Source organism: Myripristis murdjan, chromosome 14, assembly GCF_902150065.1.
Source record: "Myripristis murdjan chromosome 14, fMyrMur1.1, whole genome shotgun sequence".
Lineage (NCBI taxonomy): Eukaryota > Metazoa > Chordata > Actinopteri > Holocentriformes > Holocentridae > Myripristis > Myripristis murdjan.
In genome coordinates this window covers 21,475,044-21,532,008 of record NC_043993.1, presented here as the reverse complement: position 1 = coordinate 21,532,008, position 56,965 = coordinate 21,475,044, and the positions used below count along the sequence as shown (strand labels likewise).

The following is a 56,965-nucleotide window of genomic DNA, read 5'->3' as shown; positions in this document are numbered from 1 at the left end:
GATGCTGAAACAGTGCCAGCTCCTGCTTATAACCAGTGATGGGACTTTTATCAGTAACGAGTAATCAAAGAAATTACTGTTTCTCCTGTTGTAACGCCGTTACCGTTACTGACAATAAAATGCGCCGTTACTTGCCGTTACTTACTACTAATACTAATATTATTATTATTTTACTATCCTGTTCGAAAAATGTGCGTCTTGTGGAGAAAAAGCGGTGTGTCAATTTTCAAACCGGTCGGACTTTGCAGTTTTTTGTAACTTATCAACATGCATGGAGAATGACTGAGCACAAATTAGAAGAATCGTCTGTGTTCTTCGACAGCAGAGCGGATAGTTTCGCCGCCTGTCGTACAGAAGACCACGGATTCAATTCCCCATCCTGACTAACTGACATCACTACTTTAAACTATAATGAATTACTTTTTCAAAGTAACGTGCCCAACACTGACAATGATAGATGAAATTTGACAGCAATGTCCACACTGCAACAGCAATGCAAAAATATGTGCATTAATAACAGGATTTAAGAAAAGAAAAAAGTAATCATAAAAATTACTTTCCCCAGTAATTGAATTACTCTTCTGCAGCAGTAATTGAGTAGTAATCAAAATTACTTTTTTCAGACGTAATTAGTAATTGTAACTTATTAGTTTTGTGAGTAATTGGTCCCAACATTGCTTATAACACAGTCCAAAATATCTCATCTCATCAAAGAGAAAAATGTGAACACTAACTCACACCATAGTTACAGTTGAAATGTAACTTTGGTAAAAATGTTGACAAAATGGTGACACTTTGGGCACAGTTTAGGCATGTTCACTGTGAGGTGTACTCTTTTGTGTTGCCAGCTATTTAGACATTAATAGCTGTGTGTTGAGTTATTTTCAGAGGACAGTAAATCTATACTGCTATACAAGCTGTACACTCACTACCTTAAGTCATATCAGTAGAACATAGAAGTTCCATTTCTATAATGTTGTCCCATGAAAAGATAATAAAAAATTTTGCAAAATTGTGAAGGGTGTACTCACTTTTGTGAGATACTATATATTCAGTGTCCAGAGATCATTATTAATATTTTTCAATGCATACTAACACAGATGCAGTGCACACAGCTTCCTGGACGGAGTGTGCACATTTACTGTTTTCCTCACCTGAGCAGAGGGGGACTCCATATTTTTGAGAAAAGGCTGCTAGTTGGTGTGTGGACATTTTTTAAAATAACACTCATTCAGCTAGTAAGGATGGACAGGTTTTGTTTTGTTAGACTATGCAATCAAAATTCAGCTAACTCGTTGTAACACGGTTTTTGACCATGTACAATGGATTTTGATAACAGTATATTTGATTTCTGGTTATATTAAAGCTTGTCGGAAGCGGCGGACACTAAATATAGAAGTTGGGAAGAAATAAACACGTCATTATTGACTTAATATCGTATTTTTTGAGTACACGAGTAAGTACAGGATTGTGACTAACTTGACCAGACCCCTATCTTTCTGAATGGGGAGTTGCTCTGGCATAGGTGGCCTGTTGTTATTTACTTTTCATTCTTAGGGACACTGTAAACAACAGAGTCATAACATTTATTCTGAAGGACATTAATCCCAAAGACAAATGGTATTTTTCCACTCACCAGGCTTGCAGTCAAATACCATTCACAGTCCCAAGAAACAGGGGTGGAGACATTACATTTTGGCCTCCCTGCACCATAATACTTATTTCTGCTCAACTTAGACCTTTTGTACACATTCGGGGACATTTCCTCTGCCATCTAGAGGTAACAGAAGCACAACACACAAAAAAGGTGAAACTTGGTTGAAACTTGTGTATTTATGGTTATTAGTATCTGTTGTTTGAAATGTCATAAAATTCTGACAAATTTTAGCAATTGTAACTAGCTACGATGCTGCTAAACTTGAAGTACTCGTATGAGGACCCTCGGACTTTGTAAATAACTTTAGCTACAACACAGCTAATCAAGAAACACCTGTATGAGGACATTGGGACTTTGTTCATACAAAGTGAACCTATGTAAAAGTACCAAAAAAAAAAAAAAAAAAACACTTTGGGAAGATTTTTATTCTCATGTGATTCATTTCCATGGCACATTACTCTGTCAAGAGCAGAAAGACTGCTGAATGCAATAGTAGGAGACAACTCTGACGTGGAAGATTTGTCTGATCTTGATGATCCTGCAATCGATGGAGGTGCTGGACAGCAGAGCAGTGATGATAAATTTGATCAGCAGAGCAGTGATGATAGCAACAGAGAACCTGTGCAGAGATCCAGAGGTCATGGCCATAAACATCAGAGTGGTAAAAGTGTTGATGTTGATTATGAGCCAGGACCTAGTAGACGTCACTCTGTGGGATCCAGAAGATGTGGGTGCAAATGTCAGCATCATAAAAGTGTTGACAGTCATGGTAAGGACCTAGTATTGGATGCAGACCTACTATTGACAATCATGGATGTGGAGAGCCTAGGACAGGACCTAGCAGTGATGGACGGGCCAGGACCTAGCGATGACCACGAGGAGCCCAGGCCAGGGCCTGATCCTGATATGGAACAACTAAGTGCTGAAGATCAAAGTGATGAAGATTATTGTTCATCTGATACACCAGAATCTGATCAACAGAGTTGGGATGCCACTGACAGTGACAAGGAAAGCATGGATGATACTGACAATGAGCCACAACACCATCTGCATGCATCTGAACCCAGGCCAAAACCTAGCAAAACTGGACGTAAAGATCGCTGTGCATTTACTGCAGACTTGGTCCAGTGTGAGGCTCAAGATGACAGGAGAGAAGAGCGAGAAGATTGGTAACTGCTGGACTATGTGGAGCTGCACATTGACACAGTTGATGAAACTCATTGCTCACTGTACAAATGCTATGTCACTAGCTACCATCTATCAACACTTCAGTTGATGAGCTTTATCAGTTTTTAAATTTTGATGTCTTGTGTGCCTTACCACAAGAATCCACACAGAAGAGACTCCATATTAGTGTGAGGAATGAGAGAACATGTTTTGATGTTCATAAAAGTGACTTAGAAGAATACACGCAGGAGAGAATCCACGTCAGTGTTATGAATGTGAAATATGAAGAGATGGTTTGTCCTGTTTGCAATTTGTTTGCAGAATGTTTTTGCCCAGTTTAGGCATTAAAATAAACAGCTGTCTACTTTGTCACACAATGGTGACTTTATTGTGTTTTATAATGAATTAAGTCCTGATATATTCATATAAGGACATAATTTTATGGGAAAGCTACTCACTGTTCAAAGACAATGCTTAGTTTTTTTAATATTTATTAGGTCCTACTAATTCCAAATAACTAGGAGAAAAAATTAAAAATGCACACCAATCAAAGGCTCGGGTCTCAGGAGGCTAGGCTTGAGTGGACTTACAGAGTTGCACTGAGCTGTTGACTCATCCTTGTGTGGTCTGTCTTAAATACATTCGTTGTGCAATGTATTTATTGGCTGATAGTGTTTCTTAATGTTAATGTATATAAACTGATGTCTTCAAGCTGTCTCTAGTTAAACCCAATTTAGTAACAGCTCTAATGGGTGCTACTGACACACAACACTGCCCTCAACAGATGTGGAGAACCAGCCACACTCAGCCAAGACAGAAACTGTCATCATCAGTAGTTATGCTCAAAAAATACTGGAATCTATAATGCTTCATCAACTGTAAACCAACTGTTCAATCAACTGTTATTGTCATTGTCAGCACTAACATCTTCTATCAATGCCATTCACACCAACATGGTGGTGAACATGGCCAGGGACCTGCACTATGTAGATGTGATAGTTCATTCTAAACTTAGGTTCCACTCTTGTGGAACTAAATGATGTAAAGCATCTTTAAGGAAATGTATAGGGGGGTATGTATAATCACAATTATTATATGAGTTATTGATGGTCTAAACTTCGCTTAATGGTCCCTGAGTCATTCTAATGTGCTGTACACACTGACTGGAGGTATTATGGCTCACAAAACTCATTGGTGTATTTTAGTGCTGAGGTTATGGTTCAGTAGGATATATTTTAAATACAGCTGTGGCTACTGTCTGCATTCATTTCTTCATTATAGAGAAAACCCCAGTTCATTTTTCTGACAAAAAATGTTTGCATGAATGATAATCCTCATGACTTTCATCAGAAGCATATATTTTGAAAAAGCTATTAGCCATGAACATACAGAAACTTATGTTGAGTAAACTGTGGTGGAAATGTGGAGCGTAATGATTTTTCCCCTCTCCTGGCAGGATGGAAGTCCTGCACAGGAAAAGGGCAGGTGCACATGGACATGAAAAAATCATCAGGACAAACTGTGCTGACTGAATTCTGGAGCACAAGCAAGCGCATGTCTGCTGGTTGATTGCCACCCTGTCTTTTGGATGGCATGTATGTGTTCTGAGTAATTCTCTGCTTTTATCATGTTGCTCCCTGAGTTGAAAATCATCACCAAGGCGACTAACAAGCATCACCAAATCCTACAGCCATGTAGCATCTGCCTGCACTATGAATGAACTGTGTGTCGCATACAGAGCTGGGTTTGTGTAATTAGTCAAAGGTCCAGGTAAAATCCTCTTAGGATTCGTTTCAATAGTTGAGATCAAGGTTTATTTGGGTTTATTTTTGCAAATGCATTGTGCAGGTTCCATGAACCGGTGAATATGTGCACAAAAATGGTAGACACAGACGATACTTGCTATATGCTACTTGCTACATTATTAATCAGACTTCTAATCTATAGAAGCTTCATTTGCTAATTTGTCCAGGGCTTCTCCATCAAAACGAAGGAAGTGCCACCCTTCACTCGCAGTAAGGTCCTGAGCTCCCTTTGCAACATAGAAATCGAGAGAGGGAGTATTCCAGTCCCGCATTAACAGCTGCAGCCTCACACACTGCTTCTCTTTCCCCACCTAAACAAACCAAACAGAACACTGATTAGTAAATAATATGCTGTTGCCCTTTAGAGCAACACTTGGTGGCTTGTCAAATGAACCTCCTTATCATATAGAAAAGCCAATCATACACAACGATCCACTTTGCTAACAAACAATGAAAGACTTCCAAATCATTAACTCCATAACATACAGTTATTTGCATTCATACAGTTATAATGCATTTAGTGGTTAGTTCATTTAGTGGTTAGTTCATAACATCCCAGTAGGCACACTTGATAATGTAGACTGGTATACTGTAGCACTGCAACTTTTTGAATAAGTTATGAGGGGAGCTTATTCAAAAATTTGCAATGCCATCATTTAAAAAACAAACAAACAAACAAAAAACACGACTTTATACACCATGTTCTACATGGTGTATTTTGGGGTTTTCACACTAGGGTGTGCAACAATTAATTGAAAATTTATCAAAAATGCAATATGGCCAAGTGCAATATGCAAATCACAGGAGCTGCAATTTTTCGATGAAGGTAAAATATGTGATAAAACGTTGTTAATGATATATAATGATGCTACAGAGATATCCTGGCCTATAACTGTATTTTTCTTTGTTTGGTACAGACCCCAACAAAAACCACATCATCATCATTTGAATAGCGTTTTTAGTGAAGATGTAAATAAAAATAATCACAATAATAATCTAAACTTTATTTATATAGCACCTTAAAAACAGAGTTTACAAAGTGTTTTGACAAACACAACAAAAGCAGAATACTCAGAAAGCAATATAAGAGAGACCAACATTAAGACACACAAAGTAAAACATTCACATAGAAAACATTCTTACCTGAGCCACTTTGCTCATTATGTGCATAGTTAGAGCCTGGTGGTTGCAAGTTATTCATTCTGCATGCACTGAATCATGGACACCAGTGAAAAGCCATTTCTTTGCGACATTAACCCTCCTATTATGTTTGGGGTAAATTTGACCCCAGACAATGTTTAACATCTCTAAATAAATTATTAACTTCATTTTTATTTATTTATTTATTTTTCTGCTTCATATTGAATGAATTTTCCTAATGTAATGGGTACTACCGGGTAAACATGAAATTCACATGATGATATGTTTTCAATGTCCTGTACACACTTTGTAATGCATCGGTTATAAATAACAAAAATCTGTACTTAGAAATAATATAAAGCCATTAAAACACCAAAAATTAATATTTCTTTCCAATTTTAGGTCAATCAGTGAGATTTTATGATGATTTGTATATTTTTCCATAGTCACGTAATAGGAACACTGGATGTATAAGTGGGGGTCGGGGGTGGGGGTTATGTTTTATTTAAAGGGCAATTAGGTAGTCAGCAAAGAAACATAAAGTACCTGACACATAAACTTTGGTAACAATTTTAGCTATAATAATTTTGTGGAGATTTGAACTGCTGGGGTCAAACTGACCCCAAATATAAAAGATGTTCTTAAATTTGAACATAACAGGAGGGTTAAGATGCACAAAGTAAAACATTCACACAGAAAAAACATTCCTACCTGAGCCACTTTGCTCATTAAACTCTTGCCAATGCCTTGTCCTGTACAGAAAAGGGCAAACAAAAATATGTCCCATGTAAATATGGAAAAATGACGTAGGCTATTATGGTGTATGAACACGCCACCAAATCAGACTTTACCTCTGAAGTCGGGCATCACGTACAGATCTTCCAAAAAAACTGATGGCCCCTTCCATGTACTGTAAGTGTAAAAGTAAAGGGCGTACCCAACAATTGTATGTCCTGTATGGGCACAAAGACCATCACAAAGGCAAACATTAAAAATACCTAAGAAACTTCACAAATAAATGCATAGTGTCATAAGAGCTGGGCTCTTGCTGCATGATGAGCAGCAGAATTTCAGGTGTAAAGTGATCAGACGGAGCCAGTCGGCTGCCAACATGCTCATGATAAAATTAAAATATCGCACACTGACACACTGCAGACATGTCCAAACATCACTACTGTGACAGATCATTGTTTTTCAGATGGCAAACAATGTAGTTTTGAATTCTAAATTGAGACTTTACCCTCTTTTGATTTATTTTCCTCAGGCACTTCTGCAACCAGGCACTGAAAGAAGGGATTTGAGGAGAAGCCATCACGCTCCAGTTCTACAGCAAAGCAGGAAAGGTCATCAGCTTCATTAACTCACACATGAAAACATCTCATTGGGTTTGCATTGGAAGTGAAAACCCTTGAAAACTCAGAATCCTATGTGACACCAACAGGTAACCATGGGACTGGTGGAAAATCTTTTACTTTTTATTTCATGCAATATGTGGTGATATGTAACATCATTTACACCAGGTAGGTGCGAGGTTTTAAGGTTCTAAATTTGTTTGAATATTATAACCAGAGGACATATTTGTCAAAAGGCATTAGCAAAATTTCAAGTTTTGACAGTTTTAGTAATTTGGCTAAGTTTACATGAACAGGCCATCTTTTTGAAAATTTTTGTAATAGTCCATGCAAACTCACCAAATTAGAGTGCCAGAAATAGAGAGATATTCTTTAATATCATTAGTATCACCACCACTATATCAGTCAGGTGCAATTCAGAACACGTTGACTTTGCATGAGCTATTTGAATTAACTTATCCTTTTTGCCATTTTCCAAAGAACCACTTCCAGACAGCTCCAGTTGTTTTGAAACAGATTAACATGGAGGTTTGCTAACTAAGTTGCTCTGGGTTATTTGGATCTACAAACTTCAGCAGTGTTTTAACTAACAGGACTCTGAGAAGGTAAAGACAAAATTAACATCTCTGGCTAAAATGTGCTTTTAATAGCATGTTGATCCACCCATAGCAACAGAGTGCCATGTCATTTGCCCATTCTTCCTTTGTGTGTACAGCTCAGGTATTACAGAAATGCTGGACTGAAATGAACTCCACTGGCCCGGCTGTGTGGCAGGTAACAAACTTGACTGCCAATATGGATCACCACTGAAGTAAGCACTTTCATTGTTAATGGGGAACCAGGCTAGAGCTGCGAGTGGGGAAAAAAACGTTCAGCTGGATGGCCTGAGCTGTGTCTCAAAGGCATGCCACGTACTATTACTTAATAGTACCTACTAATACTAGCTAACAAACATACAAAAACCATGTATCTGAAAAAATATTATGATCATTATTGTTGTTGTTGTTGTTGTTGTTGATGATGATGTTGTTGTTAGTAGTAGTGGTATTAGTATTATTATTATTATTTTGGTTTTCACAAATTTCTCATTTTCTGTTGCCTCTTAAGGAGCTTCTCCCTCTCCTCACCACACTGCATCACTTTGACATAAGAATTCAGACCCTTTGTTATGACACTTGAACTATAGCACACAGGGCTGTCCATTTCTCTAATTTTTGAGACATTTCTATACTTTGATTCCACCTGTGGTAAATTAATTTGATTGGACTTGATTTGGAACGGCACACCGCTGCCTATAAGGCCTCACTGCTGAGAATGCATATCAGAGCAAAAACCAAACCATGAGGACAAAGGAACTGCCTGCAGAGGTCATACACAGGACTCTGTTGAGGCACAGATCTGGGGACAGATATCCTGGATGAAAGCTGGTCCAGAGCACTCAGGGCCCCAGACTGGGCTGAAGGTTTATCTTCCAACACAATGCAAGAGTGGCTTAGGGATAATCTGTGAATGTCCTAGAGTGGCCCAAACAGAGCCCAGCTTTGAACCAAATCAAACATTTCTAAAGTGACCTGACAATGGCTGATCACTGATGGTCCCCATCCAGCCTGGCCGAGCTTGAGGGGATCTGCAGAGGATGGCAGAAAATCCCCAAATCCAGGTATACAAAGCTTGTCACGTCATGCTGACATAGACTTGAGGCTGTAATTGCTGCCAGAGATGCTTCAAATAAGTTTCAAGTAAAGGGTCTGAATACTTACATCCTTGTAATACTTCGGTTTTCCTTTTTAATAAATTAGCAAAAATTTCCAGGGGAAACTGCAGCTGACCCTGTCTGCCTCGACAGTTATCTTTTCAAATTATTTTCTCTAGGAGAAGACGTGTCCAATGAAACCAAAACCAAACATCATTGCAACAGCTTCTATGTAAGAGCTGGGCTTCTACTCAAGGATTCTGTCCTTTAAACATTAAACACTACTGTTACTGATTAATCCACTCATATTATCCAGCTCTGTTTGCACAGTCTTGAATCTAATGTCTGGAAAACTCCGATCTTAAGAACCATGTGCATGCTCTGTTTTTGCTGCCTAAATGCACAAAGTAACTCAGTGGAGCGATGTGTCATCTCCATCCACTTCAACTGAATGTGATGTTGTCCCTTGTGCCAAATAAGCCAGTATGTATTTGTTGTATTATCTTGTTTATGTCAACAGCCTAACCACTATGCCTAACCAATACAAACTCCTGTACATTTATTTGTAGGCCTACCTGGAAAATCAAGTGACTCTTAAAAACTGTGTATCATTAGATATCCTTACACCATAAAAATTAATATCAAAAGATGATATTTAGTGATATTGTTCAATCCAATGAAGAAGCAAAGGAACTGATTTTGGCACTGAGTATTGACTGCCACTATGAAAAAACAAACAGATAGGACTAAGGCAGCTCCTCTGGTATCAACATTAAAAAGCCTTTACTAATTGGCTAGTTCATCATAGAACGATAAAATGGCTACATGTTTCGGCGTGTTGCCTTCATCAGGGCAAAATGGCAAATGCATTTGCCATTTTGCCTACATTTTTATGTAGGCATTTTATCGTTCTATGATGAAATACCAGAAGAGCTGCCTTAGTCCTATCTGTTTGTTTTTTCATATGCCAACTCCATACTAAAGAGCACCTTCGTGATTTTTCTCCAGATTTTTACCCACTTGAGCGCTCAGCTGTTTGGGTTTTTCTATTGACTGCACTACTTTCAGAGTCCAATAATTTTTCTCCCAATACTGGTAAGCAAAAGTCGAGAACTGAAACACCTATTAAACATTGGGCCAGCCTCCTTTATTTGCATTGGTATTGAAGTTTGAACCAGATTCTGCTGCATCTCTCGTTTATGCCTGCAAGGGTGCAAAACAAATATTGGTCATTAACATGCAAACGTTCAAAGTTACCTTTGTAAGATATCATCACCCGATCAGGCATTTTTTCATATACAGCCAACTCCTGCAACACAATTAAATATATATGGGAAAAAATCACATCTGTCTGAGTGTAACAAACTACATGACATTCTGCATAACAGCAGTGCTTAAGATCATATTTGTTTTTCAAACTCATTGGACTGTTACAAGGGAACACTGACTGACAGTTTAATGTGAAAAGTACAACAGTGTTGCTGTCTGTGGTAACAACTAAACACTTTAATGTGAAAAGTACACTAATGTTGGAGCTGAGTTTTCTACAAGTGCAGGCTTTAAGGAGATAATCATACTGTAGTTACCATAGTTACAGTTGAAGATGCCTTGGGACTTACCATTATCAATCTTGAAATATCCTTGGAGTCATCTTTTTTAGCAGCACGTATTTTGAAGTTCATATCTGCTGCCTGAGACACGCGTCAATCGTTTCCCCAGCCAGTTTGCTTCAGATTGGTGTTTCTTAACCGGGCGGTACCACAACCAGGGGACGTTGAAAAGGAAAGTTGGGCGGCGCTGGACGCAATATGACACGTGTGGCATGAAAACAAAAAAACCACCAGTAGCCTAAATCATTCAAATCTTAATTTTTTTTTTTTTTATCCGATCTGATCTGGACAGCCCTGACTAGATACGTTAGTTCACATCTGGCATTAGTTGTCTATGCATCTCCACAACGGAGCGGAAAAAGTGGCCCTAAGCCAAAATTTAAGGCATAGGCTACTTGCCGACCCTTGGTTTAGACTTTGAACTGGGTTATTTAATTTGACACACTCTGCCGCTACAGGTCCCAGAATTTCATCAACTGGATGAGAGAGCTTCTGCTTTAGAAATAGGCCTGTGTCTAATAGAAAACTGATGATGTGACAGAATCCAAGCTGATGCTTCAATACGTTTAGAAAAACAGGCTGACAAACGTAGACCACAATAAATGATTTCAACCATTCTCCTTTCAGCTTTTTTCCTCTGACAAATGTTGGCAGAGTGTAGTTCCCGTCTGGCCGGTGCGGCTCTTTGAGCTGCAGCGCCTCATCGACACCCAGAGCGACGGAGCTCTGGCGCGGCCCGCTTTACGCACAGGCTAGGGCAGCATGTGGGTCAAACATGTCGAGCGCCACCCGGTTCTCTGGGAGAAGACGAGGCTGCTTCTTCTCGCCCTCCAGACAACATACCCAGAGAGTCAGCCCGGTCCTACACGTGCAGGCCAAGTAGCGCCACCGTCTGGACTTGCCCGCTTACTGCGGTTGAAATGACCCAGCAGAGAAACACCAAGCGCAGGGCTCACACCAGCTTTACAAAAGTGACAGGCCTGCAACACCAGATAGCCCACACATCTTTCTTTCTTTTTTCTCCCCCCGTCTAGCCTCAGATATTTTTTCCTCGGCTGTTCTCGTTTTCCTTTGGAAAAATTAAGATGAATTTATATTTTGACAGCGGCACCTTCAGATTGGTTGCTGATTTTATTAATAATTAAAGTTTGAATTGGAAACTTAGCACGCTGCCTTCTGATCGGCTGCTGGTTGTGATCAGCAAGTCCTAATTAAAGTCTGAATGTCAAATTTCTAGCCGTTGCATAACTCCCAAACTTAATTTCTTTCAAATTTTTGCTCCCAGAGGAGAAATAATGACAATGATACTCTAGCTGATCAAAACTGTTATTTGGTATTGAAAGGCATGTTTTTTTAAATGATATATAGCAGACTAATATCATTCATATTCAGGGAAGAGAATTAGCCCATAGTATTTTAATATATGGGGGACCTGTGCAGTCCATACGGGGGCGCTATTTATTTATTTTACCTCTTGCACTTGTCCCTAAGGCTGCTTATGTTTTCAAACTGAGTGTATATGCATGAGTTTAGTCGTTCTTAAATGTTGTTTACTGTTGCTGATTTGTTGCTGTTGTTTTGAAATTTCCTACCTTGTTAAGCACTTTGTATTTATTGCTTGAAGAGTTCTATAAATAAAATTACTATATACACATTTTGCTACATGCAAATTAACTCATAATGCATGATGAAAATGCGTGTCTGAATAAAATATGTTGTGCATTTTCTCTTATAACAGATTGCTGCTATCTGCATAAATAGAAAACTTATTTGTCACTTATTTAATCCAAGTAATCTCTTAGTAATTGTTTTTTTTTTTACACATTTCTTTAAATGTCCTCTGAAAACATGCCAATCAAGACTTCCTAGTTAAGGGCTTCTGAGTTCTTACGCTTCCCTTAAAAAAGGAAAAAATAATAAAAAAAAAAAAAAAAAAAAAAATTACACCCTCACAAACAAATCCTTACAAAATCTGATTTATTTTAGAGTAAAAAAGGAACATGAAATCAATTAGAATATCAGTTGAACCATTACAAACGTCAGAGTGATACCCTCAGGTTTCTTTGAGCATGAACATATTTACATATTTTTAGTCACAGCCCCTCTTCATCAGTCGTGTGTTCATATTTTCCCCTTGACAGAGTTCAGCCCTCTAGGTTCAACCCCACCCAGCCTCCTCAGCACGGTAAAACTCCAGTCTCAGTGTGGCGACTGGGTGCTTGCTCCAGGAGACTCGGAACGGTCCATCTTCATCCCTGCTTCTAAAGAGGTTGAGGTGATGGGGGTCGGAAGCACAGAGCTCTTACTCTCCAGGGAGGAGGAGGCAGATGAGGGCAGAGACACCACTATGTACTTCTGCAGGGGTCGTGAGCCTGTCAAGCCAGGGCCCGCACTAGACTCCAGTTTTACGAGAGGCTGCAAGGTGGAAGTGGCACTGGGAACAGTGCTCGTGACTGGGGAGGCTGACTGGGAAGAGCTAAGGGTGATAACCTGAGGGAGGACAACAACAGACATAAACCCATGCACTGGACTGTGGACTTCACAGAGAAGGGTGGCCGCAAAGTCCATTAAACACAGGACTTTGTAAGAACTTTTTTTTAATCAGAGATTGAAATTTAAGACCGATGATGCAACTGGAATAAATGAGAAAATGAACTGACTTCCAGGCCTATACAGTAGGTATGCTTCACTGGGCAGACACTGTGCAAAAGGACCGCAACATGTTTAAGAACTCTAAAACTTAAATCAGAAGTTCAACTTGATGTTTTAGAGGCCTCTGTCCATGTAACATGTAAGTCTATTAGTATCATGTAAACCATGTTTTCTTTGAAAATGGTAATAACTTTTAATGATATTAATTTGATGCTTAACTGATCCCTGCAGACAAAATTATCTTTCCCCTTGTTCTACTCCAGTGAGGTCAGAGGTCAGATCAGCTACAGAGCAGCATCACTGCAGCCCGTACGGAATTGGTGCCTTGCTGAAATTTAACCCCAAGCTGTCACACCCTGTTGTCTCATCTCAGTTCATTCATAATTATAACTTAATGAACAAGTGATCTTGATAAGTCCATTTTCAAGTCTTTAGTCTTCTATTTTAGACCGTTAATCACAGCACTCCATCGGGTCAGTAGCAGTGAAGGAAATGCACACAACCATTAACCATTATTGCCGAGTGTCTGCCAGGACTTACAGGTAGTTCAGCAACAGCAGGGGGACCTTTATAATCCAAAGTAGTTTAGACTAGAGGGTCACTAGTTGTTGATTTTTGTCTGATAATACCATTTTAGGGGAGGACAAAACCTTGACTATAATGCATCTGATTAGTAACAGACTCATTTTGAATTCATTAGATCTATCAACAGACTTCACTTCCAGCTCCACTTTAGTGGAATAAAACATTAAATAAGCTTACATTATTTTTATAAGACAATGTACAAATCTGTTAAATAAATTTGGCCAACACAACATTGACCATTGGCTTTATGGAGTTAATGATCAAAATTGTGTAGTAACATTTTTCCAACGTGTCACCTGGAGAAACATCAGTACATGGCCAGTCTAACAGCGCTGCTCTCTCCTGACAGTTGTAACAGTTTGGGGCTTGGTGAGATCAAAGACAACAAAAGATTTAAAAACTGCTCAAATTTGCAGAGAGGTGTTTTGCACAAAAGGTCTGAGGATTTCATACATATCTCATTTTATAACAAATGTTGAATAAAACAACCATATAATCTGTTTGTGCAGGGACAAAAGGCTGTGCATATCAAACAGTGAGGAGGTAGTAGTTGAGGAGTGGGGACTCTAACACAGGAATATATAACTGCATAGCTAAAATTAGCTAGATAGTTACCAAGTTTATGGTGGAGAAATGATTTTTTTCCCCCACTATGAATTAGAAAAATGTCATAACACCAAAATGTACATAGAATAAATTTAAACTCCCATGCAGAGCTGACATTGAAAATGCCGATGTTTCCTACAAATCACATTAGGGAATTATCTGCTTTTCCAGAACCATAGAGTGTTATCAGTACTAACAGCCAAAGATCTTTTTTTAAAAAAATGAAACAATAACAATCAAAAACAAAACAAAACACACAAAAACAATTTGGTCCGAAACTGGTTCCAAATTAAATGGCTGAATGAATTCACCTCTAGTCCTAACCCCTAATTAGACTGTAATAGTTTCACAATAGTTGCAGATGTGACATATTTACACTACATGACGCTTCACACATTATTCAAACAGAACCAATTATTTCAGTCTCTTGAGAAACGGCCAATTGCAAATACCTTCGACCTCTAAGTTGCTCTGCTATTGCACCTAGGTGCGCCAATTTAATTTTATGTAAATCTGCAACTCAAAGTACCTGCTGAGTCGAGGCTGCTCCCGCACTGGTTGCCATGACAATATATTTTGTCGCAGGGGGGGAAGGCTGTGATGGGGTCCCTGGTCGAGGGGACATCAGGGTGAGAGAGCTGGGAACCTTAATGATGCTCGGAGTTCGAGGCCCTCCTGATCCACTTAGCCCGCTTTGTGAGACGGAGAGGGTGGGGCGAGGCTGGAAGGGAAAAGTAAATAAATACATTTTTAAAATCACTCGCCCATTTTTGATTGTACAGATGAGTTCTGATTCAAGTCCACGTTAGAATTAACACTTTACAACAAGCCAATGGTAGCAGCTGTGTAGAAAAACGAAAAACAAGTGGCAAGGTACATAAAACGAAAGGGTGCTGCATATAACAGGCACTATACTGAAGCTGAAATGTTCACAGGAAATGTCAGGAAGCTAATTTTTTCAGTCTATAAATTTGTGCTGGAGGCTTGTCAATGACAGATTAGGAAAAGACTTATACTGTTATAGAGACTTATATTTATACACTATTCTTATACTATTTAAACAATGCAGAACCAAAAGCACTGGGACACACATTTTTAGCTCGAGTTAACAGATAACATAGGTTAGTTTGGAAATCAAATTTTATTTGAATTAACAAATTTATGAAGACAATGATTTGCATATTGCTTTGCAGTTTAACAAAATATCTTTTCATGAAGTGTATCACCTACCTGTGTTATTGTTAATGTGGTTCTGTTGACTTGCTGGGCCTGCAGAGCTGCTTGGGTCCTGGCCTTCACTACATGGGAACAAAGCATGGGCCCAAGGTAGCCATAGTCTGTCCGATACTGCTCCACATTGTCAGGAAGAGGTCGAGTCTTGGCAATAACACTGGCACAGTGTTTCTTAGAACAGGGAACACACAGCAAAACAGCCTATAAATATCCTGTTCTACTAGAAACAAGTGAGCCTGCTCTAACTCATGATATTAGTGTGGTATGTTTGCATTGTTTTACTTTGCAAATGTACCGATCCATGGGATTACATCATCCTTTAAATACATGATGTTGAAAGAACTTGATTTATTACCAGTAAGAGGCTTTGAACATGGTCAGCTCCTATCTTATCAATATTGGAGACCACCGGTCCTTCCATCACTGCTTTGATGCGAGCGCCCTCTACAGCAAGCCGAGGAAGGATCAACGTCTTAATCACCTACAGGAGACAAAAGCAGCAGGTTGGTGCCAACGCAGAAGAAAGGCCTGGGAGGAGCCGTAGAAAACAGGTTTTACACTCACATCAGGTCCAAGTTCAGAGAGTCCAGCGATGCAGCCATAACGCGTCGTCCACTGGGTTTTGTCATCCAGCCAACTCTGACAGAAAACGTTGGTGGTGTTCAGTTAGTGAAGCATTTTAAGCACGGCTGTCAACTCAAATACAAGACTAGAAGTTTGCTAAAATAGGTCATTAGTGCTTTTTCCCAATTTCTGTGCCATAGTAGGGCCAGGCAACATTCTGATATTCTGATGTGAGGCTAGGTATCATCTGGCATTTTGGATATTGTAATATCGTAATATGGCATTAGTTTGTCTTTTCCTGGTTTTGATGGCTGCATTACAGTGAAGTTATACATTTTCTGACCTTACCAGACTAATCTTGCTGTTCTAATATTTGCCTTTACCATTTAAATTACTATGTAGGGAGTACTGATGATTTATGATTTATCATAAAGCTTATTGTGTAAATATTTTGTGAAAGCACCAATAGTCATTCCCGCAATACTGTCACAATATCAATATATTTGGTCAAAAATATTATATTTGATTTCGTCCATATCGCCTAGCCCTACTAGAATCATAATGCTGATGTGACTGTAAGCATCAAAGGTTTAAATCGAGCATTTATGAAGTGCTTTACAGAAGATTACAAAATACTGAGATATCTATGTTGTTTATTGTGATATAGCTTAAAAAATAGCCCAAATAGCCTAAAAATACTGTGATATTATTTACAGGCTATATTGCCAAGGCCCATAGTAGGCTAAACTTGACTATTTAGAATGAAGACAGAACAATAGTAACATCAACAACAACATATGTTTACAGTATGGGCAAGATAACAGGAACTACTGTAATGACTTTGTATAAAATAAAAATCACCAGCTGTGCATTATGTCAAACAGGATGAAACATTTACCTTAGTAAAGGTCTTGGTTATGCGGGACTGGATGTTGTTGGTTGTGGTGCTGAAGGTTTTACAACTCTGAGCCATGAGACGAGCAGCGAAGTCCCGGAGGGCCCAGTGGTTGTCAACATCTGGCCGTAAACACAGCTGCTTACTCACGATACACGTCACCACAGCCGGGATGAGCTCATGCAGCTACACACGGGTCACAGCGTCACAGAGAGCAAAACACAGAGAAGAAACACTGGTTGAAATCACACTCTCAGAGTAAAGTCATTTGATATTTTCTTTTAGTCTTTTCACTTACATATTTCTCCAGGTAGAGTGTGGGGTTGTCCATTAGAGCTTTGACCATCCGCATCAGGTAAATCAGCAGAGCCAGGTTGTTTTGAACCACATTTACACGCACCTTTGAGAAGAAATACAGTCAGTACCTTCATCGTTGAGCTTTTAGGATATTTTGGGATATTTTTTCTTTTAGGAAAGTCAGGCTGTTTGACAAAACTGAAACGCACTTACCCCTTCAGAAATGAAAGTGCTGAATCTTGGAAGCATCTGATATAGTCCAGGGTCTGTCGCAATACTCTGCAGAGCCTCCTGAATGCAAGATAAAAAAAACAACAAACAACGCTCTCTGATACTCATGTAACACTGTAACAGAACTTTTTCGCGGCAGCCCTTTTTAACATAAAACAGGTGTTATTGAACGAGGTTTGGTTCCATTTGCCTTATGCAGAACATCAGGGCCCCAGGTCTGTCAAACAGAGCAGAACCTTACTTAATATCATAAGTAACACCTTAGACATGAGACTGGCAGATGAAGAATCCAGACTTTTTCAAGTTCTACTGAACTCTCTGATTTTGTAACTTTACTAATTATTAATGCCCACAATGTCATCACTTGGCAAAAAGGTGGGCAAATCAGTAAATATGGTATTTCTAAGCCATTGTTAAGTAAACTATACACCATGCTGTATTTACAGACAGGACTTACAGCCCTCTTGGCTTCACAGGAGCCGACACAAGCCTCTGTGATTTCCTTGTAGTAGAGCTGCTGCTCCACAGAGAGTTCATGAGTGCTGCGCGGCTTCAACCTCATCAGACCTTTCTCCTTTCCTAAACAGACAGATACACAGACACAGGATAATTCAGACAAATGTAACTGTAAAGGAGGGACAGTAAATTAATTCACTGATATCAAGTGACTTTTACAGGGATAAAGATATAATCAAAAATTCTGCTCCTGAATAAAACATACACACACAGATCAAAATTTCAGACAGAAGTGAAATAATTTTTACTCTTGTTTTTCTTGTCCACATCTTTAAATACAAAAACAAAGAAAGGAAAGACTTTTTTTTTTGCTTCTTCCAATAGGCAAAGCTGAAAACTGACAGTTAGAAAAGAAAACAAGAACATATCAAAGGACTAATAGAACTGAACTGTCCCAATCATTTTTCAGTCACAGCTATGTAAAGACATGTGTAACAGCGGTGTGAGTGTTACTTGATTTAATCACTCTGTGTTCAACAGTTGGAGAGTGTGTTTGTTCTGTCTGTGCTGAACCGTAACACGGTCAAGCTCCACAGTGAAGTGATAAAATTTTGAGCACAATAATCATGATGGAAAAATCAAAGAGAATATGGCCAGACTAATGCAAACTATCGTTTATGGGTGAAAGGAACTATTGCTGAGCTTCTTTTATGTCAAAATTATGGAAAATTTAGATAACTAAAATAACCTTTAAGTTACAATACTAAGGCAGGGTGAGATCCCTATTGAAATAACAGAAAACAAGATACTGACCTTTACCATCAGCAGCCGTTGCTCCCTGATTCTTGCCCTGAATTGTACTTTCCTCCTCCTGACCAGGCTTGACCAGTTTGAGCGGCTCTGTAGATTCAGTTTTCTGCTGCTCTTTTGGTGCTGAAATGGAACAAAGGAGGGCGTTCAGTGACTAGCAATTCAATACATCACATTTTTCCTCCGTAATTTACTTGTCTTTTAAGAGAAAGATTGAGACAGGTCTCACCTGGTGGGGGATTTTCTGGTATAGCAGGCTGCACCCCCTCAATACTTAACCAATGGGCTGTAGATTAAAAACAAGTGAGATGTAAGAGCTTAGAAGACTTACATTCAAAACAAGTGAATAACATTTTCTGAGTTACCATGCGTCGCAAAACCGATTATCTGAGTACCTTTGAGAGAAACGTCTAGGGGAACTCTGGGAAGTGGCGTGTTGATGATGTCACTGAGGTCCACTTCCTTTTCCTCGTAGAAATGAAGCTCCCTCCCACCACCACTGGCAAAGCGGAACGGGATAAACTCCTGTGACTGGAAGCCATACAGGGGCTGGAAGGAGAGGAAATTGTTTTGGATGCAATTTAGATAGAACCGGGGCAGGAAGACCCATTTCATTCCTTTCTACAAGTGACATCCATCAACTGAGAGCAGTAACGCCACCAAGATCAACTTTGTGTTCTCCTGCTCATAGTACAAAGGCTCTCCTCACCTCCACATTCTTGAGCTTGAGAGCATTATCTATGTCACTGGTGGTTAATTTACGTCTCTTCCCATGGTGCATGAACTTTAGAGCATCCTGTAGAAAAAGAGGGAAAGAAAATAAACTGAAGTAAAAGCATACTGTCTATTAATAAGAAATACCACAAACATGAAATGTATGCAAGTGAAAAAGATTTTGCTGGTTGCACAGTAATTTCTACAAATATACACATATCTTCATATATCCTCTAGGCCTTACCTGAGCAATTTCCTTTATTCTATAGCTGACCTCCTCACTCAGGGCGACACAGCTCTCCTCCTGTAGCTGCCCCACTCCCACAGACTCTGCCATGGCCTTCATGGACTCTGTGGGCAGGACCACTGAGCACTGCTTCTGCCGTCTCTCCTCTGCCATGCTGACTAAAGGACACAGCTCAATGAATGACAAGACGTGGATCCTAGCCCCACACATGCAACCAAGCACAAATACACCCATCAATCCTCCTTCTGCAGGTGAGCTTTTTTCACTCAAAGCAATATTTCAATGTAGCAGAACTTCTTTAAGATTCAAGAGGTTTATTTGTCACATGCATGATTGTACATGTACAGCAGCAGTGAAATGGGATTGCATTTGCAACTACTCCAGCAACTGTGCAAGTAAAATAATAATAATAAAAAAAGTAATAATATAACTTCTATGATTAATTGTGTGGAAAGACAAAGAGTCCTGTAATGACCAGAAGTCACCATCACAAACTTCTGCTTTGCAAAATAACACTTAAGAGACTTATTAGCCTATCTGACAAATAGAAGTGTAATGATTCAATAAACCCACGGTTCAGTTGGTATTGCATTTTTAGGGTCACGATTTTGTTTTGGTTTGCTTTGTACATCGAGAAGGAAAAAAAATTCTATTTCCAATGTTCTATGTATTTTGTCTTATTTGCAAAAATAACTTTTCATTTAAAGACTTGGGATAACAATATGAAATCAACAAATACTCTTTCAAAGGCAAAAGTCTACTCAAACTATTATAAACAAACCCCCAGATACTTTCAGTATATTTATCAATTCATCAGCTAAGTGTGTGATTAGCTGGCTCTCATACAGTGCAAGTGTTTGCAACACTGTACTACGTAGGGTGTAATTTTTTTTTTTTTTTTTTTAGCGGATGATTTTTACAAATGTGCACGTCTTGCTTTAGCCGGACATTTCCTCATGTAACGTCATTTAAGAAACAGCCATGACAAAAATGGGTCATCATATACTTTAATTTGCGAAGCAGTTAAAATGTCACATTTGGTATTAATACTACTTAAATGTGCGATTTGAGTTTTCTGCATCTCTCGCGTTATGTTTTACCATGCACTATAAACATAGCCTGACACACACACACACACACACACACACACACACACACACACACACACACACACACACACACACACACACACACAGGAGGCGGGTTCACCACACTACAACCGGTGCTGAACAGTAAACATAACCCACAACCGGATATTCATTCACTTACAATAACTTAACAGACAAATTAAGCCAAAGTTTGATCAGCATGAAGTTTTTATCTGCTGCACAGCTCCGTTATGTCACTTAGCTCGGAGGTTAGTTAGCTCTCATGCTAATGATCCAGCTAGCCTTGACGCTCTTACCTGGGTAAAGTTGCTCTGTCGTGGTTCACTTTCTGAATTTAAGCGGGAATTTACACAAAAAAACAGTCACAGTTACAATTTGGAAAAATTCTTATTTCGCCAAGCTACTTCTTCACAGTTTACATCCATCGCTTGATATAACTAATTCGAGGGTTGCAGCTCTGCCCTCCGTCTCCGATGTGTCGCCATTTTGATTCGCGCAACGGTTGTGTATCGCGAGACTGCGGTTAAGCTTCTTAAAGACACACACATTACCTCTGTCCAGTTAAGCTTTTATTTTTGGAAATTTTTCAATTTTAGCTTAGTTTTATTAGTTTCAGTGTTAGATTTTTAATAGTTTTAAAAAGAACTCAACAGAATATCACACAATTAAAAAAATATTCACTTAGGACAGATGAACAAAATAAACGGTCAAAGACGAAAACTAGACATGTCTCAATAATTTTGGTTTATTTTAGTTTGTTTTGTAAACACACTACACAGTTTCAGTTATTTGTCCTTTTTTGTAAAGCCTCGTTTCACATCTAGTTTCGTTATCTCGCATCTGCATTTTAACTTTAATTTTAATGTTCAAAACGACAATAAAACAACGATTGCAAAAATATCACATGGTAATTAAAAGATTGCTGATATGTTCACGTTACTGCAAAGGAAGGTTTTTCAAAGAAAAGGAAATATTTATCGGATATTCCACCCCGGAACCAATGTTGTCCTCTGGTTTACGGCGGTGATCTTTTCCGGCGGTAACGGAAGTAAACGAGCGGAGCGTGGAAGGACGAGGTTATTTGGGGTTTGTGTAAAAGCAGTCATGTATCGGTGTGTGTTTCGCGCAGTGTGTCCGGTCCGCCAGCCTGCAGCTCATGTCTTTGAGACGTGTGTGTTGCCGGCCAGGTGTGTTCAGGTGTTCAGGTGAGAGGCACCATCGCCAGCCCGGGGGTTGAAGGGGACACATGCGACATACGACGTGAATAATGTCTTATTTTGTAGTTTAACTTCTGTTTCGTCTCCCACAATTTGTCACAGTGATGATAACCGTACTAAATATGCCTCAAAAACAGCCACCAGGTTACTTTTGTTCACTTTTTGTCTGAGGGAAGGGACAGTTAGCTTACTCAACCTCCACTGACGGGGGGCGGGACGTTTTGATTGACAGCTGTTCGAGCGAATCAGGTGCTGCGCCGCTGTCGTTTCCAAGGTAACGTCTATAAAACGTATAACGTATACTTCAGAAACAGCGTAATGACGGAACAGATTAATCACTGTCTTAGGCTGCATTAAATTAAATATAAAAAAAATAAAATCAAACATGTTGCTGCAATCTCTGCTTCGACACAATGCATCAACACCATTTTAAGTGTAACAACAGTGAAAATTGAGCGTTATTCAAAATACAGTCTGATAATACCAACTGGATGTAGAAAACGCAGTTACTTCATAAAATATTTTTTGATCAGAACAGAATAATCAGTGTCTCAGGCAAAGCCTACTACTATATTTTATATCGTCCATATCGTTGTCTTTTGGGATGTAGATATTGTGCAAGTTCATGTCTAGATAAAAATATGATATGGATGTATCAATCAGCTCTAATTATCTTTCTGGAAACATGATGATTCCATTATACAGAAAGTGAATGTGGTGATCTGTTGACTACAGTTATTTCTTCCCAGTTGTTTTTTGGTTTGGTTTGACATAATCAGTGACATTGGTCCCAGTGGGATGCCCCCCGATACAGTATTGTATTCAGCTCTCGCCCACGTTTCCTTTTCATTAAAGCAGCAGTCATGGTTGAGCTCAGATGAGCAGCTCATGTGCTCTTTTAAACTCACTTAGGTTTATCATGTTTTTTTGTGTGTTTTTCTGCTTGCCTGCCTACTGTCCTTACAACCAGATAGAACAGAGCCTTGAAGTGACATTGTTTTGCCAACAGAGAAAAGGGAATCCATGAAGAAGACAGGAGTTCATAAGGCACTGAGGCTGCAGACATATAAGAGCAAGGACGCACATAGTGGACACACAATAATGTTCACAGACACTGTGAACACTATTGTAATGATGTAATATTTTGTGAGCTGCTTTAGTCACCTATTTTGACAATTGTATGTATTTTTTTTTTTGGCTTCATAATCATATGACAACATCACTGTGGAGTTAATCCACAGATTGCCCAGATTATCCACTTCAATATGAAGAGCAAGATTTGATTCATTCTGAAGCCAAGTGGAGTCAAAGCTGAATTATCATCAATATAGAATGAAATGTTTTTTAAAAAAAAAAGCCATAGCACATACAAAATAAATTGTTCTGGTGATATTTTATATGATTCATTCACTTAGCAGTCACTGCACTAAGAAAAAAGACTAGTCCTCCCTATTGTTTTAAAGACTTGTTTGTTCATTAACTCTGTTTTGTACTTTACAAAGAGTTGCAGATGGAGGTGGAGCCAAAGCCCTAAGCACAACCTCAACCAGCTTCTGTGAAAAAAGTGATGGTGTCACACCCCCTGAGCGAGATGGAAAAAGAAGTGAAGATAAAGATAGTCACTTGTCAGAAACTGCAAATTCAGTTGAAGGGAAAACTGATGATGGCAGCAAAGTCATCAGGATGGCTGAACAAAGGGAGGACTCAGCAGTGTTAAAGACCAGTGAAGGAGGCGCCGCACCGCAGGGGGGTGTTACAGTCGAGCAGGAGGTGGGAAAACCAACACAAGTAAAAGGTGATGTGGCTAAGAGCGGGAAGGAGAGCCTCTTGGGCCTGCTGGGAGCCATGAAGGTGGAGGTTACCAACAAGAAGAAGCTGAAGAACTTGAAGGCCAAGCAAAGATATGAGCCTGCCGTCAAGCCCAACCCAGCGGCACTGGAGAGCACCATCAGTATGTTTCAGAAAGCCACAGCGGAGTCTTCAGCCCACAGGTGAGAGGGGCTTTCTTCTCGAGTTGGGCCAAGTATTATCCATTTAAGACACTGATTTCATGTGAATATGGGCTGTCATCAAATCATTTTAGGATGTCATTTATATTCAAAGAACTATGGCTGATAAAGTTCATTATGGTTTTGTTACAGTGCATATTTATTTCTCTCTTTTCCCAGCAATAACAATGTCATGGTGAACTTTGCTGCAACATTTTCATATTCATCTCTATTAGAATCCTCATTATCTGACTCCTTGGAGACAGCTCATCTTCCTGGGGTCCTTTTAATTAAACAGTTAAACAACAGCTTACAAAGTCACACATCCAGATGAACCACATACAATACAGTAGCCTTGATAGAAAACAAATAAAAGCACAAAAAAACAATCGACAGGACCAAGGCAGTATGTCAGTTTATGACATAAGCTTTTACTAGTTTCCTAAAATTGATTTGTGTTTTGTAGCGTGTATATGATATGGTTGTAGCGGCCTAAAGATGATTGTTTTTTTTTTTTTCTCATCAGATTTGTTCTAGGATGAGGAAGCAAAATACAGCCAGTGGTGAGGGTCCCTGTAAGAGGACTGTGTCTCTTTGCTTTATAAATGATCAGCAGAGACACTCCACATATCTAATCAGTTATTCAAGAGTGCCCTTACAGCCAGTGGTGTAGTCTAGTTTATTCTAGTGGGTATACGCGCACGCACATGCACGCACATGCATGCACACACACACACAGACACACACACACACACACACACACACAGGCTCCCTTTCTGAAACGTTAACGTTAGCTCCAGCTGTAGTGTTAGCTCCCGATTCTTTTGTTGAAAGCCCAAGTACAGACCAGAGTCAGTCTTCGATTTTCTGATGCAATATTTATTATGGTCACATATAAAGCAAAGCAGCGCTGGTCTCAGTGTGACAGAGCTCCCGCAGGATCTCAGTCAGAAAGCGCCCCGATATCAGGAAATGATACACATTTATGTTCTTGGGCTTGGGCCTGCCCCGTACATAGGTTGGACTTAAACGCAACCGAGAATAATTGGCCAGTTACCCGGACATGGACAGGCCAACCACTGTCCATGCCTTGTTCCCGGAATGTGTGATGCTATGTGTGTGAATGTTGACTGGGCATGTATCTAATGCAACAGACCTAAATAACAAGATAGAGAAAGTATATCTGGCTCCTGCTGTGTCTGTCCTCTGCTTAGCAGCCAAGCTGCCCTGAACTATGCAATACATTGGATAATGCAAGAAACAATGAACTATACGGCCAATTGTAACAATAGTGTCCCCCGAAACGTCACGCCTGACGGAAGACCCTATGGTCAAAGAGAGCCCGCTTCGTAACACAGAGAAGGCGACTTTATGAACAGGAAAGTGAACGTTATGTCAAAAAAACATACTGATACATATCTTTGCGCATTTTTAAGTGCACGGTATCCGCGGGGTATTGAAAAGTATTAAAAGGTGATAAATCAATTTTGGGAAAATTAAGACCCTTAAAAAGTATTAAAAAGTCTTATCACGACTTTATAAAGTCTTAAATTTTGAAAGTATTTTCTCTGAATTAGCTGTCCAAGAGTTTGAGTCCCAAAAACATCGTAAAAGTGTGTGAATTTATTCATTTTTATTAAAAAACAAAGATGAACAGGTACATAAAAAACTAGGCTATTGTGGATCTGTTCATAAATTGTCTCTGAGAGCGCCACAGCGAGCGGGCGGGTGGAAATTCAGAAGCACAAAGTACGCTCTGTTGTATCATAATGGTCTATAGTCTGTGTCACAAACTAAAACGGTTAAGTTAAAAATATCACTGATGTAAATGGTTACAGCTTGAAGTGGTGGTGAGGTATTAAAAAATATTGAGAAGGTCTTGAAAAAGTCTTAAAAAGGTATTAAAATTAACTTCAAGATTCCTGCATATACCCTGAAGTGGTTATACGGAAATTCGGGACCTTTTCTAGTGGGTATACGGCGTATACCTGCGTATCACGTAGACTACACCACTGCTTACAGCCACTAAAGGATTCTTAAATTACAGATTTAAAAATTACGATGGCTATTTGCGTTATACTTGTCATTTTAAGTCAGAGTGAAATAAAATTAGGATTATTATTGTTATTTATGAATTTATTTTTTAAAGTTTTGTTTTTTGTTCCTTTGTACAAGCTCATTCTCTGCCCTGGACAGCTAATTACCAATAAAGCCACAGTTTCTTTTGTCAAAAAATGCCATAACATTTACTTCTTCGAAGGCAACATATTTTTAGCGGTTACTTCATTGTGTAAAAATGGGCGTACATAAAAATTCCAACCCATAATAGTATCACATATTTGTGCAGGAAACATGCAGCTTCGCAACTTTGAAAGTGACCCAAGTTGCCACATAGTATTTATGTATTCACCGCTGAAAAACCCTGTTTTCTTTTCCCAAGAGACAGTGGTTGCATCCTGGTGAGATGCAGCCATGAGTACTTTTCTACTTTTAAACACATGATGTCATTACATCAACCCTCAGCATTTTACCAACATGTAGCCTACATTTAATCACAGAATCAAAACCCCATCGAAATCCTACTGACTTTGTTAAAAGTAAAGCTGGTATGTGTGCAACATTTTGTATTCATTTAACTTCATTCAGTAACTTCATTTGTGTACTATTTTTTATAATGTACTGTATATACAGTTTTTGGGGCAGTATGTTTTTTCGAAAGTTTGAAGCATTCTCAGATTTTGACTCAAGACTCAAGTTCAGTCTTGAGTGTGAGCGGCCCAGCTGCACTTTATTTTTTCATCAGCAGGCCTCTGTTCTCAGCACACACACGCAGTAAACCTGTGAAGCCTCATGCTCACTCTGTGTCCTGAGCCAAACTTCCCTTACTGTGTTGTGCAGTGAGACTCTGGACCCTGACCTGGTGGCGGCTGCCTCAGCTGCTGCCTCCACGCTGCCCAACCAGAGCCAGGCCGAGTCGGAGCTGCTCAGACAGCTGAGGCGGCACGAGGCCGTGACTGAGGCCCAGAGGAAAGGGGACATGAGCAACTTAGGGTATGTGTCCTGAACACCTTCCCCCTCTCTTTAGGAAACAAGGTAGAATTGGGCTTTTATCTCTTTATGCAACATTGTACTTACAATGGCTCAAATCATTTTATTTGTGGTTTAAATGTCAAAACATGTATGTTTTATTGATTTATATATATATTAATTTGAGTTAGTAGGAAAAACATTGACTTCCACACACTCAAATGTAGCCTGTGTCAGAGATACTCTACTTGCGTATAACCTGCATTGGGAATTACTTTTTACCCTGGAAACTCTTTACTGTTCCTATTTTGTTAATGCCTGGAATTTTCTTTAAACCCTGAATATGTTTTTTTTTTTTTCATTTTCTGCATAATTCAAAGTTAAATACCTTATTTACATCTAATAAATAATAAATAATAAAACAATATCTTCTCAGAGTAATTATTGCTGACATGAAAGTGGGAAGGAGGCCCAACCGGCAGAATGCTCGTCCAGCAAACCAGATCCGCTTTGATGACGACGGACAAGGATACACACATGACAGGAGCATCACCGCTGAGCTGGATGGTGTCAGGAGAAGGTACTTTTTTTTTTTTTTTTTCATTTACAATATGCAGGGCACCTTTTTAAAGCTATTCCCTCAGGTGGACAGTAGGTTCGGTGATGCAGTGAAACTGACTTTTGGTGCTTTATTTTTAGGAGGAACTTGTTCTCAGGGAAAAGACTAGGCATCTTTTCTCCCACTACTGATGAAGACAAAACGCCCCCACCACCTGGTAATAAATTACTTTTTTTTAATTTTTTTTTTTTTTTTTATTGTGGATAAGGCCTGTTAGGTTTTCATTGGTACAGCAGCATCGTCCAATCAACCAATCATAGCATCGGCGATTGATGATTCCTTTACTGGGATTATGGTTTTAACATAAAGGACCATACCAGTGATTTTGAATGTTTGGCCCAATTCCTACTATTTACCCACATTTGACACTGCAACAAACTATTTTGCAAATCATCCCAGGGAACTAAAGATTTCCCAACATACAATCAGAATTGCTTGATTTTAAAATTTGAATTTTATGTTGCAACACCCTCCTTATAATGTTCTGCTTCTGCGGCAAACAAAGTCATCAGCATTCATAAACCACAGAGCTGATAATTGGCTGTGAAAAGCAAATATTTCCACGGGACTATCTGGCAGAGGGACCATTTCACTTCACTCAATTTAAAGTCATCAAAACAAAGCAGCAGCACAAAAGTGTGAGGAAAGTTTGAAGTCTCTGGAAGTTCGTTTTCATATTTTGGTGGAATGAATGGGAACCAATACCAGGAATAACGGGTAGTAAAAAATGATATCAGATCTCTAAAATATGACTACTTGCTTCGGGAAAAGATTAGCAGAAACATGAATACATTTTGTAGATATTACACTAAACATGCAGAGACACTGTTGTGGTCCTTCTAAGTATGACCTCTTCATCTGCAATAATATTGTTGGCGCATTTGCAGCTAAGCCAACCATATGGGACGTGGACTTTGCTAATCACTTGGTCCTGTCCACCAACCAAATGCCCCGTAATGGGTTTGAGGAAATGATCCAGTGGACCAGAGAGGGAAAACTGTGGCAGTATCCAGTCAACAACGAAGCTGGTGAGCGCTGCACGCTGAATATTCAGAGAAGGAAAATCAAGTTTGTCTTTGTTGAGTCTTGTGCTCACAGTGTTTTCTTGCTGTCCGTCAGGCCTGGAGGAGGAAGCCAGTGTGCCTTTCCATGAGCACGTGTTCCTGGAGAAACACTTGGAGGAGGGCTTCCCGAGTCAGGGACCTGTGCGGCACTTCATGGAGCTGGTGGTATCCGGTCTGTCCAAAAACCCGTACGTGACTGTCCAGCAGAAGAAGGAGCACATTGCCTGGTTCAGGGACTACTTCCAGCAAAAGACAGACATCCTCCAGGAGGCTGACGTTTACCTCAACTAACCTGGGACACTTAAATATATTGTATTGTGTGGGCTGTGGATGCACTAGAGCAAGGCTCAAGTTTCCTGAAGGCATGTTGGTGCTAAGATTGCCTTTAGCCACCGAATTAAAGTTAAAATGAGGAGGGTGACTGTTAGAAGACGTTTGTCAGAAAGGGTCGTTACAAAGTCTGGATATCAGTGTCGAAAATCGAACAATATTTACTGTGTCTGAAATTGTGATCAGACTATAGAACCAACGTCTATCACTTCACTGTTGGCAGGATGTTTGATGGAGAAACAATGTGAAGAAAGTGACATGCTGCTAATGAAAGCTCCTGTGCAGAGTAAACCTGAAAGAACAGCAACAACACCATCAAATCTTTGTCCATTCCAGTGTAAACAAGTAACTTCATCTTAGTGTAGTTCTGTCCATTTCCTCATACACCCCACTGCCTCTAAAATGTATCTGAAACTTACTCCACACGCTCATTTGTACGGTAACATTTTGACATGGTCAAAAAATAATGACACGAGGCCCACTTTGCTATTTATGTCAAAGCAGTGCAAGAAACCAATCCTGTGTCAGCCTAAAGATGTTAACTCTTACAGTATTGAACATAATTCACCCAAATAAAGTTTTGCAATTGATGTTTTGATGGAGTAATGATGGAATTACATTGAATTCTCAATTTGGTTACCCTTAATGGTATTTTAAATGACGTTTGATGTACTGTTGAACTGTATTGCAGTCAGTGGGATCAAATATAATGAATACAACCAACAGTAATGATCAGGTGTTTATGAAAGGCAACAGACTAAAAAAATGCGGAGAACATGCACTAGTATGACCCGAATACAGATAAAGGCATACAGCATGGCAATGACTGACGGAAAAAAATAATAAAATAAAATAACTATGTTCTATTATTCTGGTTGTATTGCTTGCATAAGTCTATGGAAGTGTTGTGGTGAAGCTGTTTTTTTATTTTCGTACTATACGGAAGTATCTTTCATGTTTTAGTGCAACTTCATTGTTTGAAAACAGGATAGAGAAACGTGCTGTTGAATCGGTTGGCAGGGGCCTTCACCCTCGGTGAGGTTAAGTGAATGAAAACACCCATTGTGTCCTTTTTCTATCACAGGCCATATAAACACTTGGAGAGCAGCCCTGCGATCATGATGGATGGTGTTTTTCCATTCGCCTGCTGTGAAATCAGAGTGACTTGTATTCAACGTCCACGTCTCCTAATGGTGAATTACAATAGAGGTATAATTAGACTCCTATCACATTATTTGTTCAGGCTGAACCTCACACCTCTTCCAAGGAGAATTGCTATAAAGGTTAGAAAAAAAGGTACCGAATCATTCTGATTACGTCCTTCTGGTCTAAAAACACGCGTAGAAATCTATTGTCTTATGAAATGTGAGAGCCTGACACTTGTATGGAAAGTGCCTCATTTCCTGAGGGCTGAATGGACATGCTTGTTGCTCACTTTTCCTTAAACGTGTTTGTGATTGGCTTGATAAGATGTTGGCAGATTGAAGCAGTCTTGTATAATAGCACATCTAGTATAAGTGTGTGCGTGTGCGTTTGTTTGAGAGAGAATTGAGGTATGAATTTGTGCTCCTAAATTCAGTGCCTTCACGTTGCCTCCCACTAGATGGCAGTGTTGACAACTGCCTTCCCGCGCACTGCAACTTCAATCTTGAAAAAGTTTGTAGTAATTTTACAGCAAGGCGTGGGCCTCAATACCACACATATTTCGTGTCTATTATGTAAAAGTGATCCTTTGCCTAACTCGACCCTTGGGGTATAAAGACTGTCCAAGTAATTTATGCGGCGTCATAACATTTTATTAACCAGGCTAATTACTTGATTACTTGCTATAGATGGTACAACAAAATAATATGATGCAAGTTTTATTTGCTCAAAAAAAAAAAAAAAAAAAAAAAAATCCAAAACAATGCCCATTGATGATTTTGAGATTTTGTAGGAAAGACAAAAAATATATACATTGCATGCATTGTCCACTGGATATTCTTAAAGGGGAAAAAAAAAGAAAAAGAAACATAATTAGAGGTTGCTGAAAGTGGGACCCCACTATTTGAAGTCCAGCGGTTTCCTAAGCTCTTATGCTGCTTTCAAGTGCAGTCGGACCTGTTAGATTAACCTGGGTAGCGCAGGGCAGCAGCTGCCCAACAGAGTGATAAACACATTCACCAAAGTGGGAAGAGGGTAGTGTTTTCCAGAACAGTATATAAATTAATAAAGTTGCCCAGAACACGAAACACATACTTGATGCAATTGAGTCACTCTGATTGTCCATCTACATCTTGATGTAGATGAAGTAGTTCAAAATGAAGTAGTTCTGTGCTTTTTGACTAATAAAAGGGGGAGGGGGGAGTATCAGAACAACTACTTTTGTCACAGGCTACATTTTCTTATAGAAAAGTCTCGAGTGCGAGAAGGATTGACTTAAGACTTCAGTTGCCGGAAATCTGAGTTTACGACGTGCACTCGAAGGCACCGCAGCGCACCGTACAGCTGTTATTAGTGACAGAGCGCCAGACTTGAGCGTGAAACTGGTCGGGAGCAGAGCAGCGCAAACACTGCGGATGTCTTTCCTCTCTAACTGGGGAGTTTGCGGAGTGAACGCACCGTTTTTTAATTTTCCTCTCCGTTTTTATCTTACTTTCTTTGTTTGGGGTATATTTTGTGTGTCTATGTAAGAGTTTGCTCCAATTGTTTTCTGATATGGCTGAGATGCCGCCGCCGCAGAGACAGCTTGTCGAAATAGACCCGGACTTCCAGCCTCTCTCACGCCCGCGCTCCTGCACGTGGCCCCTGCCCCGGCCGGAGGTCCTGGAGCCCGCCAGCTCCAACACCTCCTCCCCGGCACCGGCGGTCCAGCAGGAAGCGGGAGTGAACCCCGAGTTCATCAGTAACCTGGGCTTGCTGGAGGAGACCGGAGACTACGCAGAGTACGCGGAGCAGAAACCGCCGGTGCTGTGCGGTGACTTCCAGTGCCGGGAGGAGAGCTGCGTCCACCTGCAGGTGCGGCCGCACCCCCCTCAGCAGCTGCAGCAGCAGCAGCAGCCCCCGGGACCCCAGCTCCCGCATCAGCACCAGCAACAGGTGCCTCCTCCCGGTGTGGCTCCGCTGGGCGCCGCCGGCCAGAGGAAAAGCAGCTCGTCCCGTCGTAACGCCTGGGGGAATATGTCGTACGCCGACCTGATCACCAAGGCGATAGACAGCTCACCTGAGAAGAGGCTCACCTTGTCTCAGATTTACGAATGGATGGTCAAGAGCGTGCCTTACTTCAAAGATAAAGGAGACAGCAACAGCTCCGCGGGCTGGAAGGTGAGTGTCTCTCTCCCTCTCTCTCAGCGCGCACTTCTGTTGTGCAAGCATCCATTCATCTTTATAGCATGATCCTGAGGAGACTAAACTGTAGAGCAGCTGCGACGAAAGGATGACACTGAAACATCCCAAAGCGTGAAAACTAAAAACAAAAACAAAAAAACAAAATAAACAAAACACGATAGCCTTTTTAAAGATTTTTTCAGTCTCGTGGTCTCTGTAAAGGTATGCATAATTTCTGTGATAAGATTTGAATGAAAATGCAGCCAGTTTTGTTGTTGCTCTGCTACAACACAGGAAAAGGTCTTTTGTGATAAAAACTGGTTTCAACCTAGTCTACTGCTTCTTGTATTTTAGGAGTGAACAGTTTCGTTATTATTATGTTTTTAATCTTATTCCCATGTCCATTAGATATATGTGGTTTGGGAAGTGATGGAGGGAGATACTCCCCTGCCTTTGTAATTACTGCCCAAGTGCCAATGAGCAAGGCACTTAAACCTCAGCGGCCTTAGTGGAGCTGCTCAGTGCTCCCAGCTGTGACCTGTGTGTGAATGTGAAGCACGGCCAGCCTCGAAAAAAAGAGCATGTGTGCTCAGTCCGCTTTCCTTGTAGAAATAAAAGTTAGAAATCCATGGGTACAACAGTAAATCTCTACTAAACTGCCTGCTAATGACTGCTATTGGTTGTTGGGGTTATTAATTAACTTTGAACACTTTTGAAATCATTGTAATCTTAGTGCCCCACAGATTATCAATAGAACTGAGAGTCAATGGTAACAGCACTTGCTCTGTAGTTGTGGCAGCAAAAGGAAGAAGTGAAAGTTCTTGGTCAGGACAAGAGAATCTACATTATGTTTGCATTGATTGTAATGTACTGCTGTGTATTGCTGCTATGCTATGTATGACTTGTAAATATATACACAAGAATTAAGTGTTAACTGAAATCATAGTTTTGGCAATAAATAATGAAGGCATAAATGTAAAAATGAATTTAAATTAATATATTACAGATGTTATATCTACCAGCTCTCTAGTTATTCTGAGGTATCTTCTGTTGCCACTGATCTACAATAACACCAGCCTGGTGTCATAGTAAAGGTGTAGTGGGAGTCAGTCAGTGGGGCAGGTCCACAGAATATTTCCAAATCTATGTGGTGAATTGCCATGAAATTTTGTGACAACTTTCATATTGGCTGAGAGTGAAATCTGTCCATTATTCATGACCCTATGAGCTTCCTCAAGCACCACCAACAATAGTGCACTCTAATATCTCAAAATGTTTTCGCATAGCCATGAAATATGGTTACAGCATTCATGTTCACTAAATGATGATACTTGTCATGTTTGGTGACTCCATGACCTTTTCCTCTAGCGCCACCAGCTGGCCACAATGTTGTGACAGTGGTGGTGATGGTTGTACGAACTGAAATTGTGTAACAACATTGATGTCACCCAGAGGATGAAACCTGGCAACCCCGTGGCCTCTACTGCCACCAGCAGGCCCCGTGGGGCATCTGTGTTAGAAATGATGCACTTGTTGCAACAGTGTGTAGAAGGGGGTCTCAAACTTCTGATGACTGAGGGCCAATTTAGGGACCCGGTATTGGATTTAGGGCCACCTGAGAAAAAAAAAACTAAACCGTCCCACAAAACCGACCGAGATATTGTCCATTTTTCTCCATGAAGGAGCAAGAAAACTAAATGAAAACAAGGTGCTGTGAGGTATGAGGAGTTGGCAGCACCAATGTTACTTCTAGATGGACAGCTGAACTCTGAGACCCCAGTTACCTTTGCAGTCTTGGCATGATTTCCTCTGACCATAGTAGCATGTGGTTCTCAGATGCGTCAATGAGGAAACAAACAGCTGCAGAGCAGCAGAGTACTGCACCGGCGTTTATCTGACTGTTACCATCCCACAGATGTGATGGAGATGTTGCTGTCTCCTGTCCAGAGACAGATAAAACAGAAATGAGTGGATCAGGTTGATGGAGGTTACTAGAGGCTAAATATCCTGTCTGATTTTATCATTTCTAAGAACAAGGTTGGTTGAGGCACCAGAAGTCTTTCCCAGGCCGTATTCATGCTGGTCAACAAGTAGGGAGAGCAGTGCTGACAATAAAATCATGCCGCACATGTGGGAACACTTTTAGCACTGACAGAGACTTTAAATTAAAAAATGAGCCTACCTTATGTAAAAACTATGTCTTCAACTACAAATTCCTAATGTGGGATAAGAACAAATATTCCTATTTGCAAATATTACTCTTGGAAACAGCCTATCCAATATTAAACAAAACATACTTTTGAGTCTGGATATTTGTCACTTATGTGCTCAGTTTCACTGCATAAAGTTTTAAACTTGCTCCATAATTTATTATTCTTAAACAATCTTGACAAATTTGTATCTACTGTTAATTAGAATAGAATTTTCCATGAAGAAAAAATAGAAAAATATCACAGCCCTCACAAAAATGTAGTTAATCCTGGTCTCATTATATTCTCTATATTGAGATTATACAGTATATACTACACTAGGTGCCTTCAAGGTAAGGTATGCCGGCATTGCAATTACATTGCTACGGCAGATAGAAATTAAAGACAAAAGCAGGAAGAGTCGAAGTGGACCAAAGCCGTGGCAGATTTAAAACATGGGTGCTCTTAGGTGATTCTAAACCCTTTAAAACTTTTGTATTTCAGAATCCTACAGCTTGGCAGCCCTCCAAATAACCCTTCTGTTCCTGTGGGATTTAATTTTTAAGCTATGCCAGGAAATGCCTTTGTGAACCCTCAATCAAATTTCCATTGTTGAACACCCATATGTAAAAAGCTTGATCAGAGCCTGTGTTACGAATTACGCCTCTACCAAACCTCCCTTTCCTCCTTTTCTTAGTCGGTCTGCAATTCCTCAACTTAGGTTTCCTATTTTTTTCCCTTCTTACATATAGGTGCCGTGGATGGTGGGAATGCATACATATTTTTTTGCTGGGGTAGCAGCACTGAGTAAAATGTTCTGAGATCCCTTGACAATAACAGGAGGCAACGCAAACAGCTCAATCAGTGTTGGGGAGTGTGGGTAGGAGGGGAAGGGGGATGCTGGAAACAACGTCAAACATCCTCCATTCCTGAGCTGTGTGCTCATATCTTTGTGTCCCTGTCTTCTAGAGTTTCCTTAGCGGATGCCACAGCTTGGAGAAAGGGATTGTTGCTCTTTATCCTATCAGTTCCTTTTCTGCTCTCTCTCAGGACTTTTGCTGAAGGTGTTTGTGTTTGGCCAGGAGGAATTTGGGGGGTTTTGAGTATTGAAGTCTTTTTTACATTGTAAGCCAGTTTTACCCAGCAGTGAGATTATCGAGATTGTGCCGAAGACCATAGCTCATGCAATTCTTGCAGTAATATTATTACATTATTACATCACATGCAAATTCAAATTTTCAAGTTGTTTTTGGTTGCTCAAACGTTTTTCACATGAGGCAAACTGAGATCATTTTCATATTTGAAACACATTTTTAACAGCTTTAGTTTTCACATGCAGTCAGTCTTCTTTTGCAGAGTGCAATCAGTCAATTTTAAATAGGAAACAATCAGTCAAATAAATATAAAGGACTCCAGTAGTGAGGTGATGTTAGTGCTACATAAGAAGCTGGACTCTGATGATAAGTTAAAGTCTTTGCAGGGCTTTTCTTCTGTGGGGACAGAAGCCCAGAACTGACCCAAACCATCTGCAGCACAATCTGACATGCATAACTGGACATGAAAACCATCCCATCCTGTGACTCCTGTGTAGCTCGGGGACATGGAGTGTTGAGGGGGTCATGTGATCCTGCATGTAGCCTTCATGACCTTCTGCCAAACCGGGAATGAAAAACTTATTTAAACCCCTGATGACCCTAAAATTTCAAGCCCTATCCAGCATTCAACCACAACCTGATCCACTCTTTGAGATATTCAGATGGCTTAATTTTGTTAACTGAGCTCATACATGTTAAGGAAACATTCCAAACTGTTAGTCACCAAAGATCAGTCACCATTTACTGCTAAGATAACCAAAAAACATCATCACATGCCATGAAAGACAATGACAGTTTCTTTACGTGTGCCCCCACTCCACCCTTCTGACTGAAGAGCAGTCTCCTTACTGAGTACGTCACCTTGCTGCCTTTAATGATGAGTTCAAGTATACAATTTCTGACGTAAAGTCCCTTTTGCTGTCATTTTGGATCATTGTTTAACACATAAATCTAGCTCAGATGTTAGTGAGAAATTTGGCAGTTGCTCAACTCTTCACTATGCTGTAGTTTTCCCAGACAACAGCAGGATATTGTAGCTTTGGGATACTTTGGTGGGTTGGTGGGCTGCACCACATGCCATGAAACTGCACTATGATTGGTTTGAATCCATCTGATAATCTGTGTTGTCTGTTTTTTTCTGTCTATCCTACCAATAAAGCAGTAAAACCCTATGAAAATATTCTTCTGAAAATGATAACTTAACCTGTATATTTTTCAACAAATTGATACGCTGATACTTCAAACTCAACATTATTGAGCAGGCCCGGGGCCTATGATGTGGATTCCCAAATATCGTTTTCAACATTCTTGCCGGGCCTTGGAAGCGCCAGCTAATAGTTATTTTTACACTTTCCTGTTAAAAAAAACACAGCAGTCCCCCACAATGAACTATGATGCATTTCCTGCCGACTGGATGGAAAACAGTGCCATGTGTTAACATCCCCGCCCTGAAAAACACAAGGGTCAGGGTTGGAAAAAGAGGAGGGACAAACAGGGCAGACGCACAGCCCAGTGCAGGATGGCCTCTAGTCTGTACGTCTGTTTATATTTGCAGTTGTTTTATTCCATTTTCAGTATTGCCAGCACGTCGGAAAAGAAATCACTACAGTGTGTTATGTATCATATCTAGATGTTCGTGTTGATTTTAGACTCCACCTGCCTGAATGTACCTCACTGCAGTGACTGATAGTGATAAGGCGGGGACCCCATGGTGGGTTGAGGGCGTTTTGTTTGAACCTCTGTGATAATACGACTCCACCTAGAGTCCTGTAGGCGGGTGGACGGGAGGGCGAGGGCTGCTGCTGCTCGTGCTTCCTGTCTTCCTCTTGTCGTGGTTTCTTTATTTCCTTCTAGTGAACGTACTGCAGTTTGGTGTTCAAGATGCTTTCCCCTCCAGAGAAAGCCCTCAGCAACTGGGGGGACTGGTTCCCCTGGGATGCTGGTATGTTGGAGCATACAGTATGCAGGGTACTTTACCACCTTACTGGAACACAGTGTTTTTCTCAATGAACTGTGACCTTAAATTACACACAGGAAAAAGAAGCACCCCTGAGTTTAACTGGCACCCTGGTACAAGGCACTGGGAAATTTTACATATATGTGCACAGGTGTGCTTGTTATACAAGGTTAAAAGAGAGAAATTTTATCTGGAGGATTTACTTGAGCTGGAGACCTAAATTGCAAAAAAGGATTGAGTGCATCATCATTTGTAGTTTATTTGAACTTTATTTTAGTTGTGAAGTGCATAAGAGCCAGTGGTAAGCTAGATCAGTCATCATGACTTGCATGAGAGATGCAAGCTGGTGTGGTAACTTCTGCAGCAGTGCTTTACATAGCAACAGACATCGCTGCTGGTTGCCTATAGTGTGAGATCAAAGGCAGTTTGAAGTGATGCGTGCACTTGCAATCAGTGGTGCAGTAGTTTATCTTGGCTCTTACTCTATCAGCTATCAAAGTGTTAATGAGGGCCCTGTTAAAAGATTTAGGATCTCACCCACCTGACAGTACAAGTCAGTAGCCTGCAGCAGAGAGTGATCACCCTCCTGCTGCTGGCCCACTGCCTGACACCTGATGTCTGCACATGACCAGAGCACGAAGCAAAGCAGGAGTCAGTTAAGTTCAGCCAGGAATAAATAAACTACACATTTTGTAACATGAATGATTAGCCTGATGCAATGTGTAATGTTTTATCTATCATTAGACTGGTGGCTTGTGTAGGCTAGTTGGCTGCTCAACTCAACACCAAAGTTGCAGAATGAGTCTCTTCTTCATTATGTTGCAGATAGCTAGACAGTTATCACACAGGAAGAGTCACAGTGAATGACAACGGTGTGCCATTTCTGTGACGCTCACCTTGACTACACTTTGATTTGGAAGTAACAAGCTTGGATGGACATGCAGAGCTAAATGTATATATCTTATTTAATATAACATCAATATTACTACTACTGCTGCTACTGTTACTACTACTACTGATGATGATAATGATAATAATAATAATAATAATAATAATTCAAGCAAGCACTTCTAAGCTGACCTTTAAAAGTTCATGGAAAGAGACAGCAGACCCATAGCAAGACACTGAACAACAGGTGAGAGGCTGAAAGTGAATTCATGATGAGCTGAACTGCTCACTACCTGCAGCTGAACAAAGCCCACTAGATTGAGTTACAGTTGAGGAGAGTGCACGCCTGTGAAACTGCACAATTTGCAAAATGCAAATTGTGCTCTAGCCCAGGTGGAATGCAGCTTATTAGTAAACATCCTGAGCAGTGCTCATCTAAGTGATTTTTCTTGTTACAGTGCCAATATTACATACACTGATTTTGATCCAACTTACCTTCGTCATGTATACTACAGTGCCTCAAATAATATTGATAAATAGCTATCAGTTTTAGGGTTGTGCTATGATTCATTAATTGCACTGATGCATAAATTCTGCCAATCAAAGGATGACTCACTCTTACACTGGCCTGAATCTGTATAAAATGTTTTGAATCTATTGATTTGTGACCTGATGTGGTAATGTAACACAATGCTATAAATTACAACTTTATTGTCAACATTTTTTTTAATAGAATAAATAATGTTTTATTAATTAAGTGATTTATTTTTCCACATTTCAGGAGACAAAGGACAGTCTTACATTATGACACGCGTTTATTAATGGATTTAAAGTTTTGGCTGAAAGAACACAAGTCATTAACCTGAATTGCAGTTTACAAACTTCAGTTGAACCAAATCGCTCCAAAAAAAAAATAAAATAAAATAAAAAAATAAAAAGGTTTGAAATCGAATCACAATTAGTGTATCCTGAATCAAATTTAAATGTTGTTAAGCCAAAGTTTAACGCCCTTCCCAAGGTGCTCAGTGTGGATGAGCTCTGAAAGTGCAAGTATTGTGGTGATGAAAGGTAAGCCAGTGTGCTGGACATGTCATACTGGAAGAGGAACTTGTGGGTACAGATTTCCACAATATTTGTTTATGGACTATGAGTAAATATGCCATAGTACACAGTATTGTGCTAGAAGTACACAGTACACAGAGGCTTTGTGCATTTTCTTTTGCTGCAAACAATATTTCAGGATGCAAACTAATTTACTGTATTAAATAATAGAACAAAGGAAATTCTGGACATTTTGTGTCATACTTTGCATGTTTTCGGAAGAGGTTTTAAATTGTTTGTTTCTGAGTTCAGCTTTGGGATGCAGGCCTGAAAAGAGAAGTGGTAAAAGAAGCAAGAGAAAAGGCTGAATGACTACCAGCCATTTGTCTTGGGATCACAAGGTTAAAAGGGGAGGCATGAACTTAAGAGGCCCACTGAAAACTTCAAGTAACCCCATGAAGAAAAGGAGGCTAGGGGTATGGGCTTTCAAAGAGAAGCAAGCAGGGCTTGAGGGAAGGAGGGGAGCAGGCAGTCAGCTGACTGGCTGAGGCCTGAGTACAGTCCACTGTCTATATATGTGTGTGAGTCTATGGAATGTGTGGTATGTGGGTTTCTGCATTGTCCTCCAGCCTTCACAGGATAATAATCCCCCTATATATTATGTTCACACAAAGAACCTGGCCTCAGATCCATTATGCAAAAACATAAAGGCCATGGGTGCTGAAGGAGGGTTGAGGAGGGTTAAAGCAAAGAATTATGGTGTGAAGAAAGAGAAACACAATCAGAAGTAATTGAGATTAGCAAGAGATCCTGTAAAAACTAGTTGGCCTTTTTACCTTGTAAGTTGGGCAAAGATTGTGTGTCATTCAGGATTAGAACACAAGTTTCTAATCACCATGTGCTGCACTGGTTGGAAAGCTATCTATCTATCTATCTATCTATCTATCTATCTATCTATCTATCTATCTATCTATCTATCTATCTATATGTATATACATATATAGATATAGATATATAGATGTAGACATATCTGTACTATATATATACACATATATTTATCAAACACTGCATCTCACATGAAGTTGCACCTACAACGGGTGTTTCGTTTTGAGTGTTGCACCTCACTGTGTCTAAAATGAGAACTTACTCAATGCATGCTCGTCTGGTGCTAAGCTGTCAACATAAAGTTCTGTGGCTCTCCAGTCCTTTTCATGCACCATTTTGAAGCCACTGTGAAAGTAGGTCACCCAGCTTGGTGCTCAGTATGTTCATTAGGCAGCCTGCATTATGCCTGTGACCATTAGAGGTGAGATGATCTCCATGTTGAGCTTGAGTGCTCTTCATCTGCAGCCATGGTTGCCTTTTCACAGGTCTGCCACAGAAACCGAAGTGTCAGGCTCAGGCTCAGCCCTGCTTGCTCTTCCTGGGTCAGAGGAGAAAAGGGGGTGTGGGGTGCACAGGAAGACAGCATCAGGAAGTGGTTAGTCCATGTACTGTAATCTCTGCAGGCAGTGTGTTCTCTGAATTTATTCAGAAATTTAGAAAAGACAGTCAGCTGCTTTTGTATAAAGACTATCGGTCTTCTTGATCAAATATCAGCAATATAAATTTTATTCTTGTCCCCAGTGGGATTTTATATCCTGTAACATACACTATATTACCAAAAGTATTCGCTCACCTGCCTTTACTCATACTATGAACTGAAGTGCCATCCCATTCCTAACCCATAGAGTTCAATATGATGTCGGTCCACCTTTTGCAGCTATTACAGCTTCAACTCTTCTGGGAAGACTGTCCACAAGGTTGAGGAGAGTGTTTATAGGAATTTTTGACCATTCTTCCAAAAGCGCATTGGTGAGGTCACACACTGATGTTGGTCGAGAAGGCCTGGCTCTCAGTCTCCGCTCTAATTCATCCCAAAGGTGTTCTATCGGGTTCAGGTCAGGACTCTGTGCAGGCCAGTCAAGTTCATCCACACCAGACTCTGTCATCCATGTCTTTATGGACCTTGCTTTGTGCACTGGTGCACAGTCATGTTGGAAGAGGAAGGGGCCCGCTCCAAACTGTTCCCACAAGGTTGGGAGCATGGAATTGTCCAAAATGTTTTGGTATCCTGAAGCATTCAAAGTTCCTTTCACTGGAACTAAGGGGCCAAGCCCAGCTCCTGAAAAACAACCCCACACCATAATTCCTCCTCCACCAAATTTCACAGTCGGCACAATGCAGTCTGAAATGTACCGTTCTCCTGGCAACCTCCAAACCCAGACTCGTCCATCAGATTGCCAGATGGAAAAGCGTGATTCATCACTCCAGAGAACGCGTCTCCACTGCTCTAGAGGCCAGTGGCGGCGTGCTTTACACCATTGCATCCGACGCTTTGCATTGCACTTGGTGATGTGTGGCTTGGCTGCAGCTGCTCGGCCATGGAAACCCATTCCATGAAGCTCTCTGCGTACTGTACTTGGGCTAATCTGAAGGTCACATGAAGTTTGTAGCTCTGTAGCAATTGACTGTGCAGAAAGTCGGCGACCTCTTTGCACTATGCGCTTCAGCATCCGCTGACCCCTCTCCGTCACTTTACTTGGCCTACCACTTCGTGGCTGAGTTGCTGTTGTTCCCAAACGCTTCCATTTTGTTATAATAGAGCTGACAGTTGACTGTGGAATATTTAGGAGCGAGGAAATTTCACGACTGGATTTGTTGCACAGGTGGCATCCTATGACAGTTCCACGCTGGAATTCACTGAGCTCCTGAGAGCGGCCCATTCTTTCACAAATGTCTTGTTTCACAGTCTGCATGCCTGAGTGCTTGATTTTATACACCTGTGGCCAGGCCAAGTGATTAGGACACCTGATTCTGATCATTTGAATGGGTGAGCGAATACTTTTGGTAATATAGTGTATCTAGACATGATTATCTTAGAACAGGGGTGTCAGACCACGTAGATTTTCATTTCTAGCTGACTTTCAAACAGAGAGAGGGGACTCATCAGTGAAATCACCTGGTGGAGGTTTTGGTTGGAATGAAAAGCTGCAGCCCCTTGGCCCTCCATGGCACATGGTGCAACACCCCTGGCATAGAAGAGAAAAATCCACAGTGGTGACCTAACATTGCCATACTATGGATATAGGTCACTTAGTAGGTCACACACAATGTCATTATCTCACCAGCTTTTAATGAAAGGGGCACTTTGCAAAATCACTAGTAATTAATTTAAGTGATGACCTTTTAGACTCAACTGACATAAACACGGAATAAACACACAATTTATTTATCAGTTTGACAAATGATGAAACCATGTCGACTCATCCATCTTATTATGTGCTTACTCCACTTTTTTTTTTTTTCAGTCTAAATGTCCTCAAATAAGTCGACCTGCAGTAATTTTGCATTGGTCACCTTTAAAAGTTGATAAAGGATGTATGATATTAGTTTTTTTTTTTTTTTTTTTTTTTGTCTATTTGATATGTTGATATTTTTCTGGCTCTTTTGTTTGATGCCAATAATTGCACATATTTTTCCACCTAATTACAGAGAACATCAAGTCTCTCTGTAGTGGAATTAACTATTTATTATTAAATGTATTGGATTTTGTGCTGATATCCGATATAGCGATATTCATTTTTAAACCTTTATCAGCTGGTACCAGTAGCGTGCCATTATTGTCATGGTGAAAAAAAAAGCTAAATTAAAATGTATAAATACATAGCTTGGTTTTTTTATGTTTTGGTTGAAACTTTGTTGCACAAGACCACTGTTTAGCTGGAAACAGCGCTTCTCTCACTGTCTGCAATCATTCAGAAAAAGGTAACCCATCGTCAAAGTTTCTGGCACTGTGTCAAAACAATAATGCTCAAGCTGCCCTTCACTGTCTGGTGCATCTTTCTCCCTGTCTTACACCACTCAGGCCTTGCATCAGCCCTCTGCACTGAAATAAAACATAGTTAGTGATCTGAGCAGCAATTTGCCTCCAGCAGCGGGTCTCTTGGGGGTTCCTCTGTCTGTGGTTGTGCCCAGCGCTGCATGTTAAAGCATGGACCATTGAGAGGGAAGCAGCTCTCTCTGTCTCTCTGTCTGGCTGCACCTGTCCCTGCAACTGGGCCTTGTTTGTTTACTTATCCTGTGACCGTTACTGCAAGCCTCATGCTTCACTAAACTAAGAACAGCAGCTGTGTCAATTAGATTGTTTTGAAGTCCAGTAGGAGGAGTCTGATGTTGGAGTTGTTTCTCAAGAGAATGAAGATAACTAGATGAATGAAACTGTAAGATCACTGCCAGGTTTCTCTTGTGTTGATGTTAATGCTCATAGATGATATTGAGATCATGTGGCATTATTGTAAAGGGTTGAAGATGGTGGATAATTGTCCTATTGAAAATTGATAGCATAATTAGGTTAGCACAGTGGCACACTTGGTTGTATCTGAGTCATTTAGGTTCATGGCAGCAGTCGACATAGATGGATGACTGCACTCTGCTGCATTGCATTTACAGTATGCTGCCCACATGTGGCATTTCTGAAGGCACACTGTAAATAGCTTGTGTCAGAGGAGAATAGACCTTTCCCATGTCAAGTGTCCTTGCACCAGCTGACCTGGCACCAGTGTGACAACACAACTGAGGAAATCCTCAGTCTAGCAGCAGTTTCTGTTAGATCCAGCATCGTTCTTAAACACTGCAACTGAGAAAAGTTGCTGCTTTAAAAAGCTTTACTGGTTTTATTAACTTACTCACCACAACCAGATTACAAAATATTATATTTTAGGGGAGCTGAGATGCAGTAATGAGTAGGGTGTTTGAGCAATAAGCCACTAGAGTCCATGCTTTAAAGTGACTCTGAATACACTCTAACATGGATCTCTAACATTGATGTAATGGACAGCAAAAACAGCATGCCATTGATGAAAAATAATGTCTGCAGATATGCAACAAATATTTTACTTATAGCTGGCAGCAATTATATAACAATAGATAAATGATGTTCTTCCGCCAAGAGATATGATTTTGAAACAGTACTGTAATATAGTGGTTATTAAGGAGCACATAAGAACTGGTATGAATAGTGAACCTCAGTTGGCTCTTTAAAGGTACTGTGAATAAGAGTTGCCCTATGCTATGGCACAAAATGACCATTATGTATCTGTGGGAGGGTTGGTGGGGTTGTTGATGAATAGCTGTAGAGATTTCTGGCTTTCAAAACTGTTTTTTTTTTTTTTTTTTTTTTTTTTTTTTCAGCTCTGGTTCATTTTTGGAACAAACCTCCAGCTCTAATGGCATTTCAAGACACTCCCCCCACCCCTTCACACACTCACACACTTTCATACACACTTTTACATTTTCTGTTGTGCAAATGTAACAGCATCACAGGACATTTTATCAAGCCCCCAAAACAAGGACTACTGACAAAGCAGTCTTATAACATTTGCTTCTGTTAACTACATGTTTCTTTTAAATTTCTAATAAACTGCGCACCTCGTCTCTGATGTTAAAATGTGGTTATTATTTAACTGTTGATGTTATCGCAATTCTTTGGTTTCTGCCAGGTACAGATTTATCAGGCACTTCACAACTGCTTCAGAGGCGGCTCAGCCAATCAGAACTGAGGACCGAAACTATCTGTTTTATAAAATAGAAAACTCAGACCGCCTCGGGCTGACATTTCAGAGTAATTGTGTGTGAGAGGGGCACCTCTTGAACTAGTGAGGCAGGGGTTTGTCTTTTGTTCTCTTTGGGCTGAGGTGAGATCTGTCTCAGACGAGGATTATCCCAGACGGACTAGGAGAATGCCTCCTCCCATGGCCCAGTCATGCGATACATGATCTTTTGTGGGCACTAATCAGAGCCCATAGACATTTGCATATCACCCGCAAAAACAGCCAAGTGTGTGCAAGACATGCAGTTTGGTTTGTGTGTGTTTTTTCCCCACTAAGTCTGAGTTTTGCAGATGAGAACACTGCTCATCTTAGGTCCTCCACCAATGACTCATTTCCTGTTTCATGTTCAGTTACAGATTGAGAGTGCTTAAAAAGCGAAAGAAACAGAGACATGGTTTTTGTAGCGAGAAAATTGTTCCTATACAAATTAACAGATTAGCACAGCATTTTTTGGGCTATGTGGTGACTGTATACTCCACCTCTTGATTGTGAGTCTCCAGCCTGCGTGCGCTGGCTGTGCTCCGGCACAGGAAGACCTCTCTTAATGGAGCCAGATGAAGACAAGGGAGGAGTCTGGCTCAGGAGAGGGGCTTCTTGTTTTGGTGAGTCAGAAGAGCAGACGGTCCAAGCCAGCGCGTCACATCTGATGCTTCCTCTCCTCTCCCTGCTCCTGCTGCAGCCTGTTTGCATGTTTCTGTCAGCACCGGCTGAGGAGCTCGTGTTCAGCACACAGTGAACTCATTGACCCCGGCTCTCGGCAAAAACATTCCCATCTCTCTCTGCCACCCTCCCCAGCCTTGCTTTGAACTCTGTAACCTCTACTCTCTTTCTGTCTCACATTAACTTTCTCATGTATTTACACACCCTGCCTGGACTCCTGTGAACAGGCTTCACAAGGCTACTGCTGATATGCACCGCCGCTGTCGACCTTTACGTGACTGAGCACCCTCGTATGCGAAAAGTTATCCAAATAATGCTCAGAGCAGTTTTACATTTGTTATAGGTGGCAGCGTGTGTTCATGTGTGGTGCATTACCATAGTGCAGACTGTATTCTACAAAAAATGGCATTAAATTGTGTCCACCCTTTGCTTCCCATTTGTAAATAGAGATACACACTCACTGGATGTGTGGCCAATATCTACAGCCACAGAAGATAAAACAAACTTTTCATTTGAGGTGCTGTATAGATTAATCTTCACAAGATCCTATCACATTTATTGAAATATATTTTTGGCACATATCACAGCCTATCACAAAAGGAATATAAGGAATTGTGTTAAGAAATTTCCCATCATATAAAGTCATAACATAAGTATTATTAGTGCTCTTGAAATGAATAGTGACTAATAACTGTGAATTTAATCAAATGTAAATTAAATATCATAAATTACTTTTTTGGATAACAAGCCCAGCCCAGCTAATTAGTATGACACATAATGAATCATAATCTGATGATTAACACACACACACAATGCCTTTGCAGAAAGCCTAACCCCAACCTAGGACAGACATTTCAGGGACTCAGACAATCCCTCTATTGTTGTTGAATGTGAGCGTCTTTATCTCCATGCTCTGTATCCTTGTAGAATCCTGTGGTCGGGGACATCTGGCTTTACTAACTGCAGGGAGTTGCTTTTGCATTCGCATGGGTGTTTAGGGGAAATTCCCCGGTGGTGTCTTCTGTCTTATGTTGCAGTTTGGTCTATTTTTTTGTGCCCGGCATCCATCACAATAGTGAGTTCAACCTTGCGTGCTGGGAAGACTTTGTCCACAGAGACAACACTATATGCCTGTCTTTTGTTTGTCCTTCTTTCTGCTCTTCAGCAATCTTTGTTTTTCTAAATGAGGCATTTACCACAGGAGGCGCCTATGTATCCCTATTTTGGGTACATAACATAGCATTAGAGGAGACTGAATGATGGAGGCTTTGGGTTCATACATGTTAGCACAAGGCTAGATGTGACCACATACACAGATGTAAAAAAAAAAAACAAAAAAAAAACAGTGAACAAGATGGTTAATCCCAAAGAAATCTTATTTAAGAGAGTGCGTGATTTAGATTTTGCTCTGTTCTTACATAAATCTTTAAGATGTAGGCTTGCATATGACTTGTGGGTTTGAGTCAAGAGAGATACTCAGAGAAAAATGTATAGTCATTGGTGGACAAGCTGGATTACATGGATAGTTTAGCTGTTAGGCAAGGCTATGTGGTTTTTAAATATGCAGTAACACTAGGGGTTAATTGTAACATAAGTTGGCTAACGTAACTAACTAATGTAACTAACTTGAGGGGCACACTTTTGAATCACCTCTTCAATCATACAGTCAGGCGCACAACTTTTGCATGTGAGACAGGAGAGACATTCGACGTGAGTTTTGTTAGAATGAGGATCAACACACTCCCCTGCAGATATGATGAGTTCAATATGAAGTCCCATTTGACAGCAGTCAGCTAAAGTCATTCTCAGTTGACTGTTGACATTAAATAAACCCTGCTTTCAGTTTGCTGATTTTGTTCTTGTTCTCTCTTGCCCCTTTTCCGCCAGAAAAAACCTGGTGCTAGTTCGGAGCTGGTGCTAGAGCCGGTGCTTAACTGGTGCCAACGAAGAACCGGTTTGTTTTTCCACCGGTCAAGAGCAAAGTGGAGCCAAGTCAGAGCCACGTCATGACGTCTTCGGAAAACGTAATGACGGGTGCGCGAGACGCCCGCTCAGAATCACAATAACCATTATGAATGAATGATACTTTATTAATCCGTTGCAGGAAATTACATTGTCACGGCAGCTTCATCACTTCAACACACATAAAACTGCACACTCATACTATACAGCGGCTGCAGCGTCTCTGTTTCTGTCCGCCCGTCCTGTCCTGAAGCCGGTGAGACTGATCAGTGAGTCGGGGATGATGTTCGTGAGCCGCGTCTCAGTCAAGCATATAACGCTGCTTTCCCGATACAGTTTGTGTCCATATAATGCTGCTTTCCCGATACAGTTTCTGGCCCCGGGTGGAGCAGGATCTGGATTTATTAGCGATGCAAATACTGCTTGTGTCTTTACAAGCCTACATTTCAATACAGAGGCGAAAAACACAATTATTGCCGGCTACCTGTCGGATTCGCGATCGGAACGAATGACAGCTGTTTAGTTATAAAACGGGTGCTTCTCATCCTTAAATGTAATTTGCTGAGCCGCGTTCCATGCCGCTGTAAAATCAGTATAACCCACGGCTTCTCGGGGATTATTGTTTATGTTTATAGCGTTCGCAGTTCCTGTTTTGTTTTGTAACCCCGCCCACCAATGACGCGGTGGGCCGCGTCATCGGTTCTTTCTCTGGCTCCTGTTTAGCCCCTGCTCGGAGTCGGTGCTTGCCTAGCACCAATTTGGAACCAGTTTGGCCCCAGCTTGGGCCGTGGAAAACCAAAAAACTGGTGCTAAGTCAGGCACCGGCTCCGAACCAGCCCTGGTGGAAAAGGGGTATCTGTCCTGTTTTGGTGGTGCTGCATTGGGTGGAGGGGTCCTGGTAGTGGAAGAGTGAGAATTGGTATCACAGGTAAAACTAAGCGTAATTCACAGAAAACATGAATTTGCAGTAGCTGCCACCAGGTACATGCATGCATCCACATGTGCGTGGGTTCACACACGAACTCACAAACACTTGACCTCCATGGTTCTTAAGTATAAATCACACCACAGAAAGGGTCTGTGTGTATGTGTACATCTGCCTATCTGTGTGTGTGTGTGTGTGTGTTTTTCTACAAAGAGCAAGCCATAGAGCTGCAGCTAATGAAAACACTTTTCTCTCTTTTTTATCCTTAAATTCCTCAGGGATGGCTGTGTCTTTTTGGACACTGCAGAAAGAAAGGTCACGCCTGCTTTGAGAACAGTATCATTGTCCTGCTCTGTTATTGGCTTCAACTCAGAACACAGTAGTGGAAGACCTTGAGTACCTTTAAGCTCGAAATATTACACTTTTACATTCCCAAGTACAGCCTCACATTCAGACCTGTAACGATATATGTGAATTACTGTTTTGGAGAAAACATGACATTAGATTGACACAGCCATGCTCAAGTTCCATTAACAATATTACAAATACATGCTCAGCCATGTACAGGCACGCTCCATGACTTGTAAGGCCTCCCATTACATTCCTATTTTACCTGGAAGACTTGCATTAGATTAAATGGTCAGTGGTCAGCACACTGTTTACATGCATATGTCAGCTGCTGTTATGAAAGATTAAAAATAAACTAAAATAAATTGAAATGAACTTTGCTGACCTGATGATAAGCTTACCCAATAGTGGCCCTGAAGAAAACTGAGAGTCACATGTTGAGATGCGCGTTGGTCTGTCTAGTTGCCTTGCTCACGTACTAAATTATTTTGCTTCATTCAAAGACTTAGCGCCTTAGTTTTTTCCATGGTTGTCTACATCACCTTTATCAAGCAAGACTTCTTGGATTTTGTTTCTAAATGGCCTGAAACAATAGTGATCAGCTTGTAAGTCTTGCCCTTGTTTGTAGCTAGTGCACACAAACTCTTGCTGTCCCTCTAAGGAGAATCTATAGTCATGCTGTTTTTTGTTTAATCTATTTCATGTTATCACTTTCTTCCCCCATTCCATAGCAGAAACTATAACACGTACACACAACCAACACTTGATCTCTCTCAAAGCTACTATTGTCGTCCACGACTTTACTTTGTGACCGTATCTTACTTTGAGCCTCCCACTGGATTGGACAGCATGGCCAGACATGTCTCATGCAGTGTCCAACATGCAAGATCATCTGGCCTGCAAGCCTACCAAATATTTACATAAGAGTGTAAATTATACCACATATCCAATCTGTTCCTCACTCTTTCTCAATGTGTCAGGGCCTACAGAGTTTAAAGAGAGATGGAAAAAGTTTGGTAGACAAAATATTGTTAGCAAATGATATGGATATAAACATGCATCTTGTTCATCTGCTTGCTTTGGTATCACTCTGAATCCCCCCTTCTCCTCTACATATGAAAAATGACACAAATTCCCCCCTTGCAACTAAAACATTGTGTCATCCACCATTGAGCAGAAACCAGGTCTAATTCTGGGTCTTTGTGAATATGAGGATTTATTTGCATAAGAAGAATTTCATGGCTTCACCAACTGGAAAGCTTTTGAGTCATTTTTGAGTAAACTATTGTTCTTGAGGGACCTTAAATGCAACCAGAGATCATGTGATGGATGAGAGAATAGAAAACTAAAATCCCAAAATCACATTACAGCCTTACAACCCTGCTATTTCACAGCCACAAGAATGATCTTTTGTATTTGTTAAATTACAAATGATTCATTCTTTCTGCCCATCCAGAACTCCATCAGACATAACCTGTCCCTGCACAGTCGTTTTGTGCGCATGCAGAACGAGGGGACCGGGAAAAGCTCCTGGTGGATGCTGAACCCAGAGGGGGGAAAGAACGGCAAGTCACCTCGTCGCAGAGCTGCCTCAATGGACAACAACAGTAAGTTCGCCAAGAGCCGAGGAAGGGCCACAAAGAAAAAGGTACAGTGTCCTTTTATTAATACTATACTCACATCCTCACATTGGGGTTCAAAAGTCTGCAACCAAGAACTCTCTTTTTCATCATTTCATCAACAAAAAATACAAATTTTGTCCTCAAATGATAACAAGCTTACTATGATATCTTTCATTAATATATGTATGTCAGTCCATCTATCGAGGTTTGACCACATGATTTTTCACTAACCCTACTGAAACTAGGTTAATTGTAGTAAATGTTTAGAATTAGACCTGGGCAATATTGAGAAAGTCAAATATTGTAATATTTTTAACCAAGTACCACAATATTGATATTGTGACAATAGTGTAACAACAACTACTGGTACTTTAATGAGATATTTTACAAGAGATTTTTGAGAAACAGTCATTACTAAAGCAAACAATAGCTAGAAAAGTTCACCTCTTCATTGTGATGTAGCCATTAAAATAAGGAAAAGACAACATTTATGTCATATCACAATATTGCAATATCCAAATCCCAGACAATATCTATTCTCATATTAAAAAATCAATATAATAATGATATATTGCCCTGCCCTATTTATAATACACAGGTGTTTTTATGACTATCTGTGAAAGGTGTTGGTATTTCTCTATCTCCAGGTGGGTCTACAGGAAGGTGCTGAAGGAGGAGCAGGCAGCCCGGGCTCCCAGTACTCTAACTGGCTGGGAAGCCCCAACTCTCACAGTAATGATGACTTTGAAGCCTGGAACACCTTTAGGACACGTGCAAGCTCCGATGCTAGCACCCTGAGTGGCCGCCATTCCCCCTTCATCTCTGAACAGGACGACCTGGGGGAGTCTGATGTCCACATGGTGTATCCTGGAGGGGCAGGGACCAAGATAGCAGCCACCCTGCCCAGCCTGTCTGAGCTGACTGGATCTATGGGCCAACATGGCTCAGAGAATGTCATGGAGAGCCTGTTGGATAACCTTAACCTGCTCTCTCCCAAGAACCCCCAGATGAGCTCTGATGCCTCACATTCCTCAAACTCTGCTATGCTTCAGAATAGCCCCTACAACTCCGCTGGCATGGCTCCCCAGCCACAGCAAGACTACCATAAGTGCCTGTATGGCCAGGTGAGGATGAACTCCCTGTCCCCTGTCCCTTTACAGACTATTCCTGATGCCAAGTCTGGCTTTGGGGCATTCGAGAACCATTATAACTGCCCTCCAGGCCTCCTAAAGGAGCTGCTGACTGCAGATGCAGACCCCAATAGGGACATGATGCCCCCTAGGGAAGCAGTGGTATCTCAGGCTGGGAGGGGAGGGTGCCTACTGCCCAGTTACAACAGCCAAGGTCAGGTTGGGGGACATGATCGAGTAAAAATAATGAATCCTCCTCAGACTCACCCAGTTCCACAGGTGCATCCACAAGCTATACATAGCCAGGCCCCTTCAGCGTCACGGGACATGAATAGCTGCAAGATGATTCCTCTGACTAACCTGGCTGGTCTTGCAGGGCGTCCTCCTCAAATGACCAGCCTGAGGACATGTATGCAGCTGCCCCATAGCCACTCAGTACATGCTAATGGTGTTCCAACTGGCTACGGCGGCACTAATGGCTACAGTGAACCCGGGTCAGCTCACCCCCATACTCATCACCAGGAGCGGCTGCCCAGTGATCTGGACAACATGTCCATTGAGAGGTTTGAATGTGACATGGAGTCTGTCCTTCATGACACGCTCATGGATGGAGGGGCGCTGGACTTTAACTTTGACCCCACAGCTGGCCCACAGGGGATTCCCCAGAGGGTGAAGACTACCACACATAGCTGGGTGTCAGGCTAGGACACATGGTGGATCATATTACCGACACCCAAATAGGTGAGGCTCAGACAATTAGTTGGGAAGTAAAAATTTAAGTAAAACCACAAGAGAAAAAAAAGCCCACAGCATGTTGGCTATTTTTTAAATTCTTTCCATTTATGCTCACAGGTTTACCTAAGCAGGATGTCACTACTCGCCTTCAGTCAGAGAGAGGAAAAAATGAATCCAAAGAAGCCACTACCATCCCTTTCCACACGCAGAGCGTCTGACACAACTGCCAAACTGTACATGTGTCCTGAGTTACAGGTCTGTGTATAACAGTCTTATTGAATATTGCTGGGACAAACATGAAGCCACACTCTATTTACAATAAACAGTAGACAACAGAGACTGATAATTTCATCTGGCCTTATAGTCTTGTGTATACTGTTGCCAAGATAAAACAGTGAGAAATGCTGTTAGTCACAACAGTATCAAGGATGCTGGAAATAATTTTTATTTGCCTTATCAAGTTACTTCACAAACCAACATGATTGAATTAAAGCCTGCATTAGCTCTGTTTACAATTGCTTGTCAAAACTGGATATATTTTTGTTTAATCAGTTCAGAACTTGCAATACCTCTGGTGTTATTTTTTTTGTTGTTTTTTTATTCATGAAATATTGCTCTATATACTGTGTTTACTGCATCTGCCTATTACTTAACACATAACCAGGGTTTGGAAGTAACAGAACACATGTAACAGAATTATGTATTACAGATACTAAATACAAGTAGCGGTAATTCATTTCAGTTACAGTTTAAAATAGAGTAATCAGATTATAGTTACTTTTGAAAAATATTGAGATTACTGTTTGATTACTGCTGCAGATGCACAGAGAAGAGATAAGTGAAATACTTTTACCGCCTGGAGATACGTGAGCATTTTAATTTCAAGCAAGAAAATTGTTGAAACATAGCAGCGCAGTGCAAATTGTGTCAGAGTGGGATGATATTTCTTTCAGTATCAAAAGAAACCTCAAGAAACAGGCGGAACCTCAAAACTTCATGAAACATGTTGACCTGAGTCTTTTTACTGGGATAATTATCCTGAGCAGGATTCACTGGCCATCAAACTAAGTTACAATCACGCTCTCTGGTTAGGTCTTATCTTCTGTCATGAAATTTTAATCACATCTAGTGACAGTAAACTGCAGGTAGTCTGGGAATTAATGTACAACAAATCAAATCAAAAGTTCATGTTAAGATTTTATTTTACATTATTCAGTCACTTTGTTAAACATACCACCCTAATATTTATGAGAAACACAGTATTCTAAAAGTAATCTAAATTATTGCGATTAATTTAGTGATTTTGAGTAATATAACAGAATATGTTACAAATTACATTTTGGAGCATGCATTCAGTAACCTGTAATCCAGTCCAGTGAGTGTTTTGTTTGTTTAGAGTTACTTGGAGGAGTTTTTGTCCCATCAAGTGTAATGGCTGATAAATAATTTGCCAAGATTATTACACTTGAATTATAGATACATCTGTGTGTCATCTGCATAGCAGTGAAGATAGGAAAACCCCATTTAAATGACAAAAAGTGTAAAACTCAATGAAATATATTCGGTAATAAATGCAAACAACTTTCTATTTGATAGATGTGACTGATGCAAACCAATCAAAGGCTAATCCTGAATTACCCACCCACAGCCTCTTTCAAGTAGGATATCATGATCAGTACTGTGAAAGGCAACGCTGATGTCAAGCAATGAACATGACAAAACAGCAAAGTGGATCACTATATAACAGGGTCACTGATGGCATTTGGCATTTATTGGCATTTGGCATTTAATGACATTAGTGAAAAGAGCAGTGCTTTGAAAACCTAAAAGAAGTCTATCAATTCATTCATCATTTATAAAGGTATTTTTAACTGATGTTTTCCTTTATTCCTGCATGTAGGTTAAGCTTAGGTTTGCTCTAATTTTTTTAATTGTTCAGAGATTTTTTTTTTTTTTTTTTAGCAGTTTGCTATTCAGCAAGCTTGTAAACCATCCTTGTGCTGACATGGTCATGTTTATGCAGCACTTGAGGCGTATGCTGTATATAATGTATATACTTGAGATTTATTATTCTTAAGATTTTTTTCTGTCAAGTTGACTGGAATCAAAGTAAGAAATGTATTATATGACAGGTAATGAATTTTATTTCAATTATGAATGGTTATACATATCCCTGACATTATGTCATCAGTGTAACATTACTTTGCATCAGATTAAATGAGCCATCAGGTTCATCTATTACCAGTCAACTGTGGGTTGATTAAAGTTAAATTGCCATTCATGCAAATATATACAGTAATCCATTCTGAATGAATGCTCCCTGTCACAGTAAGGGTGTCATCATGTAGGAAACATAAAGCGCCCACAACTATGTTATTTTAATACATTCTTTATTTTATTTTATTTACATAATCTTAAAAATACACCAGTATTTCTGGTTCTAAAGATCTCATTTCAGTTTGACCTAAAAGAACACTTACTTGACTTAAAAGTATAAGTTACCTGTCTACATATAAAATGTTTTCTTGTAAATATTGTAAATATGTATGACGCTTAGGAAGCAAGAGTATTTCAAAGGGCTCATAATAGTTGTTAAACTGACTCTAAACAGATGGTGATCTACAAAGTTTAACTGATACAACACAGGATTTGCTCTGTCCTCTCTGGAAGTCTGATGCACCAAAGAGTTGTCAAACTTACCAAGCATTTTGGAGAAACTTCACTGTGCTTACATTGTCTCACCTGTGACGCTGTATATATTATTTTCTGTAGTAGTAAATGTAAGTTCATGAAGTGTTTGAATGCTAAATGACTTGTTACTGAACTTTGAATTATACCTAAGTGTTACATATTATAGTGTCTTAGACATGGCTGTTTACAAATTTCCATATTAATGATTATATGAACACTCATACCTCAAAATATTTTACCTCTGAAATTCTGAAGGGATTTTCCTGCCATTTTTTTTAGTCAGCCATTTTTCTTAGTCATTTTTGACATGTTATATATAAGTTGTGATATTTAAGCTTTATGTTCAAACCAGTTATGTTTATACAATGTCAGGGTGAAGCGTTGTACTGTCTTTGCATTTCTAATGTATTCTTGTGCTGGAAGACTATAGCCATTATTGTCTAGTAAATATTTTGTGAAATCACTGTAAATAAGTTACTATGAAATATAAATTATATGAAAGTATACATACAATTTTAGAAAACTGGGGTGAAATTATCTATCATACATTTTCTGTAACCTATTTGGACAGAAACTCAAGTAAATGAAGTATTCTCTGAATAGAAAGGTTTAATAATGTTATGGAAAATAGCTTTTAGCTTAAAAAAAAAAAAAGACTAGAAAAAATCCTACTTTATAAACAGTTTATTACAAAATAAATGGGATGGGACCATTTTTTTTTTAAATGAGTCAAAATGGCTATTTTGCACTTTTGAGTTTGTAAAACAGGTAAGATATTCTTATATGTCAAAATAAAGTTCTTGAGCCTGTTACATTTCATTATATAAACGCAGTAAATTGTATTTTGATATGTGAACTGCATCTGCAAAAGTTTTTTTTTTTTTTTTTTTCAGGAATACTGAAGTACATTCCTGTTTTCTCATTTACATACATGTATGTTTTTTTTTTTTTTTAAATAATGCAATACAAAGAATTCAAGGCTCATGTAACCCAAGTCAATGCATAAATTTAGATGTGAACTTTCAATTAAAGGAGGAAAAAAAGGAAAAATTGCATGTTTGTGTTTTCTATAGCAGCAGTGATATATTGTGAAAGAGTTGTTGCTTTTTTAGCTCTTCACTAATTCTGAAATCATGGATCAAATGGGTCAGGTTACTGCTTTTCGTGTGTTGGCTGATATATTTCCAAATCTGAGGTGTTTCGTCTCACCTTGTTTGTTCAGGGTCTCCACTCATGGAATTGATGGAATATCGTGGTTTTTTAAGTGGGAATTTGCCAAGTTCTCTGAGGAATTCGTGAAATATCAGGAAATTTTACAAACCGGTCACCACACAGGAATATGCCACATTTCTTTCATACATTTATTGCATTAGATCAGTTTTTTTTTTTTTTTTTTTTTTTTTTTAATGAATTACTGTTTGCTCATATATTTGTTCTTGTCACTGGTCTCACAACATCAGGAGTCTGTCCAGCAGCTGCATAAAGCCAAGCAAAACAATGCAACATGCAAGGTGGAAATGCACAATATGTTACATAAAATATGAGCTAATTAGCAACACACAAATTACTCATTATTCCCACATCTGGCTTGGACTAACTTGTTAAATAAGGCATAAATGGAGAGGGGCAAACCCAGGCTAAACAATGACAACCTCATCCCATTTTCCCACACTTGACACCAGTTTGGCCTCACACTGC

General features: G+C 40.1%; 4 protein-coding genes across 4 annotated transcripts; 2 read left to right on the top strand and 2 right to left on the bottom strand.

The window, feature by feature from the left end:
- Positions 1–4,751: 4,751 nt before the first annotated feature.
- On the bottom strand, positions 4,752–10,647 carry LOC115371414 (diamine acetyltransferase 2-like). The gene is made up of 6 exons (XM_030068787.1): positions 10,434–10,647; positions 10,072–10,123; positions 7,010–7,093; positions 6,621–6,722; positions 6,481–6,521; positions 4,752–4,940 (listed from the first exon to the last, which is right to left on the bottom strand). Exons 1-6 carry the CDS (start codon positions 10,494–10,496, stop codon positions 4,761–4,763), a joined length of 522 nt encoding a protein of 173 aa, XP_029924647.1. The 5' UTR covers positions 10,497–10,647; the 3' UTR covers positions 4,752–4,760.
- A 1,737-nt stretch (positions 10,648–12,384) lies between these two features.
- taf6 (TAF6 RNA polymerase II, TATA box binding protein (TBP)-associated factor) lies at positions 12,385–21,334 on the bottom strand. Its single transcript, XM_030068784.1, has 15 exons — positions 21,120–21,334; positions 19,712–19,872; positions 19,463–19,549; positions 19,149–19,302; positions 18,983–19,039; positions 18,757–18,876; positions 17,945–18,066; positions 17,470–17,547; positions 17,258–17,359; positions 16,963–17,145; positions 16,065–16,139; positions 15,856–15,981; positions 15,498–15,671; positions 14,797–14,988; positions 12,385–12,914 (listed from the first exon to the last, which is right to left on the bottom strand). Exons 2-15 carry the CDS (start codon positions 19,865–19,867, stop codon positions 12,624–12,626), a joined length of 1,917 nt encoding a protein of 638 aa, XP_029924644.1. The 5' UTR covers positions 19,868–19,872; positions 21,120–21,334; the 3' UTR covers positions 12,385–12,623.
- A 499-nt stretch (positions 21,335–21,833) lies between these two features.
- mrps31 (mitochondrial ribosomal protein S31) lies at positions 21,834–29,937 on the top strand. Its single transcript, XM_030069429.1, has 7 exons — positions 21,834–22,028; positions 23,543–24,031; positions 26,927–27,079; positions 27,492–27,635; positions 27,755–27,831; positions 28,562–28,702; positions 28,794–29,937. Exons 1-7 carry the CDS (start codon positions 21,928–21,930, stop codon positions 29,027–29,029), a joined length of 1,341 nt encoding a protein of 446 aa, XP_029925289.1. The 5' UTR covers positions 21,834–21,927; the 3' UTR covers positions 29,030–29,937.
- Positions 29,938–31,639: 1,702 nt separating this feature from the next.
- LOC115371481 (forkhead box protein O1-A-like) lies at positions 31,640–53,100 on the top strand. The gene is made up of 4 exons (XM_030068887.1): positions 31,640–32,371; positions 50,546–50,737; positions 51,359–52,582; positions 52,694–53,100. Exons 1-3 carry the CDS (start codon positions 31,766–31,768, stop codon positions 52,544–52,546), a joined length of 1,986 nt encoding a protein of 661 aa, XP_029924747.1. The 5' UTR covers positions 31,640–31,765; the 3' UTR covers positions 52,547–52,582; positions 52,694–53,100.
- Positions 53,101–56,965: the final 3,865 nt, after the last annotated feature.

Bases quoted from the DNA above. Each gene is read 5' to 3' on its own strand.
- LOC115371414 (XM_030068787.1), bottom strand. From the start codon at position 10,496: ATGAACTTCAAAATACGTGCTGCTAAAAAAGATGACTCCAAGGATATT. The intron at 10,124-10,433 runs GTAAGTCCCAAG...ATTGTGTTGCAG, and splicing joins ATATTTCAAGATTGATAATG to GAGTTGGCTGTATATGAAAA. The intron at 6,723-7,009 runs GTAAAGTCTCAA...GTGCCCATACAG, and splicing joins GGAAAATAAATCAAAAGAGG to GACATACAATTGTTGGGTAC.
- taf6 (XM_030068784.1), bottom strand. From the start codon at position 19,867: ATGGCAGAGGAGAGACGGCAGAAGCAGTGCTCAGTGGTCCTGCCCACA. The intron at 19,303-19,462 runs GTGAGGAGAGCC...CTCTCCTTCCAG, and splicing joins TCAAGCTCAAGAATGTGGAG to CCCCTGTATGGCTTCCAGTC. The intron at 17,360-17,469 runs GTAAGTGCGTTT...TTCTTCTCAAAG, and splicing joins GCACTTTCATTTCTGAAGGG to GTGCGTGTAAATGTGGTTCA.
- mrps31 (XM_030069429.1), top strand. From the start codon at position 21,928: ATGTATCGGTGTGTGTTTCGCGCAGTGTGTCCGGTCCGCCAGCCTGCA. The intron at 22,029-23,542 runs GTGAGAGGCACC...TACTTTACAAAG, and splicing joins AGGTGTGTTCAGGTGTTCAG to AGTTGCAGATGGAGGTGGAG. The intron at 27,080-27,491 runs GTATGTGTCCTG...ATATCTTCTCAG, and splicing joins GGGGACATGAGCAACTTAGG to AGTAATTATTGCTGACATGA.
- LOC115371481 (XM_030068887.1), top strand. From the start codon at position 31,766: ATGGCTGAGATGCCGCCGCCGCAGAGACAGCTTGTCGAAATAGACCCG. The intron at 32,372-50,545 runs GTGAGTGTCTCT...CTGCCCATCCAG, and splicing joins ACAGCTCCGCGGGCTGGAAG to AACTCCATCAGACATAACCT. The intron at 50,738-51,358 runs GTACAGTGTCCT...CTCTATCTCCAG, and splicing joins GAAGGGCCACAAAGAAAAAG to GTGGGTCTACAGGAAGGTGC.